Here is a 72,089-nt window from a genome sequence, read left to right as displayed (position 1 = left end):
AATTATCCTTTTAAAGATACTAGATGGATGCAAGGAACCTAGCTTAAGGATAATATGAACCTTGTCAATGCTTACAATGCTAAACTAGAGTAAGAAAATGAAAATGCATTTTAAATGAACAACATTTTTGTCTTATAAGATTCATTCTCTCTCTTTTATTGTGCACAAAGTTTAATAAGTATGCATGCTTAAGATCATGTTTGTAGGGACAACATCTCCCAAACACCAAGTAGAGCTTGTCACTCTACTTTGGAAGTACGATTTGGACTAAAGTGCAGACATCCTTGCGGCAGCTAAGTCTCTCGAGCACCAAATGGATTAGTCATCCATTCTGGAATGATGTCGTAGGGTAAAAAGGGATCCTCTACCCACTAAGAAACATGTACTAATGACAAGGCTTTATCTTCTCTACCTCATAGTCGAGGATGACTATGCTTTCAAAAGATAGGTAATGTCATAAAATATAATATCTAGCTTTACCAAATGATTTTCCCATATTAAACTAACCGTTTAATATGGAAAGATTAAAGGGGAACAGGAGTTAGGATATAGATATGTGCTTCTAGACCTATCTCAACAGGGGACCAAAGGAGAAATGGTTGCATCTCAATAGGGGTCCAAAAGGAGACAGTCTACCAAAGAGCAATGTGCAATAAGTGCTTCTAGATTTACCTCAGCAAGGGACCAAGAGGAGAGATGGTTACATCTCAATAGGGGTTCAAAAGAAGGTAGTCTATCAAAGAGCAACGTGCATCTAATGGAGCTTAAAAGACCTTAGGGTTAGCTTCATTAAAGACCTCCAAAAGTTAGTGTTAAAAATTCCTTTGACCTTACTCAAGCTAGTGCTGACCTTGAGGTGGGAATCCTACCCAAGCATGAGGTGCTTGTCGGCTTGCTAAGTGTCAGTGGGAAACTTGCCCAAAAGCTTGAGGTGCTTCTCACACGCTTAAATGACTAAGGTTCTTGAAGTGTTCAATTCAAAGATAAACCCTCAAGAGGCATCAAAGTTTCCATGCTTGATTGACTAATGCTTGAAGTATTCAATTCAAACCAAATGACTTAATAAGCATAAAAGACACATGTTCAAATAATCCTCCACATGTCCACATGTGGCCCTCATGATGTGCTTGAATGCTATTGGATAAGTTTTAAAGGGGTCCAATGAGAATTTAGATACATAAAAATAAATAATTAAGTTCTTTTTCTCAAAGAGGAAAAAGAGGACACATGTCCAAATGAAATAATTAAATGATGAGAGAGAGAGAGAGAGAGAGGTGGACCAAGCATGAGAGGGGGGTATACTCTTCCACACACACACACACACACACACACACACACATTCTCTCATTGTGTGGGGTGCAAAGTGCAAGAGCTCCATCTCCTTCTCCAGGCTTGTTGAGAAGTGGAGAGCCTACACCAACACTCTTGGCTATGGAGGGCAAATCCAACAAGAGCCATGCTTCAAATGCTTAAGCTTGCCATCTTCTTCATCTTCATTACTATGCTATTATGCTATGCTAAGCAAGAATAGTGATGATAAGTAAGGAACTATTTCTTTCTCCTATGATGATTCTTCTTCCTCTTCCCTACTCTCATTCCCCGCTAGCTCTCTCCACCTTTGAAGGTGTTTGAGGCCTTGGGACTGAGGCTTGGAATAGTTAATATTTTTTGCAAAGTTTATGTTATGCTCATGATGCATGAATCTTTCCATCTTCATAGCATCACCAAGGTCACAAGGAACACAAAGATTTTATTGTAACAAGTCTCTCTTGATGGGAGAATCTATAATACAAATGCCTTTTGGAGGGGGGACTGACTCCAAGTAAATCCGGTCCTCAACTATTGTCATGTTCTCTAATACTCTCTCTCTTGCAAAAGTATTGTTTATGCCAAGTTAATTAAGTACTATGTTCATGTTGCTACCATCAATTAAGTTCACCCTCTATATTCTCAAAGTGATCTCACAAAAATGCTCACTCTAGTTCTCTTAATTCCGCTATTCTCAAAGTTCATAGGCCATTTCCTTTACAGGTATGGTGGTCAGCACATTGTCTATGCTAGTTAGAATATTGGGTATGCTAGCTAGCATACCCAGTATGCTAGTTAGAATATTTGGTATGCATGCTAGCATACCTAGTATGCTAGTTAGCATATTGGGTATGCAAGCTAACACATCTTGTATATTGCAACTAGCATTTTGGGAGCATAAGTTGACCATTTATGGATATTGGAGGCTGAGTTTTACAGGTTCAAAGAGAAGCATCCAAATTGCAAGATTGGCATGAGAATGTTTGAGATGTTTAAGCCATTATTTTGTAGGCAGTTGAAGGATAGGTACACATGTTGTTGCGAATACCATGTGCAAATGTCCTTTCTAAAGGACACATTGAACCACATGGGCTCTCATGCTTTTGGGTTGCATGAAGCAAGTTGCAACTCTGTATGCAATTCCTGTGCAATCGATAACAACATTAGCATGGGTTGCGAGGTGTCACATCTCACATCAAAGGTGTCACACAATTGTGGGAGTCAGCTCTCTCTCTCTCCAAAGAAACCAAATGCAGGTTTCCATAGAAGGGAATGTTTGATGGGAGATTGTAAGATATGTGGAGTGAAGAGGATGAAATTATGATGCTTGGATATAGCAAATCTAGGTAAGAGTATTACTATGAAAGTATTTGCATATGTAGAAGCAAAAGACAAGCATGGAAAAAATATAAAAAGAATAGATCTTTTGCGTAAAGAAATGCAGTGTTGGGAGTTCCTTCAACTCATGAAGAGCAAGTTGAAGATCTTTATCACTCATAACTATATAGCTCGATGGCAAGCACAACAATTCAAGGATTGTCTGCTTAGGTTTGCAGATGATGTGGTTGTGTTTGTTGTTGATTTTGCAGAGAATTATGCCTTCAAGGAGCAAAATGAGATTCGGTCAACGCATTTGTACTTTAGTCAGGTAACCATTTTTGCACACATATAACGTACTACCGCAAGGAAGGGGAGGTAGTCAAAACAATCCACTTCTTCATATCAGTTGACAAGGTGCATGACACATTGTTTGTGCAACATTGCTTTATGCTACACCGTGATTGGTTACAATAAGAGGATATGACTCCCAAACAACCCTGGGTGTGGTATGATGGGGGTCTAATGGTGTAGACTCGTAGTTCAAGGGAGCCAAGCCTTTCTATTTTGTTGCAAGATATGGTGGACTATTAGGGATAGGGATGAGCTGGTTCTTCTTTGGATCAAGGCATGGTAAGGGAGAGCATGATGGGGCAGGAGCAGTTGTCAAAGAACCCTGACCCATGAACAATTGAAGCCTAATGGAGCTATTCTAAAGTGTGCAGTAGATGTGGTTTCTTATTGCTAACCAAACTTATCAAAGGGAGCACCACCTGCATCATATCCTACAAAAGATAGGAAATGTGCTAGTGTGTTCTAGGAGGTCAAATTAGGGGATGTGAACAGGGAAGTCAAGTGGAATTGTGCCACTGTTAAAGAAACTCACTCTTTGCATGTCTTTTTGTGGTCACAAGTTGTAAGATCCAATTGCTCTTGGAACAAGAGCATTGGCATACTTCTGTGATGCATGCATGCACTCAAGTTGGAATTGCTGAATAAACATACCTCACGTGCAACCTTGGGAGTATCACCTTTTGATGCCATTACCTGATGAGGTTGAGGCAGATTCTGAGCCGACAGATGACATTCCAGTAGATGAAGTCATTGGCTATGATGACTTCATGTACAAATGCCATCATGATGCGTTAAGTAGTGCTCTATGTATTGGCGACATATTTGCAGTAAATCCAAATTCTTCAACCAATGTCGAGGATGTGGATTTCTACCTACTCCAATGTGTTGCAGCAAGGGAGAAGGTGGAGAAGGGTACATCAATGAATGGAGCAATGTAATTGGCAAAAGCTCATATGTTGTGCAAGGATTGTATTACAAGCAATTGAATGCATACACATTCAAGCTAGACCACCAGCATCCCATCGTCCACCTACTTTCACATCTAGTACGATGTATCAAAATACCTACGCAACACATCCCAAAGAGAAGGCAATTGTACACAATCATCCCAGAAATCCATGAAGCAATCTATAATAGCATGCCCTTTAGATTTTAAGCTGTAACCTAAGGATTTTCAATAATCCTTTTGTTGCAGGTATTGCAGGTATCTTACATCTGTGTCTCTTGTGTGTGTGTGTGTGTATATGGCTATGGTGTTTGTCACTGCCAATCATGATAACTTCCTTGCACGCTTGTCACAACTATCTTCACAATTATGTTCAAGAAACCAGCCTTACTCAAGTGTATGCTCCAGTTGTGTTACTTAGCATATTGGGTATGCGAACTAGTTTACTAAGTCCCTAAGCCAGCATAGAGTATAAGGTTTGCAAACTAGCATATCGTATGCTAACTAGCATACTAGGTATGCTGATTAGAATATTGGGTATGCTAACTAGCATACTTTTTATGTTGGCATAATAGCATATTGTATGCTAACTACCATACCAGGTATGATAATTAGCATACAGTTCGCATACTAGGTATGCTAAATAGCTTATCACAAATATCTTCACAATTATGTTCAGGAAATCAGCCTTACTCAAGTGTATCCTCTAATTGTGATAATTAGCATATTGGGTATTCTAGCTAGCTTACTCAGACCCTAAGCCAGCAAAAAATATAAGGTTTGTGAACTAGCATATCAGTTATGGTAATTAGAATACTAGGTATGCTAACTAGCATACTTTTTATGTTGGCATAATAGCATGTTGTATGTTAATTACCATACCAAGTATGCTAATTAGCATACAGTTAGCATATTGGGTATGTGAAATAGCAGGTATGCTAAATAGCATTCCTATTGTGCTAGTTAGCTTCCTCAGACCCTAAGCAAGCACAAAATATAAGGTTTGCAAACTAGCATATTGTATGCTAACTAGCATACTAGGTATGGTAACTAACATACTCATTATTCTTATTAGCATAAAATATAAGGTTTTTAAACTAGCATATTGTATGCTAGCTAGCATACCAGGTATGCTAATAAGATTATTGAGTATGCTAAATAGCATACCTGTTGTGCTAGTTAGCTTCCTCAAACCCTAAGCAAGCACATAATATAAGGTTAGCAAACTAGCATATTGTATGCTAGCTAGCATACTAGGTATGCTAATAAGAATACTAGCTATGCTAACTAGCATACCACGTATGCTAATAAGAATACTGGGTATGCTAACTAGAATACTTTTTATGTTGGCTAGCCTACTCAAGTGTATGCTATAGTTGTGCAAATAAGTATATTACGTATGCTAACTAGCATACATAGTTTGCGAACTAGCTTACTCACACCCTAAGAAAGCACAAAATATAAGGTTTTCAAACTAGCATACCAGGTATACTGAAAAGAATATTGGGTATGCTTACTAGAATACCTTTTATATTGGCTAGCTTACTCAAGTGAATGCTAACTAGCTTACTCAGACCCTTAGCCATCAAAGAGTATGCCAGTTAGCACTACTAAATAGCATGCTTGGTGTGCTAGTTAGCATACCACGTATGCTAAATAGCATACAGTCAGCATACTTGGTATGCTAGTTAGCATACCCACCCAGTATGTTGACCAGCACATAACAAACCCTTTTTGGTCACAAAAGAATCTAATAGCACAAAAGTTGGTTCTTAACATCTCAAATGAAATTCAGAACAATTCTGGACATTGATATTGGGAACCCATCATGATATTACAACATTAAATGGCTTTAATAGTTTTGGATTTTACAAAGAGTCTGTTGCTGCTAACTCCATAAAGTTACATCACAAAAAAATATAGGATGGACATGCTACTCCTAAGCCTTTTTGTCTTGCCCAGGGCGCTTGTATTTACTCTCCATTAGTTCCTGCTCCTGCTCAACCTGTTTGTTCTGCATATGCTTCTCCAATCTTTCCCTGTCCAACCTTTCCCTCTCATGCCATTCATGTTCAAGGTTAGCCTCCCTTTGTTGTTGACAGATCGCTTCCCTCAAGTGGGCTTCATCGCTGCCTCTTATATATGATGCTATCTTGCTGAAGATTGTATCAAAAAACAAGTCATGGCCAATACAAAACATATTTTCAGTTGTATACACGATCCTCTGATTGCAACCATAGAAACAACCAGTCAGTCAAAGTGCCTTTCAGAAACTATTGTCGCTGGGGTCAACATTCTGATGCTCTAACTTTGGAGCATTAAGCCAAGTTTCTTCATCGTTCTGTCACACTTTGTATGTACTGTCATCAATGATAATCGTATTTTTGGGCCCACAACCCGGTTTGTTTAGCCAAAAGAGCTTTAGCTTCTTGAAGAACACATGCTTATTCATAATTTTCCAACATTTTTTAGTGCAATGGTTTTGTGTAAAAACATCTGCTAGCATTTACCGCTGCTTTTTGAATACACAATCTAGAATTCCATGCACCTTATGTAGTATGCTGGTGCTCCATATAAAAACATGGAAATATTGGAGGCACCAATCCAAAAATTGTGGCTATTTCTATGACAAAACACTGTCTGTTGAGCATCAATATTGTACTTCACCATTTTGTATGCATATGCAGGGGGGTTTTCGCCATACTGACCCTCTACAACACTAACCACGAGGCTATTCAAATCAAGTATGAGAGCCCGATGCCATAAGCTTTGGCACCCATATTGGGTCCGGTAGAGGATACCACTCACTAATAATAACCGCCTGAGAGGGATGAACAAAATTCAAGTAGGCCCATATTTGTGATATTCCTAGATAGTAGCGGTACTCCATGCGCCTCTCAATCTCATTTTTTTCTCTTTTAAGCTGCCTGGCCTTGGCGATTCGCCTTTTCCATAGCTTTTTGCATTCAATGGAAAACCTTAAATCATGTAATGCAATTAACGCATGTTTCTCTTTCCCTGCAACACAAACAAGTATCAAATGAGAAAGCATAAAGGCCAAGCAAAATATACTAGATTGTTGCACAAGTATATTTACTCCAAAAAGACCTATTTCATTAAGTGTATATATAAAGTTACAAAATGCCACAAGAGGTGCAATAAGCAAAAATGTTCTACATGTGAGGTTATGGGAATAAAGACGATAGGAATGGGCACAATTAGTAAGGGCATACCAGGTACGGGCACACTAGCTTGCTAGCACTACAGATTTTGGGCAGAATAGATAAGGTTCAGCAAAGTTTCTTGCAAGCTCGTGAGCGGGGGACTTTCAAAGGACCTTTGTTGGTTTTGGTTATGTCCTCCACAATCCTCTTAGGGGCAGCACAAGTGTCCATTGCAGCCTCTCTTGGTATCGCTTCAACGCCAGCTTTCATCTTTGACCTTGCAATTTTTGCATAACCCTCCAGAGGGCTGTTATCACCAACATCCTGGACATTTCCTAAGTTGTCATCACCAACACCTGTGCATTGCCTGGGTTGTCAATCCTCAATATTTCCTCTAGTCTATCATCATCCTCCTCCGTTGATCGACTGTTTATAGCGTCGCCTAGATCCACCACATGCTGCGACACCAACATCCACCCCTTCATTCATGCCATCCTACTAAAATCTGCTATAATGGCAAATTTTAAAAACAAATCTCAAAGAAGATAAAACCTTAATATGCTACCTAGTATGCTAGATAGCATATCCAATATACCTCCAAGCATGCTTAGTTAGCACACCAAGTATGCTAGTTAGTATGTGCAATATGCTAGTTAGCATACCTAGTATACCTACAAGCATGCTTAGTTAGCATACCTAATATGCTATCTAGTATAGGCAATATCATAACTAGCATATCCAGTATGCTATCTAGGATACTACTACTATGATAAGTATGCTAGTTATCATATCCACTTCACCTTCGAGCATGCTAACTGAATGTGTAATATGCTAACTAGTATACCCAGTATGCTGTGTAACATACTACTATGCTCATTATGCTAGTTTGCATACTATGTATTCTTGCAAGCATGCTTAGTTAACTCACTAAATACGCTAATAAGTATGTGCAATATGCTATCTATCAAACGTAGTATGCTATGTAGTATACAACTACTACAATGCTCAGTATGCTAGTTAGCATACCCAGTACTCCATACTACTATTATGCTCAATATGCTAGTTAGCATACCCCATATGCTAGTTACCATACCCCGTATGCTAACTAGCATACGCTGTATGCTAACCAGCATACTTAGTATGCTGGCTAGTTAGCATACCCAGTATACCTGCAAGCAGCCTTGTTATCACAACAAATATTCTAGTTAGTATGTGCAATTTACTAACTAGCATACCCAGTATGCTAGTTATCATACCCAGTATACCTGCAAGAATGCTTAGTTAGCAGATCTAATATGCTAGCTAGTATGTGCAATATGCTAACTAGCATAGCTAGTATGCTATGTAGGATCTTACTTCTATGATAAGTATTCTCGTTAGCATACACAATATGCCTTCAAGCATGCTTAGTTAGCACACCAAATATTTTAGTTAGTATGTGCAATATGCTAACAAGCATACCAAGTATGCTAGTTAGCATACCTAGTATACCATCAAGCAGCCTTAGTTAGCATACCAAATATGCTAGTTAGTATGTGCAATATGCTAACTAGCATACCCAGTATCCTATGTAACATACTACTTTGCTCATTATACGAGTTATCATACCTTGTATTCCTGCAAGCATGCTTAGTTTACTCACCAAATATGCTAGTTAGTATCTGCAATATGCTATCTAGCATATTACTACTATACTCAGTATGCCAGTTAGCATACCTAGCATTACCCAGTATACCTGCAAGCAGCAAATACTATGCAAATAATGAGCATAGTATTAGTAGTCAGCATACCTACATCATATATGCTAGTTAGTATGTGAAATATGTTAACTAGCGTACCCAATATACTATGTAGCACACTACTACTATGCTAGATATGCTAGTTAGCATACCCAATGTACTTGCAAGCATGCTTAGTTAGCAGACCTAATATGCTAGCTAGTATGTGCAATATGTTAACTAGCATATCTAGTATGCTACGTAGGATCTTACTTCTATGATTAGAGTGCTAATTAGCATACCCAATATAACTTCAAGTATGCTTAGTTAGAACCCCAAATATGTATGTTAGTATGTGCAATATGCTAACAAGCATACCACATTGCTATGTAGCATACAACTACGTCCAGTATGCTAGTTAGCATACCTCGTATACCTGCAAGCAGCCTTAGCTAGCACAACAAATGCTAGTTAGTATGTGCACTATTCTAACTAGCATACTCAATATTCTATGTAGCATACTAATACTATGCTCATTATGCTAGTTAGCATACCTTGTGTTCATGCAAGCATGCTTAGTTAACTCACCAAGTATGCTAGCTGGTATGTGCAATATGCTATCTAGCATACCCAATATGCTATGTAGCTTCTAACTACTATATTCAGAATGCTAATTAGCATACCTAGTATACCTGCAAGCATGCTTAGTTAGCACTCCAAATATGCTAGTTAGTATGTGCAATATGTTGACTATCATACCGAACATGCTATGTAGGATACTACTATTATGCTTAGTATGCTAGCTAGCATACCATATGTGCTAGTTAGCCTTATGATTTATGATTATCTTACCAGAGCTTAGTGTGATTGGATGCCCTTATACTGCAATCTTGCACAACAGTTTGGTTGGTATCCTCTGCTAGTAGGTGGAAGCCCTACATTCAATCCCAAGGGAGCATGCAGCTACAAAGCAGAGAAGGTGGTATCTATGTTCACAGGGTAGCTTGCTCATTGCAAGGATTTCCTGTACCTCGAATGGCATACCATAGATAGTGCACTGGTCCTTCCCAGCATTGTCACACACCCCTCTATCCATCGTGAATCTGGAAATAGCCATATTACATAGGAATGTGGCAAAAAAAGGGCCTTGTATCTTGGATCACATATGCACCAACAATTGCAGTTGACTTTCACATGCTTGCACTTTGGCTTCCTTGACCTCCACCTCAATCTACAAAACCAAGACAAAAAGAGCATGGTAAGTACATAGGTTAACTGTGCACATGTATCAAACATAAGTTGCAAGTACAAAAATCACAAACACTTACCAGATGATAGGTTATGTCAATGTCACTGTCAACGGGGGTAACCCACGGTGAGGAAACCCCAAATCATCGAGTGTCTCTTTAATTATTTCTATTTCACCTTGAGCTACATTTTTCACTTTGCATTTAGATCACTGCTCTGTGATAAAGTTTGCAATTGATTGCCAGCATCTTGCAGCTTTTGTCTCATCACTGTGATAGCAAGACTGACCTTCACATTGCTCGCTTGCAATACCCTTACAGCTTCCAGCTCTTGTTGTACATTTTTGAGATCCTCTTTAGCATTATGCAGTTGTGTTCTCAGATGAAGGACAATAGCCTTCATGCGTTGCAAATCCTCCAAGTAAAAAAAGAAAGGCTTTTAGCCTCCTGGTGAGTGCTGTGAGCCGACAAGGTTGTGGCCTTAGCCGATTTTGCAATGCTTGTATGTACTCGGGCCGAGCTGTCCTCGCACATATCAGTAGATTCATCCTCTTGTTCTGAAACTTGATGCTGGGAATTGCGCATCATCCACTTGTTCCAATGGTCCTCATAGTAGCCCTTCTCTCGAAGATCCTGCAAATACTGCACAACAAACTCAATCCAATTGAAGTTCATGGTTGTCCCGCTTGTAATCAACACAAGGCTAAATTCTTTAACAAACCCCTTTGCGAATGCGAAGTTTATCTCCATGTTGGTTGGACCCTTCTAGTAGACCTTATAGTGAAACTGCATCACCTGTTCATACATATCGATGCGGATGCGGATGCGGATGCGGATGTAGCTGCATTTAATGCGGCACTGACTGGGGCCATTCGACTGTTTGAATGCACTGAACCGTTCCACATCACTCAGTTGCTCCCACCTCACCAATTTGGGATCCAAACCAGTCATGGATAGGCCATAAGAAGCACTAAAATCATCCGTTGTGGTACAAAATTTCTCCTGTAGTGGGATCTTCATCTTGGGAGCTTTCCATCGGACTACACACATGTAATATGAAAATTAGAAAAAACCAAAAGGTTACTTGATCAAAAGAGTAGAATTTGACAAAATGCATTCCAAATGTAATGCCCCTCTCTCTCTGGTTGTAAATGGAAAATCCATTGCTCATTGGGGAGCCTATACTGGACTGCATGTAGGGGACACTGAAGAGAGGAACACACACAAACAAAAGGGGGGGGAGGGGGGGAGAGAGAGAGAGAGAGAGAGAGAGAGAGAGAGAGAGAGAGAGAGAGAGAGAGAATACCTAAGTCGTTCCTTCCTTTACTTGCATGCATGAACTGTGACATTGGCGCTCCATGGGGTTGAGACATCTTCACTCTTTTGCGAGGTGGAGGAGTAGTAGTAGATTTTGTCGTGCTCTGTTTCCTGGTTAGTGGATGGTTGGATAAGTCGTTGGAGGTCTCAGGTTGGTATTCTGAGCTCTTTGCCTCTCTTGAAGTCTATTGAGCATAGACTAATGGTTACCTAGCAGAGCCCCCAGGTCTCTTGCTTGTGGCCCCGACGCCCCGCTTCCCTGCTTGTTTCATGACTATAACATCCCCGCCAAAAATCTTCAATGAGAATGTAAAAGCTTGAAAGTTTCATCGAATGTCCCATCACTCAACCTTTCATGATTGTGCCCCACTCAATTTAAATACACAATTTGTATACTCATTTTAACTAATGTTCTTATACTAACAATATCTGCTTGTTGGCACATGCTAACTAGCACAAAAATCGTAACACATTATGTTGGAAGGGGAGATGGGGAGAACGGATGCTTGCTTCCAATTCCCAATTTTACTTGCACCTCTGCTTGTCAACCTTTCACCATCCCTTCCAATTACCAAGTACTCACACACACCTAAACTATGACAACACACACACACACACACACACACACACACACAAACACACAAGAGAACAAATTGACAAAGGAAGAGTGTAAGAGATGTAGACATAATCATGGAGTACACAGAGAAACACAGCATAGCATAAGAGAGAGGAAAGGGAAAAAATTGAGCATCTACACAAGAAAGGCTTAAAGATTGCACCAAACTCCACGGCACCTCTTGTGGATTTTGGTATTTGATATTTGATATTATTGTTGGTGCCAAAAATTGAAGGCCCCTCTTTTATACTTTAGTCGCACTTTCATTATGAGTGGGCCGTAAAAACGAGGAGCAAGTTTAACAAAAACATTAGTATCGACACTTTTGATCCTTCGTTTTTCAGTGCGAAGCATAACATAATCACCTTCTTTGAATTGGTGTGCCTTGTGGTGCTTGTTAGCATGCTTAGTGTAAAGTTCTTGTGAGTGTTTAATGGCGGAATGCACACTTGCATAATATCATGAAAATTAGTAGTAAAATCATCAACGATAGTACAACATTAGAAAGACGTTAAACATGAGTAGGCAGAGAATGACCGTACACAATTTCAACTGGAGATTTACATGTGGCAGTGTGAGTGGCGTTGTTTATCAAACTGGAGAATATGCAAGTAATCACCCCATTTCTTGGGTTGAGAAGAAACCTAAGCTTTTAACAAGTCAATGACAGTGCGATAGGTGACTTCGGTTTGACCATTAGACTCAGGATGGAATGCAGAACTAAAATTAAGTGTGGTTCCAAGATTTTTAAAAATAGTAGAAAGCACTACAAAATTTGGCATCTAGATCAAATATTATGACTTTAGGCAAGCCATGATGTGGAAAGACACCTTTAAGAAATAGAAGTGCATCTTGATGTATTGTGAGTGTTTTCTTACAAAGAATGAAGCATGCATATTTAGAAAAGCAGTCAATGACAATCCAAATCATATCATGCTTGTGAATAGTGAGTGAAAATCCAGTGACAAAATCCATTGAAATATGTTCCCAAGGTTTTTCAAGAATAGGGAGAGGGTGTAAAAGTCCCAATTTCTTACCTCTTGTACCTTTTGACAAATCAAACAAGTTGAAACATACTGTTTAACATCATTATTTTATAGTAGGCCAATAGGAATCACGACATAAGTTTTGAAAAGTAGCAGCAAATCCTCTATGTCCAACATAGGGTGGTTTGTGCAACTCTTCAATGATCAATGTACGAAAAGGTTTAGTTACACACAATTTTTGTCTGAAATAAGAAAGTTTTCTTGAATAGTGTATTCCAAAAATGTGTGCACATAATTCTCAATCATATGCAACCATGTGGTTTTGAAATCATCATCTTGTGCATAAGTGTCAGACATTGAATCAAATGAAGTACTTGTATTCGTTGATAGACTATTAAGAGAGGGTCTTAGGCTCAAAGCATCAGCTACAACATTCTCCTTACCAGGTTGGTATTGAATGTTGGGTTGAAAACTTTGAATGAAGGAAGCCCACTTAATATGTATATCATCTATTAAGGGTTGAAACAGTAAATACTTGATACTTTGTTGATCAGTTTGATGATTAAATCAACACCAACTCTTTGTCATATGTACTAAATTTTGCTTCAGACAGTTTAAACTTACGACTTTCAAATACAAGTGGATGGTTATCTTGCATAACGACTACATCGATACCTTTTCCACTAGCATCAGCGACTACAACAACTATCAAAATCAGGCAATTGTAGTATTGGTGCATTTATCAAGGAATTCTTGAGTGCATTAAAAGAACTTTCTTGCAAATTCGACCATACATAATGAAAATTTTTCTTTGATAGGAGAGTGAGGTAATAAGATTTGTAAGCAAAGTTACGGACAAACTTTCTGTAATAACTGCATAGATTAATAAAAGAACGAAGTTCATGCAAATTTTGGGGTATAGGCCATGATTGAATGGCTTCAATTTTCTTAGGGTCTACATGTATTCCTTTGCCCGATACAATGTGTCCCAGATATTCAAATTTAGATTGGAAAAACGAACTCTTTTTAGGATTCAGATACAAGTGGTTGTGTGCAAGCAGTTCAAATACACGTGTTAAGTGCTTTTTATGTTCTTGTTCTGGTTTACTAAATACAAGAATCTCATCAAAGAATACAATCACAAAATATTAATGGTCAATGAAAATTATGTTCATCATGCGTAAGAATGTGGCTGGTGCATTCGTTAGACCAAATGGCATGACAAGAAATTCATAATGTCCCGTTTGTGTTCTGAAAGCGGTTTTGTAGACATCTTGATCAAACATTTTGACTTGGTGATGATACCCGGATTTGAGGTCAATTCTGCTACAGATGTTTGCCCCTTTCATTTTGTCTAATAGATCATCCACTCTAGGAATAGGGAACCTATTCTTGATGGTGATCTTGTTTATAGCCCGATAGTTAATACACTAACGAAAAGTCCCATTTTTCTTCTTACTATAAGTACTGGAGCTCTGTATGGTGAACTACTAGGTCTTGTAAGTCCTCGATCAAGCAAGTGAGTGATTTGAGTTTGTATCTCCCTGAGTGCAGCTGGATTTACACGATAAGGTGCTCTACAAGGAGGTTCACTACCTGGTATAATATCTATTTTTGTGGTCTTCTGGGCGTGAGGGTGGATGTCATAAAATCTAATATCTAGCTTACCCAAATGATTTTCTCATAATAAACTGATCATTTAATGTGGGAGAATAAACGAGAACAAGAGTTAGAATTGAGACATGTGCTTCTAGACCTATCTCAGCAGGGGACCAAAAGGAGAGATGGTTGCATCTCAATACGGGTCCAAAAAGAGATGGTCTACTAAAGAGCAATGTGCAATAAGTGCTTCTAAACTTATCTCAGCAGGGGACCAAGAGGAGAGATGGTTACATCTCAATACGGGTCCAAAAGGAGGTAGTCTATCAAAGAGAAACATGCATCTAATAGAGCTTAAAAGACCTTAGGGTTAGCTTCATTAAGACCGCCAATAGTTAGTGTTAAAAGTCCTTTGACCTTAGGCAAGCTAGGGCTGAGCTTGAGGTGGGAACCCGAATTAAGCTTGAGGTGCTTGTCGTGCTTGATGACTAAGGTGCTTGAGGTGCTTGTCGTGCTTGATGCTAAGGTGCTTGAGGTTCTTGTCGTGCTTGATGACTAAGGTACTTGAGGTGCTTGTCATGCTTGATGACTAAGGTGCTTGAGGTGCTTGTCATGATTGATGACTAAGGTACTTGAGGTGCTTGTCATACTTAATGAGAAAGGTGCTTGAGAAGCTTCCCATGCATGGGGGGTAAGGTGCTTGAGTCAAAAGAGACCCTACAAACTTAATGAGAAAGGTGCTTGAGAAGCTTCCCATGCATGGGGGGTAAGGTGCTTGAGTAAAAAAGAGACCCTACAAAGGAGGGGAAAAGTCCCAAATTAGGGGAATCTTTGACTTAACCTCCCACTCACCCAAAGGGTACCCCTTTTCTTAAGGGGCACATGGGACACATGTCAGACTCTCCCTATGCTTAGCCACATGGTGTGCTTGAATGCTATCGACTGGGCTAAAGAGGAGTCCGATGAGCTTCTAGTTCAATCCAGCAAATATCTAGATATTTTCAAGCTCTCTCTCTATCTAAGGGGTAAGGAGGACACTTGTCCAAAGACTACCCATGTACTTGAATGCTGTTGCATGTGATTGGCTAGGGGGGAGAGGGGTCCAATGAGCTTGAAGCATGTGGAAAGGCTAGAACTCGCCCCAAGCAAACAAGGTGGGTGTTGGGGGGGTATACACCACACACACGCTCATTTTGTGGATCATTCTCACTTGGTGAAAGTTGAGGAACTCCACCTTCTTCTCCATGCTTGTGAGAAGTGAGAGCCTACACCAAAACTCTTGGCTATGGAATGCAAATCCAACCAAGAGCCATGCTTCAATGCTGAAGCTTGTCGTCTTCTCCATCTTCATTACTATGCTATTATGTATGCTAGCAAGAAGAGTGATGATAAGTGAGGAACTATTTCTTTCTCCTATGGAATGTTTCTTCTTCCTCTTTCCTACCCTCATTCCCCGCTAGCTCTCTCAACCTTCGAAGGTGTTTGAGGGCTTGGAACTGAGGCTTGGGATAGTTAATGCTTTCTACAAAGTTTATACTATGCTTGTGATGCATGAAGCTTTCCATCTTCATGTTAGGAAATAAGACGTAGCTAAATAGATAATTGAGTAGATTACTCAATGGAGAGAGACAGATTTACATACACGAGATTATAGAGTGGAGAGAGAGAGAGAGTACACACGATATACGTGGTTCACCCAATGTGGGCTACGTCCACGGGAAATCAGCCACTCAATGGCTTTAGTACTTCAAAACAAGAAGTAGTTTACAAAGGGATTATACCCTAATGGAGCTCCCGCCTTGCTTCACTCTCACCACCTCACACTCACCTTGTTGCATCAACTTCACCTATGAAATGTGTGTAGAAATGGCCTCCTTTTATAGGCCAAAAGGGCTGCCCTCTCTCATGAGAGGCAGCCATGTGTAGCCGCCCTTGTGTAGATAAGTCCAAATTGGACCCTTCATTCCGCCCATGTGTGGCCGCCCTTGAGAAGACAAGTCCATTTTTGAATTCGGCCACCGGCCACCAGCCATTGACTTCCGGCCACTGGCCAACCGACTGGTTGTTTTCCGGCCGCCGTCCGGCCATAATATTCCGGCGTAAAGGAATATTCCGGCGAAGGGAAAAAAAGTCTCGGGGGCTTGGGCTTCCGCCCCCGAGGCCCCTAAAATTGCCCTTGATTTTTGGCCGTGAAAATTATGGTTTCCGGCGAGTGATTTTCCTTCACGCACGATGGCTTCTCCTCATAATGGGGGCCTTACAAATGTGTGCTTTTACCACAGAAGATTACAAGGTAAATCAGGCTTCATACTTAACACTTCATTGCATCACCAAGGTTACAAGGAACACCAAGATTGTATTGTACCAAGTCTCTCTTGATGGGAGAAACTATAATACAAATGCCTATTGGAGGGGGGACCGCCGGCTCCGTATGAATCCGGTCCTCAATTGTTGTCATGTTCTCTAAAATCTCTCTCTCTTGCAAAAGTATTGTTCAGGCCAAGTTAACTAAGTACCATGTTTATGTTGCTACCATCAATTAAGTTCACCCGCTATGCTCACAAAGTAATCTCACAAAAGTGCTTCATCTAATTTCCTAATTCCGCTACTCTCAAAGTTCATAGGCCATTACCATTACAGTGGAATTCTAGGTGGTGAATCATGCATGAAACAATTCTTAAATTGTGAGAGAAAATCATCATGTGAAGTGTTATATGAGGTTTCAGTCAATGGAAATTTGATTTACCAACACTAGATATGTTTTCCCTTGTTTTCGAATTGTTGTTTTGGCTTGAGAGTGAGAGAGAAGGGGAAATTTTTTATGTGCTAGTGTTGCTTGGATGGAGAAATTTTGATTATTATGAGCAAGAGACATGGTACTGTTTTATAATTATTCAACGGATCAAATTCATAAGGAAATGGCACTACCAAAATCATATCAAGACCATGCAATGGTGCTACCAAAAATGTACGTACTTTGTAAATTCACCAATGCAAACTTCAACAATGACTTGGGTTTTGCAATTAAAACGTTGATTATTAAAAACAATTTTAACTTTGTGAGGTGAAGAAATTTGAGAGAGAGAGAGAGAGAGTTGTTGTGCCAACCGTGCAAAAATAAAATCATGGTTACTGCCATCATCTAAAAGAATGGTGACACTTTCACCCTTGATTGTGCCTTGCACTTTAAACAAAGTATGAGGAGATATAGGAGTACCTAAAGATGGGTTGCCATCGTGATCATACTCAGGATCATATCCCTCACCGTATAATTAGCTTCCACTTCAATTTTTTCGGGATTAGTATATTCGATGCGGTTAACAGTGGCACCGTTGGGGTGATTGTTGTTAAAGGGTCATTGGTTTGGATTTTGGGTGACTCCATTGGGTTGGCCATTGCTCTTAGCAGGACCTTTTGGGCACTAATCTGCATAATGACCATACTGAAAACATTTGAAACACTTCACCTTTTTATTACCATTAGAGTTTTGAGCAGGACGTTGGTTGAAAGAATTTTGGTTGCCTCATTGTTGTGTGTTGCTGTGGTTGTTGCCATTAGGTTGAGAAGTTGTAGCAGAATTGTCAAATCTACATCTCTTGAAAAAGGTACAGCTTTTATGTTTGTTCCTATCAAAGTTAGGAGAGAAAGAAGCTCTCTTGTTATGGTTAGTGTTAGTAGTTAGTTTGGTGTGAGTGGGTTGTCCACCTTTCTTCTTTTTCGCATCAAGGGTCAAATTAATAGCCTTTGACAGTGAATCCGATTCAAACATATCTACCTCAGCACCAATTTGTAGTGCTAACCCAGACATATATTTACATTTCAATTTCTTGCGACTAACAGGTTCAATAGCTTGCAATTGAATTAAACAGTTCCAAAATGATCAGTATAGCCCTGTACATCTTCATTTCGACCTTGTCAAATTAAATCCCACTGGCGTCGTGCTTTAGCTTTATACTGTGTGGGCAAAAATTATAGTAAAAACAGCTTTTTGACTGCATGCAAGATACGTGGTCTTTTACCATGCTGTTTGGTGGCGTTCACCACAATGCAGCGCTACTCGTGAGTTGATTTGATACACACTTTACCATTTCACTTTCGGGAAAGTCTTCATCATGAAAATAGTCAACTAATTGATTAACGCATGCTGCAACCATGCTAGCATCTTTAGTGCCATCAAAATCCTTGAAAGTAAAGGCTTTTCTACTAATTTTGTTTTGCTTGGGTGCCAGTGCAGATTCTATGCGTGCAAAATGCAATAATTTATCTTCAAGCTCTTGCCTTCGCATACATTCATACGTGAGAGATTATTGCAGATTGGTAAGCTATTCAGCAACTGTGGGTGTCTGTGGAAGGTGTGCCATGATTGCATGTTTTTTTTTTCTTTTGTTTTCTCTTTTTTATTAAAAAAATTGAGACTGTGAGTGTATATGTATATGATGATATGCAGAGTAACGCTTAAGAATAAAAAGTAACGGAATAAGCAAAATGGATACTTAGCTCTTAGATTTGTTGATGCCGTTCGGTCCAAGTTGTGGAGTACGATGGAAACTTCAAAAGTTGGTGTCCAGTTGAACAGGCCCGTGCACAAGAAATTGGATTTATTTATCTTTTTTAACTTTCGAGCTCCGTTTTGCCGTAGATGGTAGTTGTTAATGGTGCTCACCCTTTGATGGTTTCCGATTAATTACCGCCTGCTTGAAGCTTTTGATATAAATTCTCGAAGGCTTTAAAATACGAACGACTGAGGTTTTTTTTTAAAAAAATGGCGACCTTGGTCGTGGTTAAGGTGAAACCGCCAGACTTGTGGGGATTGGGCGGCAAGGAGTTGTTGGTGTTAGGCCAATGGAGGAACATTTTTTTTTTTATAGTGATCCATTTTTTTTCTCGTTCCTTCTGACGTTCGGCGGTCAACCTTGGGGGGAGGGGGTATGACCACCCTCTTGAAATATAAGTGAAGGTTAGGCTTCTATGGGCGGGCGCTCATTTGAGAGTTAAAATAAGGCACACCTTTCTGAACTAAAGGGGTGAAATAAAGTAGCATGCAGTAAGCAGGTAGCGAGGGCGACAACATCGTGCCGGGGGGAGATCTCGGTGCCTTGCAGAAGCCGTTTCAGGCCGCGAGGAAGAAAGGTAAGGTGACTGGTGGACATGGGCGTCCCTACTGAGGCTGATTTTGACACCTTTGATGAAGGTTGACAGAGACCCATTCTCCTCGACAAATCCCGATTCCCACGGACAGAGAGCCTTCTCCTTGGCTTTGGTTGCTTCTTGTCGGTTTCCTTCTAGTCTTCGGGGTTCGATTTTGACTTCAAACCAATACCCGATTTCATAACAAGTCTGAGTCCTCCTCGTCGCATAGATCTTTAATTCTCTTCTTCTGCCTCTTCTCTTCCTTCTTTAACTTTAATGATGTCGGAGTGAATTCACCCAATTCTCTCAAAGCTCTTCAGAAACACTTTATTCTCAGTTGCTTGCCCGCATGTCTTCACAAATCCATCAGCTTTAGCAATTTAGTTAGAATTAAGTTTTACACATACTCGATTATGTTGTCGATTAGCAAAATTTGTGGAAGAAATTGCCGATCAATCTGCCAATTCGAGGATTCTCTCAAAATTTGAATATCTCGTGCCGATAACTCGAACCAAGGGTTTGATACCACTGTTGGAAGAGGAGATGGAGAGAACGGTTGCTTGCTTCCAATTTCCAATTTTACTTGCACCTCTGCTTGTCAACCTTTCACCATCCCTTCCAATTCCCAACTACTCACACACACCTACACTATGTCAGCACACAGGCACGCGCACACACAAGAGAAAAATTTGACAAGGGAAGAGTGTAAGAGAGTGTAAGAGAGGTGTAAGAGATGTAGACATAATCATGGAGTACAGAAAGAAACACAACATAGCATAAGAGAGAGGAAAGGGGAAGATTTGAGCATCCACACAAGAAAAGCCTAAAGCTTGCAACCCCAAACTCCACGGCACCTCTTGTGGAGTTTGGTATTTGATATTTGATATTTTTGTTGGTGTCAAAAATTGGAGGCCCCTCTTTTACACTTTAGTCCCACTTTAGTTATGAGTGGAACACATTACTTAATGCATGACCCCTTAGGGTGAGTTACCACTATCCTAATTACAAAGCAGCCATAGTGGCTTATTAATAAAAGATCTAAAAATACTGTGATAGAATAAAATGACTGAGAGAATTATTAGTTGTCGGCACCTCCTTGTCAACTCCCAGAATTTCAATCTACAAACTATCATGCACTCACTGTTATCATGCACTCATTGTTAGTAAAATTCAAATAGACAACACATATTGACCATTAAGCCAGCTATCCAAATCGCAATTAACCACATGCAACAGGAGGGTGCTCAGTTTGGTAACATGATAACATGCTTATACCCAATGCTATCTACACTTGGAACACCAGATTTTTATTTTCTTAACTGAAGGTCTTGTTTTGGCAATTTCGACGATCGATTTTGACATCTCCTTCAGTTTTCTCATCCACGATCCTTTCTTCTTCCCTTTGCCCTTGTCATCTAATTCACTTTCAGATGTACTCGAACTAGTACTATAGTCTGATTCTTTAGTGGACGATTCACTATCACTGGAATATTTCTTCTTATGCCCTTTCTCTTTCTTGGCCTGCTGCTCAAGTTTTAGTGCCCTTTGCACCAAATCACTAAACTTTTTGGTTGGTGCTAGCACCTTCTGTTTCATGAGCTTTTTACTTGTGAACCCATTGAGAAACCAGGTTTTAATCCTCTTTTCAGAAGGAGGCTCATGTAATTGTTTGGTCAATTCCTTGATTTTTTCAACATAACTTATGACCGATAGCTTACCTTTCTTGATCTTGTCAAGCTCACATAAAATATCTTCATCTCCTATGTTATTTAGAACACTGCAATCTGAAAGCCTTTATGAAATTATTGTATGACCTGAGCTAGTAGGTTGGGTGATGAAAGTACCATTTTCTTGTTGCCTCCTTGAGTGTCTGGGGAAAATACTCTCCCCATTCATCTTCATCGATATCCCTAAGCTCAATATATTGCTCAAACGTTTGGATATGCACATCAAGATCATCCTTTTTGCCCCATTTGAATACTGAAAAAGATATCTTTAGATTAGTGAAATACTCCTGATAGCTGGCCCTGGTTGTGGAAATTGGTTTCTTGTCCTTAGATTTTTGCTTGCTGTAATGACTGATATCTGCTCCCCAATCATTATCTGTTTCTGTTTCAATCACTGTATCTTCAACTTTCTTCTTCACTGGCTTGTGTCCTGTTGAATTATATTTTCTCTTGTTTCCCTCACTTTCTTCAACACATTGCTGGCTATGTTGGGATCCATGGGATTGGTTGCATCGTTCTACTCTTTCAACCTCTCTACGGTTGGAATGAGATGAATGCTGAGAATGCCTCGATTCGTTAGCTATTCCTGGTCCTGGAGGAACATCGATGTTGTTCCCAAGTTCTCTCTTTGTCTCAGGGTCTCTCTTTGACTCTTTCTGGTATTGGGCTGACATGGTCCAGATCCTCCGTGAACCTCATAGCTGGCGTTCTGCCTTGTGCTGTTCCTTTGGGTGGCATGGCTGATTATGACGGATCTAACACCAACTAGGAGATAGTATGACTATCAAGAGCAAATTAGCTCAAGACGTCATGATCGCTAAAATGAAATGAGCTGGACACTTTCAGACACCTATTCCAGGTCGGTAGTTAGAGTTAGTTCATACCGGACAAGAGACTTCAGATTAGACCGGACAATAATTGAAAGATAAGACTGGGACTGAAAAGAGATTGACATTGAAACTGAGAACTGAAACTAGAGTTGTATTATTCAGATAGGATGATTGTATATTAATCAGTGAGACAAGTAAGCCTTCGACTTAATTTGAGTTACAAAGTATGAATAGCTCTTAGCTAAACTTAGGATTAGGGAATCAAGGATTCAGTACTTCGTCCTTGCAATTGAAGTAATGGGCCCTATTTATAGGTCTATATTGGCTCTTTGATTGATCGTTCCTCGTGCCAATCACCCCAGTAATTGATTCAAGTAATTACCAGTCTGGTCGCCCGAGTTTGGCAGAGCCGTTCCCACTGTTTACAACCACTCAAGTATAAGAGATGCATTTAATTACCTTCCAATGCACTGACCCTGTGTTTTGCATAAATCTACTTACCTGTGAGATTGCATACTGACATCTGGCCTCATAATAAGAGTTGTGGTGAAAAATAATTGCACCCCTATCTACATATTGGATATTGTATGGTTCTTTGAAAACACATTGTGGCTAAATCTTTTGTGTAGTAAACCTCTCATTCAGGTATATATTGATTGGATATTCCCTATTCCTAAGCCTCAAGTAACCCTAACACCATAAGAGAGAGCACAAATCAAAAAGTACCCCATTATGTAATCCTTGATGGCAAAATGTGGGCATGTATAAAATGTATAAACTTGAGTTGATTTATGTGAAAGGTCTAGGTCTTATAATATCAAAGATCAACTTTCAGACGACATCATATGGGAATTACAAATTTGCTTTACCAATGTTGGATTAAAAAAACTCTCTATTTATACATGTCAATGGAAATATATATGTTATTGATAGAGTTCATAAAAAAAATTTGTTCCTCTCCTTTACATACATCTCTATCTCATCTCCTTCCTTCCCTTTTGGCATTTCCCACCTCCCTCATGTCCTGAGACATATATCCAAACCCCCTACTCATAAGTTTAGAGTGGAAATGGGCCTACCTCTAACTTATACATTTATCTGAATTTTGAAAAACCTCCTTCCCTGCACTTACGTAGTATGATAAATTTTCCATTGTGGATCCCCCATGTATGTATTGGACCACAAACCTCACTATGGACAAACTACACTTTCCAAGTAGCCGTATAGTTCTTGTAAGTATTGAGCTCATACAACCCTCAAAACAAAGTGCGAGCTTCCACAATCGTACTAGCAAAATTGAGATCACGCATAGTATATATATCGCTCACAAGCTTGACTATTACAAGACCAAGTTTTGCAAGTGCAAATATAAATGAAAGGTTCTTCTTGATCCCAGGTACATCCAAGCATCAAAAAGTATGAATGATATGCCACTTGCAACAGTAAGCACAATCTTTCCAACTCCCTTTACTGGATAAAAGGCCTCTTCATACATTACATTATTCTTGCTACGGACAGTCTCAGAGAAGTGAACAAATCACGATAAGATATAATGTGCACAATTGCCACACGCAATCCATAGATTTTGCAAAACATGCATCTTGGATAGATGGGTCATATTGACATTGTGCACTAAAAGCCCATTTTGCATCTTACACAACATTTGTTGACTCTGCATTTGAAAAAGCTTTTGCAATGGTTGCATTTGTTTCTTCTTACAACCCTCTTTATCTTTAAGCTTACAACATACCTTGATGAGATGATCATTTGTTTAAACAAAAATGATACTTCATCTTATTCTTGCCTTTATTTCAAAACTTCTCAGACCTATTAGTGTTGGAAGAAGCAACACTTGCGGGGCAAGCCTACACTTTACACAAGCATTGGAGGTGGCAACAATGCTATTCCTCTTTTGTAGTGTAGCCACACACAGATGCTTCACATCATGAAGTCTATTCTTTGTCATGAGCCTAAAGGTGGAGGCAAAAGCCCTATAAGAATATGGCAAAGCATCAAGAACTGTCCTTATGCAAGTAAGCAATTTTTGCCAAATTAGGATCTGCATACAAAGTAGCTAGCTTGTTTTGTTGTTCATGTTGAGCAAGGCTTGGTGTAATGGAACCCTTAAACATAAAGCACAATCAATGCATGAGCATACACATTCTTAGTATCCCCACGTACATGCTCTATAGTTGCAAAATAACTCTAACAGAACTGTTAGCTTGCAACATCATCCACAAGACCTACATCCACAGAACTTGGTCTTACACCATAACCACACACAATGTTTCAAGTGCCTTTTGTAACAAGGAATTGGTGCATCATGTACGCCCAAAGTGGGCAATGTTCCCCGTCCACTTTATCCTCAAGAGATAGACTGGAAAAAAACATAATTGTTATAATAAGTCATGACTGAATACTACACGAGATGCAAAGTTTCCTTCACAGAGGACAAACTATACAAAACAAATCTATACTTTATAGCACAAGCCATAGAAGACTTGCCTGTTTTGCAAACCTATACAAAAGGACAAAATTGACCTGCACAATACTGCTAGTAATGTGAACAAAGACCCAAATGAGCCAAAGTCAAAATTCTAACGATACCATGATCTATGAGCTTACTCAAGGGTTACATCATATTGTGAGCGCTCACCAAAAATCACCTCAATTTGAGAATATGAGGTAGGAGGGCACTTGCAACACTACTTAGGATGCCAAAGCCTGCTCTAATATCCATTGTTGGAAATATGACTGCAAGAATGCACGTGAAGATGGAGAAGATGAAAGAGAAGCTCAAAAGCACACACCACAAGAAGTAATATTATTGAGTGTGCTGATACAAAGATAAGGTTTGTCCTAGAGTGATGGGCGTATTTACAAGCGGGGGAAAAAGAACTCCTAGCGAGGAAGAAAGTGTTTAGATAGTCCTTAGTGCGTAACATTACACACATCACTACCATAATGTGGTAACATCAACGGGTTAGAGATCGAGATTGGCACTACCTTTCACTCCAAGTTGGAGAGAGAGAGAGAGAGAGAGAGAGAGAGAGAGAGAGAGAGAGAGAGAGAGAGAGAGAGAGAGAGAGAGAGAGACCTTTCCCTCTTGCACACGCATGGTGCTCCATGCAATGCCCCTTGCACTTAGGCTTATTCTCTCTGCTACATATGCCCGTGGCTTTGGTGCCCCCCCCCCCCCCCCGCTCACTTCTCAGGCTATTGTTATGGCCTCCAACAATTTTCTTTGTTTCTACTTGCTTTCTACATAGGTATCTCTTTTCAATTTCTTTGCTTGTCTATGTGATTGTATGTGTTTTTTTTTTTTGCCCGTATTGTGTGTTTCTTTCTGCTTGCTTGCATGTTTATGCACGAGGTTGCATGGTTGCTTCTGAGAGGTGTGTGTGAGCATATGTCTACCTGCTACATGTTACTCGATTGTTTTTTCTTTCATGTATTGATTTTGCATAGTTAGGATGAGACTCTAGGGTGGATTGTGTTGAGTGCTAGTAGTGTCTTTAGCCTTTTCTTCAGCTTTGTCATACAGATGGTTTGAGGCTATCTCTCTCCCTTAATTTGATAGAGTTGATGAGCTGCAGTGATGCCCGTTATGCTAGTGTTCCCTTTTTGGTTTTGGAGATTTGGATATGATATTGAAGATTCTTTGGTGGAGTTTTCGCTGCAAGTCCAGCCTATTTCTGCTTCAACTTTGTGCTATAGTCCTTCCCTCCTTGGTCCCTAGCCTTTAATGTACCACCCATCTTTTGTAACTTTGTATCAATGTTGTTTTTTCTCCAATGGTTTGCTATAATTTTCATATTTCAACCAGATCCCTTTATTATGTGTTGCTTACGAGCCTTGTAACTTGGTTACGTATGACAAAAGGGTGAAGCCCTCCTTTTCTTCTACGTGCAAAGAGAGAGATTCACCCTCCTTTCTTCTACGTGCGTGCAGAGAGAGAGAGAGAGAGAGAGAGAGAGAGAGAGAGAGAGAGAGAGAGAGAGAGAGATGGTCATTGTCCCAAAACTAGCAATGTGAACTGCATGTGAATTCTGCTATGTACACGGGATAATAAAGTACAAAATACACCCTCCTTTCTTGCCAACAGGTAGTGCCAACAAACTCTCTCTCTCTCTCTCTCTCTTTCACACACACGCACATTCACTATTTCTCTCTCATTTGTGTGTGTGTGTGTGTGTGAATAAGAAGAGGTAGCCGGGATAACATTTCTATTCCTCGAGTGTGGTAGATTGGTTATCCCCCTTCCCTCTCGTGTAACTTTTCTATTCCTAGAGTGTGGTAGATTGTTTATCCCACTTGCCTCTCGTGTAACAAGCATTCAAGACACTCTCTTTAAGATTCTCCTTCGGACTTGTAATGGCACTAGTCTCTTAATGGCACTTGTAACAAAAGATGGTGCCACGTGGAGCAGACACATTCATCAAAGTTCTTCTGCCCTCTTTTCTGTTTACACTTCAACTAGAACAACAAAACTGTCGGAGCTCTCGTTTCAAACATTTGACTCAGGTTCTTGTAAAGGTGAGTGCAGCCGCAAGCCCTCTATAACTTCTGCTTCGCACTCACAGCTTCATGCATTTTTGGATCGTCACATCTAATCCGCACCCAGCCTAGCTACGCCAAACTCTTTTTGGATCGTGAGAGAGAAGAAGAAGAGAAGTTTTTAGCGTCGTAGGAACAATCCCAAAAGACCTCAACGATCTATCTGACGAGTCTGTTTGTGCAGGATGCTGCTTCGCCAATTTGGTCGTCGCCGGCCATGGGCTCAAGTAAGTGGGTTCACATACGTGTACATTTGGTACACGTGTGCACGCGCATAGAGAGAGAGAGAGAGAGAGAGAGAGAGAGAGAGAGAGAGAGAGAGGTTGTAAACCTCTCAAAGATATTCTGAATCCCAATAAAAGCATTTTTTGAAGAAATTGTTATTGGAGAAATAAGATTTTGATTCTAACAAAAAGCAATTGATCCATGCATACGAGGGAGGGATACTTCAAGGTCTTAATGATGTGGGGAAGTAAATTGCACAATGGAAGTGAGACCGCCAGGGCATACAATTTTCCGATCAGCAGTCTGTAGGTTGAACCACATTAAAACCAAGAGTTTTACTGCTAATGTGTCATGTATAGCTTTTAGACTAAGATGTAGATTGCGGTTTAAGATGTAATTTAGACTACTATGTTGATTGCAAATTTAAAATGTAGTACAAGAATCTGTAGTTTATTTATTTTTGGAATATGTCTCAAAGGTCCCTCTTGCTCGATCTTGCCATCATACATGTTAATGTAAGAAGACACAGAATGCTTTGCAAGTTGATAAATTTTCTCTGTTGCTGCATGGTGTCCATGGTAGTAACATTTGTGTCATATTAATGCCGCATCCTTCTGATAGAAAAGTTGCTGCATCTTGATACAGATCTTGAACCCATCAAAAGCTTTAAGTACGCAAGTCGAGTTGAATACGGTAAGTTTGAGAATGGGCTACATGAGTGGGGAGTCCTGTTTTTTGAGCATTTCAACTGTAGTAGGAAACTTCCCCAGCTCTTCAAGAATTGACAATTTTATTGGTGCTGCAGGATCTTCGTGCAGAACTTGCAGATTTGATTCCCGGTCAGCAGGTGTCCTACTGTCACATCACTCTCATGAGCAAATTACTAATTATTATTATACACAGATTAGCTTGCACTTAGGTTGTAAGATTGTTATATTTGATAATCGCGGGTGTGCTGGCAAGAGAGAAGCACTTAGCCTAAAAAGCTATCTGTATGCTAGTTTTGTTTGCTTATAGGCAGTTAAGTGCAATGTGCTTTCTATAGAATGGATGTATTCCTCCTGTTTGGAGAATGCATATTGCATACTTGTTTATCATTATTATGGCCCCTTTCCCCACCCTCTCTTCCCCAAATCTGTATACACTCATGCCAATGCAAGGCATTTATCATTCCTTTAAAGCCCTCTTTGCATTTTGGTTTCATTTGGTTTCTCATTTGTGTATCTGTTTCCCGAAAAATCTGTTTCCCTTGTCCTCTGAAAAATCTCTTCGGATGCAATATTTTGACATATACTTTCTCATTTTTCAGGAAAGGTTGAAACAGACAAAAGCAAAATGTGGTGGCGTGTCGCTTGGGGAAGTTACTGTGGACATGGTTAGTGTGCATACATTTAATAAACACATTTCTATGGATCATCAGATTTATTGTTGCTCTCTTGATTTTTGAAATGGCCTTAACTTTTCTAAGGCAATTGGAGGGATGCGTGGCATCAAAGGGATGTTGTGGGACACATCATTGCTTGATCCTGAGGAGGTAATATCTTTGATTTGAAAATTGAGTGCATTGTGCTTTTTGCAACCTCTTGTGCTTATACTACATATTGGTGTATTGAAATTTCTTTTTTGGTGCTCCGCTTCCAAGGGAATAAGATTCAGGGGGCTGTCTATTCCAGAGTGCCAGAAGTTACTTCCTGCTGCAGTTGAAGGAGGAGAGCCATTGCCCGAAGGAATTCTATGGCTTCTCGTGACTGGCAAGGTTTGCTTTGTCTTCTGAACAGATCACATGTCGGTTCACCTCTGTTTGGGGTTTGCTCAATCATCTTCCTTCAGGTACCCACCAAAGAGCAAGTTCTGGCCGTTTCAAAAGAATTGAAGTCACGGGCCCAAGTTCCTGGTATGTATTATTTTGTTCAAATGAATTCAAGAAATACATGACAGTGGTGCGCCTTAGATATGCCTTGGGGTTGCAGGTCATGTGTTTGATGCAATCAATGCCCTTCCCAAATCTGCTCATCCCATGACCCAGTTTACAGCAGGCATAATGGCCCTTCAGGTACAGATTACGTGATTGGTCATCTGTTTTGATGCCCATTTGAAATATTGTTTGTTGGGCCGGAGGCTTAAACCTCTGAAAAGGGACTGGAGGGGCACAAAGGTTATAAATTAGTGGTTAAGAGTTGTTTCAGAAGTTCTATTTCAAAGAGATATTTATATAGTTTTTTTCAAAGAAAAAGGCTTTGATGGTTCAGATGTCTTGTCTAACCTTCCTGGATTGTCACCATTATGACACTATAGAATAAGAAACCTTATTTGTCGGATTGCAAATACCAAGGACACGAGTGCCTAAGCTTCAATGTTGACAAGATGAATGCCCAAGCTTTAATATATTTGCAGAAACAGACGTCTACTAGTTCTCTCAGCATTTTCATATTTCAGGTGGAAAGTGAATTTCAGAAAGCGTATGAGAAGGGAATACACAAATCAAAGTAAGTTGAGAGAACTATTTATTAGTTAAGATTGGTTTAAGTAATCGGAAAACTGACTTAATAATTTAATTACTACATTTGATGGAAATTTTAAGGTTCTGGGAGCCTGTCTACGAAGACTCCATGAATCTGATTGCACGCTTACCGGAATTGGCAGCATACATCTACAGAAGGTAAATTGTTATTTACATCTTAAAAAGATGCTAAATTGTAATCTTTATTTTCCCTTACTTTTATGCACTTAAAATCTCTCTCTCTCTCTCTCTCTCTCTCTCTCTCACACGCACACACGCACACGCACACACACACACACACACACACACTTTTTTTTTGTAAATCAGCTTGATTAATTTACAAGTGGGAAACCTCAAGGCGAGGAAAACCCACCAAAAAGATCATATACAAAGAAGAGGACATAGAAGTGTCCATCTGTACAATCTGGCCAAAGCATTCATAGGAGAGCTGATGTATCTTTGCGGGGATATCACCAGCTTCCAAGGTGAATCGGTGAGATTCTTTAAGGAAAAGCTTGAAGAACGGGAAGGGATCATCATGGATGCAATGGAACATATAGCCATTACGCTGATGCCATAGGGTCCAATAGGCCCAATATTTGGAAGACTGCAAAACTCTGTAATGTTGGTGGGAAAATGCCAAATGCCCAAAACCGTTTATGGAAAACCATTGCTAGAAAACGGAGCCGCATACACGTTGATACATGGCGAAGGAAATCCCTAGTAATGCAGCAATCTCACAAGTGGTGAATATTTTCTTTCGCAGTCGAGCAACGGACACAAGAAGGGCAAATATTACGTGCCCTAAGAAGCGCTCCCATTGGGAGCACTCCAAGCAAACAACGCCAAAGAAACAATCGCTCCTTCAAAGGCAAATGGCCTTTCCATAGGGCGGAGAGAAGCTTCCTCCACCAGATGTCAGATTTGTGCATGTGCCAAAGGACATTACAATGATCAGCAAGCAAAGGTTGCGGTAGAAGAACAACATAAACCCGACTGGCGGAAATATCCTGGAAGGCGTCTCTTGAAGATTCCAATCCGACATGCAATCACCATTAGGCAAAGGTTAAACAAGTAGAAAATCAACCAGCATGAGCTGAAGTTCTCTCCAGAATTGACGGTAATGCATGCCAATCCAAAACGGCGAGCGGCAAAGGGAAACTCAAAGGTGTATCTGGCCTCATCCACCCGAATGCCACGGGAAGAGAGGAAATATGCCTAACGAGGCGAGCGGTCAACCAAAGTAAGGGAGAACACCCGGCTCCAATGGAGACTCTCCAAATGAAGCGAATTTTCCTCGTGCCGAGCATTCCATGAAAGATGAATCATAACCTCTTTCCAAGCAGAGAGCAAAGTGGAAGCAAGAGGACATCTAGGAATATGTCCTTCCAACTTACCAAATACAACCTCCCAGATGGATGATTGCCAGTGACTAAATGAGGACGTAACAGCATGTTGATCAAGATATGCAAACATAATAGTCCAAGGCTGATTTTGCTGTGCGAGAGTAGGCAACAACATAGCTTTTTGAGCAAGAACATGCCTATGTAAGTCCCAAGATATTGAGACTACCATAACGTTTAGGAGTGCAAAGCTTCTCCATCAACATGAAGTACAAACCTTTTTTAGGAGCATGAGTTTGCCAGAAATGAGACAAGATGTCTGACATAAGAGAATCAAGATAATGGCGAGGCCAATGCATCAATGGAAAACAGAACTGAACATATGCCATCAGGATACTTTGAATGATTTGCAGGCGAACATGCATGGCCAAGTGGATAGCTTCCAACAATGTAATTTGACATTCAAGCGTCGCATAACCCAATCCACGTTTTGAATGTGAGTGACATTCCATCCAATTGAATACCCCAACTGCCTAGTGATCACATTCGGAGGAACAATCTCTTTTGGCGATAATATAGTATGCCAATCATAAGAACGAAGTGGCAGAAGCTTTGATTTACGAAAGTTAACTTTAAGACCAGCCGCAATCCCAAACAATTCCAAAGCTTCCATAATCACTTGGACATCCACCTGTTGATTGCGAGGCATAAATAGTGAGTCATCCGCATCAGCCTATCCAGTAAAGGCATTACAATAAAGCATTAAGGGGATAGCCTTGCCTAACCGAAGAGCCAAGAGGCCAAGATTGTGTCTATTCGTCTTCGAGTGATGAGGATTGAAAGGGCAAGAAACGCAGAAAGAATTAGAGATTTGGAAAGATAAGAAGAAGGCAAAGAAGAGAAAATCATATCGCATATCTCGACTTTTTTTTGATAGTTTTGACGAGGATTCATCCTCTTCTGAGAGTTCGGACTCCGATGACCACATGTTTAATTCAAAGAAGAAGCATTTTTACAGAGCCAATGAATATGATTTTTTCGAGGACAAGAATAAAAAGACCAAGGAATTCAAGGAGGGTGGACTGACAGTAAAGTTTGAATCCTTTTCTGGGTTTCGAGATGCTCCCAAGGCTTCAGCCTTTATTCAACAGTTTGACATAGCATTCTCTGGAGGTCGCTACTTAGAGCACTCCAAAATTAGGAGGGCAGCATCATTTTTAAAAGGAAATGCACGAACGTGGTGGTCCACTCCTCTTAAGGAAAGAAGACCCTACCAAGTGGTTAAAGTTCAAACGGCTCTTTATTTCCTCTTGGCTGACTCAAGAGTACAAACGAGATGTGATTACCGCTTGGAACCATCTTGGATGACCAAGGTTGACACCTTGGATGCTTATTGTGATGCTTTTCTACCTGCCTCTTCTTTTAAGAAGGTCATTTTCAAGCAGCAAATCGAGAGATTTTGCTGTGGACTTCCCATAGAGATCTGAAATTACTACCTTGCACAGAAGTCAGAGTTCATACAACAATTGATGGGACATGCTAAGCAAGGATTTGCTATGCATTTGGGTAACCTGACTTACCTCATTGATCAAGTTTCTACACCAAGGACCGAACAAATCCTCCAAGTATCTGGCAGTTTCAATCGGAAGGAGACATCATTTATCTTTTCAGTGATCTGGAAAGGTCCGTAGTATCGCATACTAGGCTTTTGGAAAAAGCCTCTCCTTTCCCTTTTTCTTTCCTAGGCGTGCCTTCTCAGAACGTAAGAGCACCCAATCATCCTCCTTCAATTTCAAGTCGCACCGATGGCGATCCGCTGGCTTTTTCTGTCGTTCTTGAGACTTTTGCAAAGTCTCGTGAACCTTGGCAAAAGCCGTATCCAAATCTCGCGTATATTCATCCGCTTCAAAAATCTTATCTTTCGTGCTGAGGAAGGGTGGAACCTTCGTAGCACCTTCAACAATCTCAAATGGTGTCTTCCCCGTCGAAGAGTGTATCGTGTTATTGTAGGCAAATTCCACCAAAGGTAAGTACTTTTCCTATTGAGTCTTCTGATCCGAGATACAAGACTTCAATGAATCTAAATCCACTGAATTGCAATCTCAGATTGCCCGTCAGTCTGCAAGTGGAACGTAGACGAGAACTGCAACCGCGCGCCCATGTTCTCCCAAATTGCCTTTCAAAACAAACTCGTAAATCTGGAATCTCTGTCAGGGACAATCTTCTCAGACATGCCATGTAATTGGAAAATCATCGCGATCATTCTGTGTTCTTGGGAGATCAAAAATGAAATCCATTGCAATCCTTTCCCAGGGGCGGGTGGGTATGGGTAAAGGCTGTAACAATCCCTGTGCTTTATGCCTGTCAAACTTGACCATCTGGCATACTAAGCAACTGCGCACAAACTCTTCCATATCCTTTTTGAGTCTCGGCCAAGAGAAGTATCTCTCTACCCCTTTCATGGTGGTAGCCATGCCGCGGTGACCCGTAAAAGGTGGACAGTGGCATTCAGTCATAACCTTTTCCCTCAACGGCTGTGTAACGCACAACATGGTTTTTCTCATCAAGTAGCCTTCCCGAATGGAGTATCCTGCTACTGTCTCCCCATCCTGTATTCGTGTGAAAATATCAGCAAAATCTGTATCCGTGGCATACTGGTCGACCATATCCTCGAAGCTCCTATGATATATCGCGGAAATAGCCAGAACCAACGGCTTCCGAGACAAAGCATCTGCCACCACATTCTTCTGTCCCTGCACGTGGACAATCTGGAAGTGAAACTGTGACAAGATGTTCGCCCACCGCATCTGCTTTTTTGAAAGCTGCTTCTGTGACAAGAAGTAGCGCAAACTTTGATGGTCTGTAAAGACAATAAAATCCGCTCCGAGTAGGTAATGCCGCCATTGAGTAAGAGCATGGATAACCGCCAAAAGCTCTTTCTCATAAATCTGTGCTGTCATCTCCGGCCTAGAGAACAATCGGCTCTTGTAAGCAATGACATGGCCTTCTTGCATTAAGACCGCACCCAGACTACGACCACAAGCATCACAATATACTTCAAATGACTTCTGCAAGTCCGACAAAGTCAAAACTGGTCCCGTAGTCAATTTCTCTTTCAATGTCTGAAAAGGCAGTCACCTCTGTGGATCCCCACGAGAAAGGGACTCCTGCTGTCAAGATATGCAAAGGGGAAGCAACCTCTGCAAACTTTCGTATGAACCGCCTGTAGTACGAACAGAGTCCCAAGAAGCTTCTAACTTCATGGATATCCTTCAAATCGGGCCAATCACGTATAGTCTCTATCTTGGCTGGTTCCATTTGCACTCCTGCTGTTGAGACAATGTGTCCCAAAAGTGTATCTCTGGTAGGAAAAATTCACTTTTCTTTGCATTAATCACTAACTTGTGATCTCGTAATGCCTGAAAGACCCGAAGCAGATGATCTCTGTGTTCTGCCTCATTCTTGGAGAAAACAATGCCGTCGTCAAAGAAAGTGCCAACAAATAGCCTGTACTCTCGAAAACATCCTGTCCATCATCCGGTTAAATGTCGCAAGAGCATTGGTTAAGCCAAAAGGCATCACCAAAAACTCAAAAGAACCCAAAAGTAGTCCGAAAGGTTGTCTTGTAGATGCCTCTCGACGCCAATCCTGCTAAAGCACGAGGATCCTTGTAATCTGTTGAGTATATCATCGATCCTAGGAATTGAAAATCCGTTCTTGATGGTGATTTTGTTTAGAGCTCTATAATCGATGCACATTCTCCAAGATCCGTCTTTCTTCAAATCCAACAACAGTGGAGAGCAATACGGTGAAGTACTAGGCCGGACAAGACCCCTTTCCAAGAGGTCTTTCACTTGGTTCATAATCTTTTCAGTCTGTACTCGGCTCATACGGTAAGGTGGCCGGTTTGGTGGCATGCTTCCAGGTATCAGATCAATGGTCTGATCTTCAGGCCCTCTAAAAAGCAATCGGCATGAGTGTGGAGAAAAATCTTGGCGTTATTTTGTTCAGGTCAAAACATATTCAACCTTTATCCATCGTTCAGTTCTCTCTCTAAAGAATGAGTAAAGAAACTAAAGTTCATCAAGTACAATCTGTGCGCCCTTGATTTGTCAAAGTCGCTTTCTCGGCCTGGTAGTCAACCACGGCGTAGTTCTTGTGGTACCAAGGGATTCCGAGTAGAACGTCACTCGCATGCCTTGAACACCCCTGTCATTGCAAACGAAGTTTGCCAATGCTCAGTGTAATGGCAACATCCCGTCCGGGTGCCAATCGAACTACCTCCGCCTGTGGCGTCAGTCTGTCGGGTGTAATTCCAAATCGAGCCGCCAATTCCGAGTGAAAAGAAGTTGGCCTTGGCTCCTTCAAAAGAGCTTCCTGATCCTTCACTTTGCCCAAAAAGTGGCAAAGTTTGTACTTCCATTCATTTGATTCGGTGCAGGTCCCACGCCATGTGGTACCAGTTCTGCTTTTCTATCTGCCTTTCCTGCCACGTTCCTCAGCTGCTCTCGAGCTCTCAGGCTTGTCGTCGTCCTTATCATTTTGTTCTTTCGGTGCCTTTTTAGGGCACTTCGCGGAGATATGTCCATGTTCCCCGCATCCAAAGCACTTCCCCTCTCTGATGAAGCGAGCTCTCTCCTCAGGAGTAAGCTTGGGTCGTGCATCCTTTTTCTCTGGGTTGCTCTTTTTCTTTCTACTTTCATTCTCAGAAGTCTGTTCGGCTCGCTGTGTCATGGCCTCATCTGTGGGGTAGGTCAGACTGCTAGAGTGAATGGCAAAGCCCCGCTTCACATGACTCATCAACTCCTGAATAGAAGTTGACTTCTGTTCCAAGCAGTGATCTCAGATCTCTGTAGGTAGACCCAACCGCTTAATCTGTTCTCTAACCGAGATCTTCTTGAATGAAGAGGCGGGTAGAAAAGAGCTCCAAAATCTTTCACAGTACATTGATTGTATCTTTCTTGGTCATCCGAAGATGGTTCCAAGCAGCTCGTATATCTCGTTCATACTCTTGCGTCAACCAAGAAGAAATAAAAAGCTTCTTAAATTTCAACCATTTAACTGGCGCAGTCTTGTTTAACAGAAGCGTGGACCACCAAGTGCGAGCATTCCCCTTAAAAGTAAGAGGCAGCTCTCCGAATCTTGGAGTGCGTAGCGTCCTCCCGCGAAAGTGATGTCAAACTGTTGTTGTCACGTGACACATCCAACCCTATGTGTCTGTGGACAAGCTACACCATAAGAGGGTTTCCGTCAAGTCCAGCCAGTCTAGATTAGAAGTGATCTGGCACTTTTGTGAGTCTATTCGTAGACCGTGCATGCCCAGTCACTTGGTATAGATGCATATCCTTTGGTTGCACACAACATGATCATAAGCATTCCCATCAGAATCAGTCAGGGAATTTTTCCAGTGATTTTAGCCTATTTTCCCTATTTTTGACATTTTTCACTTGTTAATTTAAGTGACTTCCCAACAAAAGTAGGTAGGGCAATTTGGGTAAGAAAATATATAAGCAAACCAAAGTTAGCACTCTTTGGTAGATGAGCACGGAGCACAACAGGCCTTTGGCAACAGGTAGTCCCCTCTCTCACCAAGAACCCCTCAAGCACCCATTGCAGCTAGCGTTTCCAATCTTCAGCACTTGGCGTTTTTGGTTCCAGCCTCGTCGCCAACACTTCAGCCCTAGCGTTTTGCTCATCGCCAGCAGCTTCTTGCCTTGGCGTTTTCAGCATAGGACACACAGTTTCCTCCCCCATCCTCCAGTGTTTTCCACATCGCCAGAGAGCTGCAGATCCCAGCGTTTTTTCAGTTGAAGCACATCAGATCAACTTGCGTTTCAGCCCTAAATTACAGCAGGTAATTTAGCGTTTTCAGCAGCAGGTTAACTGGCGTTCTCAGCCCGAAAACACTGCAGATAGCAGCGTTTTTTTGTCAAGAGTTTCAGCCCCCAAAAACGCAGCCAAACCTGCATTTTTCAGCAGCCCCAAACAGTCCCAGATTTTCAGCAGATAGCGTTTTTGGACAGCCATGAAAAGCTTGCAGATTTCAGCCCTTAGGTCAGTGTCGCCATCCCCGTCGTCGTCACCGACATAGCCCCGAGTTGCATCAATTTCCATGCATCATCATTGTACCACTTTGTGCAATCAATAGTAGACCACTCTCGCCGACGAGAGTGGGGCCTTCGGAGGAGGGTTTTACAACGTCTCTGGTGTCGTATCTCTCTTCTCTCTATCTCTCAGTCTCATACACTTGCACGCACAATATCCACTCACTTTGTTCGTGACCACAACACTCTCCATAAAGAAGGGAAGGCTCTCCCTTCCATAAGAACTAAAAGGAACCTTGAGGAAATATGGATCACTCATCTTGAGAAAATATAACATTCATTCCGTTGCACCTTACATTGGTATTAGAGCTTTGGCAGTGTTCTATATCACTCAAGGAAAGAACCACAAGAATCACAAGATTTTTTTTTTTGCTTGTTGCGGTTGCACGAACCCAAGTTCGCTTGGGCGTGTCGATTCCTAATCGTGTTTTTGAAGATTGACAGTAATCCCAGGAAAGAAGGGCTTGTCCAGCCTCCCCTTGTGTCTCTTTTCACTCATTGAGAGCGGACCGTGCACTTAGCGGCCAGCCAATCGACGTGAGGTGGGAAAAAGCAACCTTGGTGTGAGCGCAAGGCCGCCAAGGGGTGCGCCCGCGGAAAGGAGTAGAACTCGGGTGAAGAGAAGATCCTTCTCAAACACGGTTTGCAAGCGAAAGAAAACCTCAAGAACCGGACTTAAGAACCAAAGATCATAGTGCATGGTCGTCACCCGAAGCGGAATGGATACTTCGTATACAGGTGATGAGCATGAGAGGGGTGACGAAGAATTTTCCCCACCAAGAGATTTTTTCGACCCTCCCCTTTTGCCATCTACGCCACCTAGTGTACCAAACCCTATGGAGGCAATGGTCAAGCAGATGATGGACATGATGGCCAAACAAGAAGAGACTCGCATGAACACGATGGCCCAACAACAAGAAGCTCATCGAAATGCGTTGGCACAACAAGAAGCAAATCGCCTTTCTTTAGAACGCGAGCGCGACGAAAGAAAAGAAAGAAAAGAACAAAGAAAGGGGGAAGCGGCAGCACGAAGCACGGCCTTGGAGACCGAGCGTGCAGCTCAAAGAGCGGCCTTGGAGGCCGAGCTTGAAGCTCAAAGAGTGGCCTTGGAGATCGAACGTGAAGCTCAACGAGAACTACGTACTCAAGAATTGATTCGGCAAGTACTTGCCTCGAAGTCCGAACCAGCCAAAGATCGTGGGAGTTTATCAAGTGGCGCAAGCCACGATGCGGATTCCAACTGGACACAGAGAAGTCGACTTTCAGTAAGTATGATCAAGATGATTTGGTTGCATCAATTTAATGCTTATTTTGCGACAACTAAGCATGATGATTTGCATGATCAAGATGTGATTTCTCACAAGCATGATGAGTTGCATGAAGAAGATGTGATTGTTCACAAGGATGATGTGTTAGTTGATGCTTTTTCTAGCGAAGCTAACCTCGTTGCAGATTCAATCAATCACGAAGGATCGATCTTGGCTCTCAAGTCTAGGTCCAAAGAACCCCCCCAGGAAGTATTATGTGTTCGCATGATTAGTACGCACGCATTGTTCGAGTGTTTCATTCGTGATCGTTTTTTGTATTTTAGTTAGCGACTTTATGTGATCCCTTTTCCTAAGCATGACATATTGTATGTTGAGCACGTTTCACTAATGAATGAGCACGAATGTATGCGGATGTTTCATGAAAAGCTGAAAAAGTATGCATTCAAGGAAGTCACATTGCCTGTCTCTTCCTTGGCATGACACAGTTGTAGAAAGAACACATGAAAGTATGAGCACCGAGCATTGGCATTTCCGTTGTGAATGGCCACAGTTGATTGCTCTGGATCATAAGAGAAAGATTCGATCTCATTGTTTGCGTGTATGGTGAACGTTTTGGCATTCCGTCTATTGGTTCATTTACATTGCATGCACAGTCTTTAGAGAAGAAAAGATTTTTTCCACTCACTTTACATGGAATGGGTATGTTCATGGTTTTGTGTTGGAAATGGTTTTAGGAATTTTCAGCCATGGAGATTCTTGAAGAAGGAAGAAGCACGACTCTAGACGAAGTTGAAGCATTGAAGGAGCCACAGAAGACTTTGTGTCGCTTTCGGCGCGGCCCAAAGAAGCAAGCTTTGCAGACCTTTATGAAGTTCAAGTACCGCACGACCCACGCATTAGAGTCGGCTGGCGAAGAGTCCCTTCCAGGATTCCGGATGCTATCTGCGATCTCCTTCGACGCCATACAGTTCGGTACCAGTACCTCACTTCGAAAAGGAGGGGATGTTACGTGACATATCCAACCCTATGTGTTCGTGGACAAGCTACACCATAACAGGGTTTCCGTCAAGTCCAGCGAGTCTAGATTAGAAGTGATCTGGCACTTTTGTGAGTCTATTCGTAGACCGTGCATGCCCAGTCACTTGGTATAGATTCATATCCTCTGTTTGCACACAGCATGATCATAAGCATTCCCATCAGAATCAGTCAGGGAATTTTTCCAGTGATTTTAGCCTATTTTCCCTATTTTTGACATTTTCACTTATTAATTTAAGTGACTTCCCAACAAAAGTAGGTAGGGCAATTTGGGTAAGAAAATATATAAGCAAACCAAAGTTAGCACTCTTTGGTAGATGAGCAAGGAGCACAACAGGCCTTTGGCAGCAGGTACTCCCCTCTCTCAACAAGAACCCCTCAAGCACCCATTGCAGCTAGCGTTTCCAATCTTCAGCACTTGGCGTTTTTGGTTCCAGCCTCGTCGCCAACACTTTAGCCCTAGCGTTTTGCTCATCGCCAGCAGCTTCTTGCCTTGGCGTTTTCAGCATAGGACACACAGTTTCCTCCCCCATCCTCCAGTGTTTTCCACATCGCCAGAGAGCTGCAGATCCCAGCGTTTTTTCAGTTGAAGCACATCAGATCAACTTGCGTTTCAGCCCTAAATTACAGCAGGTAATTTAGCGTTTTCAGCAGCAGGTTAACTGGCGTTCTCAGCCCTAAAACACTGCAGATAGCAGCGTTTTTTTGTCAAGAGTTTCAGCCCCCAAAAACGCAGCCAAACCTGCATTTTTCAGCAGCCCCAAACAGTCCCTGATTTTCAGCAGATAGCGTTTTTGGACAGCCGTGAAAAGCTTGCAGATTTCAGCCCTTAGGTCAGTGTCGCCCTCCTCGTCGTCGTCACCGACATAGCCCTGAGTTGCATCAGTTTCCATGCATCATCATTGTACCACTTTGTGCAATCAATAGTAGACCACTCTCGCCGACGAGAGTAGGGCCTTCGGAGGAGGGTTTTACAACGTCTTTGGTGTCGTATCTCTTTTCTCTCTATCTCTCAGTCTCATACACTTGCACGCACAATATCCACTCACTTTGTTCGTGACCATAGCACTCTCCATAAAGAACGGAAGGGTCTCCCTTCCATAAGAACTAAAAGGAACCTTGAGCAAATATGGATCACTCATCTTGAGAAAATACAACATTCATTCCGCTGCACCTTACAGCTGTATAAAAGACAAAGCCTTCGAAGCATCTGAGTATCCTGAAAAAGTATCAAATTTGATCGAGTGTCCACCTTCCTTAAACTCTTGGACTTTCTTGCTTATATCTTCCAGAAAGTCATACTGGTTGGCTTTATAAAAATTCTTCTTGTTCGCATAAAAGTTTCCGTCATCTGAGTCTGAACTATTTGTAGACGAGTCCTCGGTAGAACTGTCAGTCAATGGGCGAGATTTAGGCTTCTTTGCCTTTTTCTTGCCCTTTCCGAAGCGTTGATTCTTGCTTCGCTTTTTGCCTTTTCTGTCTTCTTCGCTCGAATCTGAAGAGCTAGAAGAACTGTCAGAAGAAGAAGTAGAAGAAGAACTGGGTACTCCTTCAAAGTGAACACGTTTCTTCTGTTTCTTTGCTTTGTCAAATGTCGACTGACAATCCAAATAACCCGGGAAGTCAGTGCCCTTCTTCTGCTTTTTGTCATGCTTTTTGGCTTTCTTTTGCGCGTCAAAACGTTGAGCAATCCGTGCATGAACCACCTCTTCTAATTTCTTCTCGAAATATTTTTTGTGAGCAGAAGGTTTCTTGAGAGCGGGTTTCGGGGGTGGTGTAGTGGTTTTCTGTCACTGCTCGTGCACTTCCTGAAAAGAAGTCTCGCGCATATATTTTGCAAATTTTGAGTCCTTCGCAAAATTGAGCATCATCTTTGTTGCATCGCCAATCAATTGACGACGCTCCATCTCTCGTCGCTCTGCTTGAGTAGGCCGAGGCAAGCCATACTCCCTGCCGGAATCTTCGTTGTGATCGCTGCCCGCATCTGCAGATGCAGAGGGAGTCGACTGATCCTTGCGTGAAGCCATAGGTGCCGCGGGAAAAAAATTGGGGATCGGATTTCCTGTAGAAGAGAAATCAGCCGTGCTCTGATACCACTGTAACAGATCTGGACAGTCCAAGTCGAGAATCAATCACCACAGCACTCAATAACCACTTCAAAACAATTCACAGATCACAATAGATTTGCACTGGCCTCCCCTTTCGGTATTTCTTTATGTATTAAATAAATGTCAAAGTACAAGAGAGCGGTTAGGGTTTCACTCTCAGACTCTGCGTCCAGATGCTCTGCAGAGTGAGCCCCTCACCGCATATTTAAAGATTACAAGGGATGTTCAAAAGCAGAGCCCCAAAAGCTTTCAGTTCAAAAGCAGTAAAAATTCTCTCTCTCTCTCTCTCTCTCTCTCTCTCTCTCTCTCAGAGTAAATAAAATAAAGTAATAAACTCTCTCTCTCTCTCTCTCTCTCTCTCTCTCAAATTGCGTCGCCCATTCTGGCTGCTTTTCACCTCCGCAAACTGCGTCGCAAATCCCGGAAATCCGTACCCTGCTGCCACGTGGCATATCAGCCGCCAAATTAGGGTTTCCAGCCACTTTAGGGTTTCAGCTAGCAGTTAGGGTTAGGGTTTCCAGCAATTAGGGTTTTTGGCAAAAATTAGGGTTTGCAGGAATTTTAGGGTTTTTGGCAGAAATTAGGGTTTTGGCTGTTGGTAGCCACGTCATCACTTTGTGATAGTGCCACGTTCAATCCTGAGCTAATGACTCATGCTAGACTGTAACAGAACATGTCCACGTAGTGCAATTGAAGTGCGCACGTGACATAGAATCTGGATGGTTATTTGCAGGGGGGGTGTTCACCACCGGCTTTATGTTTCTATGTCTTGTAACATGCATATGTGAGCATTTGTGTTGCATTGTGATGTGCCAACCACTGAATATTCCTTATTGGATGAGATTTTTTTGGGAAGAAGAGGACCGAGGATATCAAGAGTTCCAATTTGGAATGAGACTCCTTATTGGATGAGATTTTTTGGAAAGCCAACGACCCAGTTTTAATTTGGAATGAGACTCCTTATGGGTGTAAGATTTTTTTGGGAAGCCAACGACCCAAGATATCAAGAGTTCCAATCTGGAATAAGACTTTTTATTGAATGAGATTTTTTTGGGAAGCCAACGACCCGGGAGATCAAGAGTTCCAATCTTCAATGAGAAAACCGATTGTCTCTCGGATTGTCTCTCGAATTGTCCCTCGGAAGTTTTTGAGCTAACTTGAGTTGTTTTGCAGATATGCTGTAATCGCGGACGATTACTTTCTTTCAAGGAGGGGGGATGTCACAAACTGCTAAGCCACTGAAGAACATAGCCAATCTGTAGATCCCGACCGAGAAGCCTAAACCCTAGAAACAACAGAAGCAGTAGAAGAAGTTTCACCAGCTTGCAAAGTTTTGCTGAGTGGCCTATTTTTAAAGAAGAGTTCCCTCCAACTTATGGGACCCCGTTCGATGGGACCCAAGGGACCTAAAGCCCTTAAAATAAAACAGGACCACAAACACACTTAATCTCTTGTGAAAAAAGTGATGACGCGGCAGTTGTACGGACGCCTGTGATTTAGCTGATGACGTGGGAGGCTCTATGGACTTTTGCGAATTGCGCTGGCAGGTGCTGATGTGGCAGTTGTACGGAATGGCAGTTGTACGGAATTCCCTGTTTTGCGCTGACAGCTTTTGGGGAAGATGTTTTTGGACCAGATGCTTTTGAGTTTGAAGCTTTCATGTAACTGCTTTTCATAGGCCAAGGGCCTTTAAATATGTGCCATGGGCTTAGTCTTTGGCACGCACTCGCATGGAGGTGCAGAGTCTGGAGTACCGACGTTGTATTGAGTTCAAGCAATATAAAGAAATACCGAAAGGGGTGCCAAGGTTTGGGGCAAGTGCTCTCTTGGGGTGGAATTTTGCCACTCCCCATCTCATGTGTCGTGCATCTCTTTCAGTTCAGTTGTTATTGAAGTGCTAAAAGTCTGTTCTTTTTCGTTGGCATGTGGTGCCTGTTTCGTGACAGTGGTATCAAAACTTCAGGCGTGAGCTTTTCTAAAGCATACCGGTCCTAGCAGTAACCAAAGAGCAGACGAAGCAAGATGATGCTTCCAAGTTTTACAGGGATTTTATTAAAGTATCTTTGTGTCCTGACCCCAGACTTATTAGCCACTCCCACCCTTACTTCATCGCGCATTGGGCACGCTCTTGTCTGCATCGCTCTGTCTTACAGGGCAGAAGCCATAAAGATCACTTGCAAGAGAAGGATCAAAGATTTTTCAAGCCGCTTTTTATCTCAGAGGCAGTGCCATGCAGTGGTGGATGTTTGCAACTACCAAGCCGCACACCTCAAGGACTTGGCAAGCTTCTAAGAAAATTTTTGCCCGAAGTTACATGCCTTTTGACATCTTCCTTCGGATTGCAACTTTTGGCAGAGTGGGGTATCTTGAAAGGCTTGCCACAAAAACCCTAGCAGATTAAAACTTGAAATTTCTCAACATCTCTCACGATGTCTGTCGAGGCTTGTTTCAATTGTTCAAGAGCTTATGAACCATGCTGCGGTCGGCTACAACCTTATGGAAGAAATCTAACCCTAATCTTGGTACAGGTTTCAGGATGGAAGCCAATCGTCTTTTTGAGCTTGATTGATGTCGAGATTGCTTTTTAAGTTTGAGTTTTGTTCGAAAACTTGTTTGGTGATCTTGTTTGGAATTTGTTTGAAATGGATTGTATCTGTTTTGAACCTATCTTGGTGCCGATTTGAATTGTTTGACTTTGGTTTTAATATTGGTTTCAATGATTGGTGATTTACTCCCGGGTGGTGTAGTGAGAAATGATGTTTGAGAATGCTTGCACATAGTCATGGATATACGGGGGGAAGTATTAAGAAGTCTGAGTAGTTATCCTCAGCACCTCCAAATGACGCAGACTGCGGTCTGGGGGGCGTTCCGTTATAAATGGCCTCTATATCTCTTGGCCCGAACCTTTTTAGGTTTGCGGGAGGAGTGATGAGGGAATCGTTGAATAGCTCATGGCCTGGACCTGGATGATTATTTCGGGGGGGGGGGGGGGGGGGGGGGGGGGGGGGGTTCTTCAGCGGCTTTATGTTTCTATGTCTTGTAACATGCATATGTGAGCATTTGTGTTAAATTGTGATGTGCCAACCATTGAATATTCTTTATTCGATGAGATTCTTCTGGGAAGACAACGACCTAGGATATCAAGAGTTCCAATCTGGAATGAGACTCCTTATTGCATGAGATTCTTCTGGAAAGCCAACGACTGAGAGAGTCTTTCAATTAATGAAAACAACTTGATTTCTCTCTCTCTTCCAAGAAGGCCATTGATAGTATGAGGACTGGGAGAGCATATGATCATGATGGCTTAGTGGCTGAGCATTTTATACATGCCAGGGATCTGTTCGTAGAGCTTCTAGCAGTGATGTTCAATCGTGCCATGTGTGAAGGGTTTGCCTGATACTCGGAGTTTATCTACTATTGTACCTATCTTCAAGTCAGAAGACCCTATGGAGCTTGGAAATTATCGCACTATCATGATTGGACACACATTGACACGGTTGTACGCATCCATTCTTGAGCAGTAGCTGAGTAGATGGGCAGAGAGGAAGGGCATACACGCAGCCGACGGGCAGGCAGGGTTCAGGAGAGGTTTTTCTACTCTTGACCACATTCTGACACTCAAGCCATTATTGAGGAGGGCAGATCACATGGGAGATAGATCTATTGTAGCTTTGTGGACTTCCGCAAAGCATTTGACACAGTGCCCAGAGCTAGATTGATGCGTAGACTATAGGAGAGGGGAGTACCCACAGAGCTTATTTGGGGGATTATGGCAATATACAGGTCAGTAGTGGGCTTGTACGCACTCTAGAGGAGTTATCTACATTAGTTCACTCCACTATCGGGGTGAAGAAGGGTTGCCCACTCTCTCCTACTCTTTGGTATGTATGTGGATGAGGTTTCTAACTATACTGAGAGAGAGGGTGATAGAGGTGCACAATTGGCAGGGACATGGATTCCGCTATTGTTATATGCTGATGATATTGTGTTGATCTCCGACTCTCCGGAGGGGATGCAAGGTCACTCGGATGCTTTGCATAGGTTTGCTCACGACAATGGTCTGTCTGTCAACCTGGGTAAAACCAAGGTTATTGTGTTTAACACCACCCCACAATGGACAAGGAGATCAGCACCCACATTCACATACGGCCATGAGACAATGGAGTATACAAATGCTTACACCTACCTTGGGGTCAACATTTTTATTGAGGAGAGCAGCAGACACTAGACTGACTAGAGCACATGCAACATTGGGTGGATTGGAGAGGATGTGTTCACAGATTCAGTTTCAGGAGCCTCGGACGAAACTCTGGCCTTTTGACACTCTGGTGGCTTCCGCATTGCTGTATGGAGTTCAGATATGGGGGCCTTCCTTGGACCATCACGGGAGGTTGGGTCGCACTGATGGATGAGGAGACATGGAGAATCCTCTAGTCTTTGTGATCTCGCGACTTATTAGGTCCAAGGCTTCAGTACCACATGACATTATTTGAGCAAAGCTAGCTGCCCCCCCACTAGTGGTCGAGGCGCTTATCAGATCAGTCTCCTTTTTACACTGCTTGTGGTACCTCCCCAAAGACAGATATGCCCGCCTAGCACTCAAGTCCTCTCAACAGTTAGCTTTGCAGGGAGACACAACATGCTGGTATGGGGAGATGACATCATGGTTTCAGGTACATGGGTTCAACATGGACAGATTTCTCCCCTTCAAGTACTCATTGGATGCACCCTCTATGACTCTTACACAGTCCGAGATCACTAGGCTCATCCGCCAAGACTTGATTCAGCTAGATACTAGGAGGACTTGGATACAGATGGCTCAGGAGTTGGGCACGAAGATGGCTTTCTATAGAGAGCATCTTCTCCAGCTCACTGAGGATGGTTTTTTGATGAGGCCCAGATACATGGACACCCACTTATCTCATGGGATACGATGTGCTATTGGCCGAATACGCACATCTTCACACCAGCTTCGGATAGAGACGGGTAGATACAGCGTAGTACCAGCAGAGACCAGCACATGTCCCCTATGTCACATGGAGCTTGAGACAGAGTTGCACTACACATGCCACTGCCCAGTTTACTATGAGATACGAGGCCGCTTTCATTACCTGTTCAGAGAGGGCTTTGGACCACTCTCTAGAGTGATGGGGTATGAGAACCAAAGATGTCTGGGTCTGTTTTTGCTCGAGCTGCGCAGACACAGAGAGAGCATGATGAGAGGAGAGGCTAGCTAGTCTCAGAGACGAATCACAGATTTCTTTAGAGTGGACATTGGGCAGCCAGAGGTGCAACTACCACAGCAAAGCTCACATTCTCCTCACACCAGAGGCACGTTGATTGATCGAGCAACCGAGCTAAGGAGATCTAGACGCCCACGACTACAGAGGACTACACAGCAAAGACGAAGGCTGCATGAGAGGATCTGGATCACTTTGGCCCGATATGCACGACGCCCCGTCAGACTATTGACCATGGAGGAGATTGATGAGATCTGCCAGCGCGACCGATGATGGATCTCCTATGATTTAGCTCTTTTGAGGATTGTACATCCTGCTCATCTTGTATCAGCCTTTTTATCAGCTCTCACCCATTATATTCCCACACGCACACCCACATTGTGTTGTATTAGCCCCTAGTCACTACTTTCACCCCCCTTCTAGCTGCTTAGTTCACATCTAGCAGTTAAGATTTTAGTTTTTACTTTACTTCATTTTATTTTTGTACCGAGACATTGTATTAGATCTACCAAGATTGTATTAGTTTGGTCTCATAGGTTATTTTGGCCTTTTGAAGACGTTAAATATAACATTTCATTTTCATTTCTCTCTGCTTTGGGCATGCGAACTCTTCCTCACTTGGCACTCCTGCTTTTCTCCTCCTCTGCCTACATGCGCCCACATGCACGTGCTTGCTGCTACTGGCGGCTGCGTGTGGCTAGCTGCATGTTAGCTGCTTGTACAGCGTTTTGATGACAATATCCATATTTATAAGAGAGAGGATTCTGTGGAGTTTAACTCAGTTTGAAGCACAAGATTTAGCCACCTCTTTCAATCCACGAAATACTTGCAGTTCGTTTTGTTATAGTCATGTTTTATTGACGATTTAAGTAAAAGAAACCAAAGAATCGCTAGCAGGGTTGCTAATGATACCTTAGTAAACGTATGCAGGCTTTACTTGATCCTGTTTTTCAAGACAGATCCTTTTTTTCAATGTCTTGAAATGGCCAGCTGTAAGGGAAGACTTTTTGAATGAAGTGTATTTTTTCTCAGGGTCTACAAGGGAGGTCAGGTCATCTCAGCAGATAATGAGCTGGATTATGGTGCAAACTTTGCACACATGCTTGGTTTTAAGGATGCTAAGATGCACGAACTGATGCGGCTCTATGTGACTATTCACAGGTTTGTTCTTTAAGATTTCACAAACTATGGATCTTGTTAGTGTTCTTATTTTGTGTGACGTGTATGCCGCGGGTTTCTTTTTGGTGGGGGGTGGGGGGGAGGGAGTGTGTTGGGGGTTGGCCATAGAACTTTTCAAGACATTCAAGCCCATAACCTTGGGGCCTTCCAGAATAATTTGTAGCTCTGGAGAACTTTGAGTTTGGTTCATGGAGTTAATTTTCTGAAAACCAACACAATTTCTGTTCTCAAAGAAGGGCAGGTGTATAAATCATAAAATTATCTAAGATTAAAGGAAAGTTTACCGACATACATAAGCCGTCAGTACAGTACAGAATGTGTCCTCACTATCAATCACATCCATCAAAGATTTAGATTGCATGCTTCATATACTAAACATAAACATAAATACTATCTGACTACGGGATACATTGTTTACCATAGCATGATTACCATCTGAATATTTACGAGAAACAAGCACAATCTAGTCCAGTTTTACTTGTTTTGTACAAATTCATCAAAGCTTTCTGAAATTAATATGTAACTATGGCTCAAACAATCTTTCAGTTATGGAAACTATTCTGATGCATGTATTTGAAAAATGCAGTGATCATGAGGGAGGAAATGTTAGTGCCCATACTGTGCGGTTGGTAAGTATCTAGTTAAGTTCTTTTTATTACTATTGTCTTGCCTTTAATTTGCCTTTAATTTTTCATCAAGTCAGGATTTACATTATTATCAAAGGAAAAAAAGGTCTTCTATTTTAATACAATACTTCAAAGATGTTTTGTTTACTTATATAGACATCTTAGAATTTTAGTATGTAGACTTTAGGACGATGCATGCTCGTGTCACATGTATTTGTGGGGTATTTATGTGTGAGCATGCATTGATTCCTAGTACACCCACTACTCATTAAGGATGTCGGAGTCTCTTTTTAATATTTAATAACATTCTTATAGAATATTTAATTTCCAGTCAAATGTTGTGGAATGTTGTTCTACGAAGAATGCGCTTCTTTTCCCTAAAAACTGATTATCCTACTTTTGGCACTCGATGAAATTGTGGGAGCCAAATGTTAAGGAAGCCAGGATAAACTTTCAATGACCTGGAAAGCCAAAATTTACTTGGAAGGACATTTAATGAATCTTGGAAAGCCAGGTGTCTGTAAACATGGAGCATTCATAAGGTCTCAGCAAATCTAAGTGATATCTATTGAAGTATTTGACTATCTTATAGAGTCCAATTTCTTGAGTAAGCATGGTAAACAAATGGATGATGCGACAGATCTAAAAGGTTTATGCTAGTTGCCAGGAAATGGATTAAAACTAGTCCCCAACATAAAAAATGGATATAGTCTTGAAAGATCATCTCAAGTTGGAATTTCATGTGGATGATAGCACATACAGGATTGCTTGTTGGTACTTGGTTGGCAGTCCTCACTGGTCATGATCCGGCTGAGGTGTACTTCAGCGCCCGAGTCTTTTGAGGCACCGTTTCTTTGTTTGTCCATATGCACGGCCAATGTGGATGGCTGTTACAGGCTTGGACACTCCAAGCGAGAAATCAATAGCAACACACGAACAAAATCTGCAAATTGTTGAACTTGGGGGGAAGGGGGAAGGGGGAAGGGGGGAGAGATCTATGAGACCACAGAGTTATAACATGGTGGAATCTAGTATAATCTCTGGGTACAAAAGATAAAAAGTGGGGTGCTGAATAAAAAATCAAAAATTCCTTCCTACTAGATGGTAAGTTTGTGGTGTTGGGGGGGGGGGGGGGGGGCTCATACAATATCTGATGCAGGGCTGAGAGAGAAGTGATACAAGGGCAGATACAAGAGTGAGCATGATATACAATCCTCATATATATATATATATAGAGAGAGAGAGAAATGAAATGAAATGTTATATTAACGTCTTCAAAAGGCCAAAATGACCTATGAGACCAAAAAGTTACAATTGGTGAATCTGATACCATGTCTGAGTACGGGGAGAGAGAAAGAAAGAAAGCTTTATTTACGTCTTCTAAAGGCCGAAGTCGGCCTATGAGACAAATCAATGTACATCTAGTGGTAGTCCGGGTGTCCGGAAAAGAAAATACTGAAAATAAAATGCTGAAATGAAAGCTAATCTAGAACTGGGATGTGCAGTGTGGTGGTATGGGTATATATGGCTTTGGCACCACAGATACTGACCATATGAGAGAGAGAGAGAGAGAGAGAGAGAGAGAGAGAGAGAGAGAGAGAGAAATGAAATGAAATGTTATATTAACGTCTTCAAAAGGCCAAAGTGACCTATGAGACCAGAAAGTTACAATGTGGTGGATGTGATACAAAGTCAGAGTATGACAAAAATGAAATGACAAATGTCACAATAAAATACTATGGAATCCTAAACTACTAGGTGTGAACTAAGCAGCTAGCTGGGATAGCTAGATCACAAGAGATCCAGCATCGGTCGCTGGCGGATCTCATCAATCTCCTCCATGGTCAGTAGTCTGACCGGGCGTCGTGCATGTCGAGCCAAAGTGATCCGAATCCTCTGATGCAGCCTCCGCCGATGCTGTGTAGTCCTCCGCAGTCGTGGGCGTCTTGATCTTCCCAGCTCAGTCGCTCGGTCGATCAGTGTGCCTCTGGTGTGTGTGTGTGTGTGTGTGAGAGAGAGAGAGAGAGAGAGAGAGAGAGAGAGAGAGATGAAATGAATTGAAATGATATATTAATGCCTACAAAAGGCCAAAATGACCTATGAGAGCAAACTGATTACAATGGTGAGTCTAGTACCAAGTCTCGGTACAAACAAAGAAAACTACAAACTAGAAACTGAGAGTCTAGTACCAAGTCTGGGTACAAACAAAGAAAACTACAAACTAGAAACTGAGATAGAAGGGCTACCGACTCCTATTGGTGGCTGGTAAGCTGAGCAATGATATAATGCCACAAAGGTACAAAGTCGGGATAAGTGTCACCATGATACAATATAGCAGTAGCATGAAGCCTACCCTGATCGACACTCTGGGTGTCGTGCTAGAATCCTGTGGATCCTCTGCCGCAATCTCCGTCCGTGCTGGGTGGCTCCCGTCCTCAGTCGTGGTCGTCTCGATCAAGGTAGGATCCGTACGTACGTACGGATCTGTACGGTACGGTACGTCCGTACCGTACGGTACCGTACGGATTCGTACTGTACTCTCTCTCTCTCTCTCTCTCTCTCTCTCTCTCTCTCTCTCTCTTTTTTTGTGGGGTTTGGGGGCTGCAGTGCTGTGGGTAATATGTGGAAATAAACCCTATTGTGGCAGGAATTTTTGGTTTGCCCTTCTTTAGCCTTATCCCAACACCTAGTTTTGTAGACATTTCGACACAACTTGCATTTATAGAGCACACACAAACGTCATTGCGGTGGTGAATATAGGAGGGCAAGCACGATCAGGAACTCGTATGAAAGCTTTGCCTTGGTTTATAGAATAGTGAACTAACATCCTTGGAGTGATACTTATGAATTTTTTATCAAGTATAGACCGTATTGTAGGTTTTTGGAATTTTAAAAAAAAAACCTACGAATTTTACGTACCTAACAACTCTATCCATTCGGTACTACGTACAGGCCGTACCGAATACGTACCGTACCTTACGTACCTTACCACCTTGGTCTCGATCTCCCCAACTCTATAGCTCGGTCAATGAGAGTACCACTGGTTCTTCTTAGGGTTTAGGTCCATCGGCAGGGATCTGTAAGTTGGCCCCATTCTTCAAGGTTTTAACACGTCAGTAGGTTGTGACATCTCCCCTTCTTGAAAGAGAGTAATCGTCCGTGATTACAACATATCTGCAAAACAACTCAAGTTCGATAAAAAAATAAATTTCCGAGGGACATTCAGTTGGCTCTTTTTGTTAAGGAGTTAGCTTCTCCTTTCGGCTCTTTTGATCAAGAGGTTAGCTTCTCCTTTCGTCCAGATCGGAACTCTTGATATTCTGGCGTAGTAAAATTAGCCATCACACCGAGATCGTACTGATCTTCCACGGGTGTCTTGATGCACTAAAATTACATACCCAGGCAATCTCATCCAATTAGGAATATTCAGTGGTTGGCACATCACAATGCAACACAAATGCTCATATATGCATGTTACAAGACATAGAAACATAAAGCCGCCGATGAACACTCCCCCCGCAAATAACCATCCAGGTCCGGGTCATGAGCTGTTCAACGACTTCCTCATCACTCCTCCCGCAAATAACCTAAAAAGGTCCGGGCCATGAGATATAGAGGCCTTTTACAACCAAATGCCCCCCAGATGGCAGCCTGCGTCGTTTGGAGGTGCTGAGAGTAACCAATGCTCAGACTTATTAATACTCCTCGCATAACCATCCAGGTCCGGGCCGGGAGTCACAACAACAATACTCCCCCGTAAATAACCACAAGGGGGTCCAGGCCATGAGTAAAAGAAAACAGCACTTTCCAATCATTCAATACTCCCCCCCGCAAATAACCACAAGGGTCCGGGCCATGAGTATGAACAAGCATTCTCAAACATAATTTCTCACTACTCCATCCGGGAGTACAATCAGCAATCAATGAAATCGGTATTAAAACCAGAGTACATTTCGAATCGGCACCAAGACAAGTTTAAAACAGATACCATCCATTTCAAACAACTTTCAAATAGGATCACCAAACAAATTATCAAACAGAACTCAAACAAAATGCAAACTTAAAAGCAAACTCGACATCGATCGAGCTCGAAAAGTCGATTGACTTTCCATCTTGAAACCTGCACCAAAGATTAGGGTTAAATTCATTCCATAAGGTCGTAGCCGAGCACAGCATGGTCCATCAGCTCTTGGACAGACAGTGTTTCTTTGGCGGCGATGGTAGTCCCAAGATAGCAATCGCACTAAACCTCCAAGGTCATCTGCTCGTGAAGAGACATCTACTAGGAGATGTCGAGAAACTTCAAGTTATAATTTGGTAGGCTTTCCATGGCAAGCATTTCAGGATACCCCACTCTGCAAGAAGTTGCACTTCGAAGGAAGATGTCAGAAACCATATAACTTCGGGCAAATTTTTATCTTGAAAGCTTGCCAAGTCCTTGGAAGTGTGCGGCTTGGTAGCTATAGACATCTGCATGGTATTGTCTTTGAGAAAAACAGCAGCTCGAAACAAATCTTGGATCCTTCTCTTGCAAGTGATCTTAATGGCTTATGCCTTGTAAGACATGAGCGGTGAAGACGAGAGCGTGCCTGATGCGCGATGAAGTAAGGGTGGGAGTGCCTAATGAGTCCGGGGTCGGAGCACAAAGCTAAAATTTCAAATTTCCAATAAGCTTTGGAAGTGCGATCTTGCTCTGTCTGCTCTTTGGCTAATGAGTTCGGGGTCGGAGCACGAAGCTAAAATTTCCAATAAGCTTTGGAAGTGCGATCTTGCTCTGTCTCCTCTTTGGAAGGACCGGTATGCTTTAAGAAAAGCACACGCCTGATGCTCTGATACCACTATCACAAGACGGGCACCACGTGCCAACAGAAAAGAACAGATTGAACAGACTTTTAGCACTTCAATAACAACTGAACTGAAAGAGAGAGACGAGACGCGACACGGGGTGGTGGAATTCCACCCCAGAGAGTATTGGCCCCAAACCCTGGCGCCCCTTTCGGTATTTCTTTATATTGCATCAACACAGTACAAGCCGGTACTCCAGACTCTGTACCTTCTCCAGGAAGCATGCCAAAGAATGAGCCCTTAGCACATATTTAAAGGCCCTTGGCCTATGAAAAGCAGTTTACATGAAAAGCCTTCTAACGCTTCTGGTCCCAAAAGCAATGCCAAAAAGCTGCCAGCGTAATTCACGGAAATCCGTACAGCCTGCCACATCAGCAATATCAGAGTAATTTTAGGAAATCTGCCATGTCATCAGTTTGCGCAAGTGTGTGTGTGGGTCCTGCTTTATTTTACTTCCTTTATGTCACTTGGGGCCCCATCGGATGGGGTCCCCATAAGCTGGTAGGACTTCTTCTTTTGTTACTTGTTCTTCTTAGGGTTTAGGCCCCTTAGCCGGCATGTGTAAGTTGGCCCCATTCTTCAGGGTTTTGACACGTCAGCACACCATATCATCTCCAAAGGTATCCCCAAACTCCAGTCGTCGTCGAAAGAACCTCTCCCACGGGACAATGTCAAACGCTTTGCGGAAATCCACAAAGCAGTAGTAAAGCCTCTTCTTCCGCACCTTTGCTCTTTCAATGAGGCAGCGCAGAACGAAGATGTGGTCAATAGTAGAGAAGGTCCGCCTGAATCGTGCCTGGCCAGGAGCCCGTAGGCCCTTAGCGTCCCCGTAAGAACTAAGCTCAGCCTCAAGAACTGCCCCATATAGTTTGGCCATTGTATGGCCGATCATGATAGTCATGTAATTCCCTGGGTCCAAAGTGTCTCCAGTATTGTGGATCGGCACAATGGTGTGCCTAGTCCGCTCCTTTGAGAAGCCCTCCCCTATAGTCATATAGTTTGGCCATTGTATGGCCGATCATGATAGTCATGTAATTCCTTGGGTCCAAAGTGTCTCCAGTATTGTGGATTGGCACAATGGTGTGCCTGGTTCGCTCCTCTGAGAAGCCCTCCCCTATAGCCCGATTGAATGCATGTGCAATCAACGGGGCTATCGTGGCTGCTACATAAATGAGGTGCTCACGCTGTAAACCTGTATGGTTTGATGACCCGCGGTGCTGTAGTCGGTGGATGGCCTTCTTGACCATCTTCTCTGTGAAGGAGGAGGAGCTCGTGGGTCAAGGCCCGGGAGGTTGTGGAGTCGGAGGCTGGTTCGGCACCTCATAGAGTTTCTCTGCGTAGTCGTGCCATACCTGTAGATCCTCAATGGGGGTAGTTCGTCGTGGTCCTTGGAGGGTGCGCCATGTTGTGGCACTGTATGGTTTGATGACCCGCGGTGCTGAAGTCGGTGGATGGCCTTCTTGACCATCTCCACTGTGAAGGAGGAGGAGCTCGTGGGTCGAGGCTCGGGAAGTTGTGGAATCGGAGGCTGGTTCGACACCTGATAGAGTTTCTCTCATAGTAACAGGGAATGGCCATTTTCGGGTCCCCGTTCCCCGCTCCCATCCTAATTTCCCGTTCCGAATCCCCGTTCCGTGTTTCAAACGTGAGTATCCGAAACAGGGAATGGCATTTCATGCATGTTGCCGTTCCCCGTTCCCCGTTCCGATTTCCCGTTCCGAGTAACTATGGTTTCTCTGCGTAGTCGTGCCATACCTGTAGATCCTCAAAGGGGGTAGTTGGTCGTGGCCCCTGGAGGGTGCGCCATGTTGTGGCACTGTCCATGCATTTGAACATGTGATATAGCTCTAGCTCCTGTGCCTCCTCGAAAGCTCACCGCTTTCGGCGTGAGTGTCATCTGGAGTCTAGCCTCTTGAGCAGTGATCTCTTCAAGTGTGCACGTGTCACAAGGCGGGCACCACGTGCCAATAGAAACGAACAGATTGAACAACTTTAAGCACTTCAAATAACAACTGAACTGAGAGAGAGAGAGAGACGACACGTGACAGAGAGTGGCGAAATTCCACCCCAGAGAGTATTGGCCCCAAACGTTGGTGCCCCTTTCGGTATTTCTTTATATTGCATCATCAAAGTACAAGCCGATACTCCAGACTCTGCACCTTCTCCAGGAAGCATGCCAAAGAATGAACCGTAACCTCATATTTAAAGGCCCTTGGCCTAAAAAGCAATTACAGTGAAAAGCCTTCAAACTCAAAAGCATCTGGTCCAAAAGCAAAGCCAAAAAGCTGCCAGCGTAAATCACGGAAATCCATACAGCTTGCCACGTCATCAGCCAGCGCAAAACGCGGAAATCCGCACAGCCTATCTTGTCATCATGCCAACGCAATTTTCGGAAATCTGCCACGTCATCAATTTTTGCGTGTTTCTGGATCTTGCTTTATTTTCTTCCTTTATGTCACTTGGGGCCCCATCGAACAGGTGTCCCTATAAGTTGGTAGGACTTCTTCTGTTACTTGTTCTTCTTAGGGTTTAGGCCTCTTGGCCGATAGCTCCGTTCTTCAGTAGGTCGACACGTCAGCAGTTTGTTGAGAGAGAGAGAGAGAGAGAGAGAGAGAGAGAGAGAGAGAGAGAGAGAGAGAGAGAGAGAGAGAGAGAGAGAGAGAGAGAGAGAGAGAGAGAGAGAGAGAGAGAGAGAGAGAGAGAGAGAGAGAGATTTTATTATCGTCCTCGGAGGTCAAAATATGACCTATGGGACCAAAGTTACATGTCATGTAGTATGTATGTGGTTGATGAGTGACTTGATGCTCTGAAATTGTGGTGATGAGAGTTGCAATGGATTGTCACTGGGAGAGGAAAGTGTGTAGGTCTAAGTCATGGCTAAAAATGTGAGGGAAGCAAGTTCGGATGTGATCAAAAGCAGAGCACTCTAGTAGTGTGTGGTACTCAAACTCTTGAACGTGCAGTGAGCATAATGTGCACAATTGATTTGACTCTTCTCCATTGCCCCAACGCTTTGTCTCACATCTACGGTTTCCTCTTTCAGCGAAGAACATGGTTTTGTAGTTGGGGGCAATATGGATGGTGTAGTGTATGAAGCGTGACCCATTGGATTACTCCCAAAAGCCGTAATACATTGGTGTTGTAGAAAAGCTTCATTCGCTTGGGAGTCAATTGAGGCATCATGTAGCAAGTGTAGTGCATCCCGCCCCGTTGAGAGAGAGAGAGAGAGAGAGAGAGAGAGTGAGAGAGAGAGAGAGAGTCGACATGGATTGACGGAGTCCCGTCGCCAGATGAGATTGGCGGCCCTTCCGGTATTTGTTTATTATTGCTTCACAAAGGTACAAATCCCCAAAGGTCCTACTCTCTCGAAGACTCTGCGTCCAGATGCTCTCTCAAAGGGGCTCTCAGGGCACCAAAAAATAGAGCAGGGGATGCGCAAAAGGAGAGCCCCTAAGCACTTGCTGTAAAACCACCAAGCCAAAAGCTATTGGCTGCTAAAAAGCATGCACCCAAAATTTGTCATTTGTCCACCCTGCCTTGTTAGCAAACACGGAACATCCGTACAGTCATGTCACATTAGCAACAACGAAAAATTGCGGGATTTTTCAGCCAGCCCTTACGCTTTGCATTATTAGGGTTTAGGCCCCTTGGTCATACAGGGGTTAGAGTTTTTAACTTTAATCCTATGGTCCTCGCGGCCGTTCTTTTTAAGTTGGGCAAGCGAAGTCACCAACTTGTGACATTCCCCCCTCTTGAAAGAATTGTAATCACCCTTGATTACGCCTTGAAACAACCACATGACAAAAACTTTCTTCAGTGGACATTGGCTCTGCACTAGACTCCTCAAATCCAGCACTTCTACAAAGACATTAGTCATTGATTAATCACATTTTTGTCAAGGGTCTCAGAGACAAATCATGGTCATCGTAACCTATTTAGCAATCACATCCAGACTGCGCTGATGTTTTATGGATGTCTTGATCTACTTTATCTTGTTGTTTACTATCATATTCATTTCCTTCCTTTTCACATTCACACAAACCATGCACATTACCATCTCCACAAGACAATACATTCACAAAGCATGGAGTTCATTAATCACATACTTAGTTCACATTGAACATGATGTTTCACTCGTTCAATCTAGCCATCTCATCTAGTTCAAAACTCTTGATGCACCTAGATCTTTGTGCAACCATCTCATCCTCCTGGGACTCTTGATGCACTCACATTAGTATCTAGTCATCTCATTCAAATAGAAATATTGATGCACTAGAATCACATTTAGTTCTCATTCACTTAGCCATCACATCCAGATCTTGTTGATCTCTAACAAATATCTAGATGCATTAAGTGCAATCATTTATCACACAAAATGATGCAGACGATTCATCTTGCCAACACATACTCTAACAATACATACATGAAAGAGCATGTTCAACTCTAGGAAATTTCCAAATCAATGTACACATTTTCATAAATTCATATTGTCAACCTGACAATACTCTCAAGAAGAAATAAGTGACTTTATTCAATCTAGGCAATCTGTGACAAAGGAGTGGAGTGGCTCCCCTCTTGTGAGTCTAACACCGTACCAGATTCAACCTTCTGATTCATTGGTAACTTTTGGAATAGACACTACTATTAATCCAAAAGCTTAAAGGTTCAACTCAAGGTTGAAGAGAATCTGTGAGGTTCTCTTTCCCCATCCACTTTGCATCGAGAGCCAAAAAGTGCCCTTGACCAAATTATTCGTTGGACCTAGCTTACCTTTCTGTTCTTTTCTTGTGTCTTGTGACGTGTCGATAGCCTCGGTGGCCTCCCTGTCCACTAGGACCTCAATCTGAATCTTCGGAATTCTCTGATGAACTATCAGCTCAGTCCCTTGCTTCTTCGGAACTCTATGATGAACCATCCTTCGGCTCCCTTTGTTCGTTCTTTTCCTTGGAAGACTCTTGCATTGTTTTGGTGGACATTGGCTTATGCGTAGGAGAAGTCAATGAGTCGGCATGCATACCAAAACCATCTTTGGCATGCCCCATAAGTTCTTAATGGAGTCGGACTTCTTTTGCACACAATACTGTCAAATCTCTTTTGGCAATCACAACAAAACCACTCAATCTGGTCCTTCAAAGTGATCCTCCAAAACGAGGACATAGTCAAAACAGCTGAACAGAACACATGAGACACGGGGTGGTGGAGTTTCACTGTCAAACTGCAATGGCCCCAAATGATGGCGCCCCTTCGGTGTTTCTTTATATTGCTTCAATAAGGTACAACTCTGTGGCTCTACTCTGCATCTCCCACCGGTAGACTGCCAGAGAGAGAGCTCACAACACATATTTGAAGGCCCTAGGCCCATTCAAAAACAGTTACGTGAAAATAAATAAGTTCTAAAAGCATCTGGGCCAAAAGCTAGCGCTAAAAGAGTTGGTCCGTACAGCGTTGCCGCGTGGTTGAGGGCTCTGCAAAACACGGGCCATCCGTACAACTGCCATGTCATAGCCTAGCTACACAATCTTGATGTGTGTGATTTTTGCTTATTTTAAGGGTTAAGGCACCTCTGCCGGTTCTCGTAATTTGTTTGGGGGTAGGATTATTAAATACTAACCTATTTATTATTTCAGCCACTCTTCAGGAATCTGTAAGTTGGTGAAGACTTCTTTTGCTCCTATTAGGGTTTAGGTCCCTGGGCTGGGATCGGTAGGTGGGCTAGGGTTAGAGGCTCAAGGAGTCTCTACCCTCTGGGTCTTCAATGGTTGACATGTCAGCAGTTCGTGACATCCCTCTTCATGAAAGAAGAGTAATTGTCCGCGATGATATTTGCTCAAGTTAAAAGATAACCGAGGGTCATTCCGAGGGTCAATCCTGAGGGTCATTCAGGTTTCTTGTTCGATATCGGAGCTCTTGATATTCTGGCGTAGCAAAATTAGCCATCACACCTAGATTGTGCTGATCTTAAAGAAGTGTCTCAATGCACTAAAGTTACATACCCAAGCAATCTTACCCAATTAGGAATATATTTCGTGGTTGACACATCACGATGCGACACAAATGCTTACAGATGCATGTTTACAAGACATAAAACCGAATAGCGCCGTTGAACACTCCTCCCAGACAAATGGTCTTATGCATGAAGGAATTCAACGACTACCTCCTCACTTCCCCCGCAAATAACCTAAAAAGGTCCAAGCCATGAGCTTAGAGGACTAATCCAACCAAATGCACCCCAGACCGCAGCCTAGATCGCTTGGAGGCTCCAAATACAACTAAACACTCCCTAGATCGCAACCTGCGTTGCTTGGAGGCTCCCCAAACCATTGGTCTGCGTCGTTCAGAGGTTTCCAACTTACAACTAATTGCTCCCCAGACCATCGGCTTGGGTGGTTCAGAGGTTCTACAACTAACATGAACACTCTTGCCATGAAAACGTGAGCTGAAGACATTCAAAAATTAACAAGCACCAATTTTCTCTTCAATACTCCTTTCCGGGAGGCCTGAGCTATGAGTAAAACAAATCATTGAAACCAACATCAAAACCAGAATTAAGCAATCTCAAATCGGCACCAAACGAGTTCAAACATATCAATTCTATTTCAAACAGTATTCTCAGACAAATTCTCAAGCAAAATTTCAAGCGGAGGGTTCTCCTCATTGCAAAAGAGTGGATGTTCAACTCTATGCTCCCAAATGCTTCTAGATGGCCATCTTGTTCTGTCTGCTCTTGAAAGAACCGGAATGCTTTCAAAAAAGCACACGACCGAAGCTCTAATACCGATATAATGGAAAGGCACCATGCGCCAACTGGAAGAACAAATTGGAATAGACGTTGAGCACTTCAAAACAATTGAACCAAAAAAAAGAAAGAATCCACACGAGACACGAAGTGGCGGAGTTCCACTCCCAGATTGCCCCTTTTGGTATTTCTTTATCAACAAGGTACAACTTGTGCAAGAGAAGGATCAAATTTTTTATTTTTTGAGCCACCGTTTGTCTTAGAGGCAGTGCCATGGCCCATGAAGTGGTGGATGTCTATAGCTAACAAGCCGCACACTCCAAGGACTTGGCAAGTTTTCAAGAAAATTTTTGCCCAAAGTTACATGCTTTCTAACGTCTTCCTTCGGAGTGCAGCTTCTGGCACAATGGGGTATCCTCAAAGGCTTGCCACGGAAACCCTGGTAGAAAGTCTTTGGACATCTTTCAACATGTGCCTCTTCTCGAGCTAGTAACCTTGGAGGCCGAGTGTGATTGTTATGTCTTGGGACTACCATCATCGCTACAGGAACATTGTTTGTCTAAGAGCTTATGGACCATGTTGCGGTCGGCTACAACCTTATGGCAGAAATCTAACCCTAATTTTGGTGCAGGTTTCAAGGAGGAGGCCCTATCGACTTTCAAGATCGACTGATGTCGAGAATGCTTTTTCACTTTAATTTTGCAGTTTTCGTTCCCACCAACTTATGGGACCCCGTCCTATGGGGCTCGAGTGACTAAAGGCAAAACAGGATCTACACACACACATACTAAGTATCAGCGTAAAACATGCTGGCGTGGTAGTTGTACGGACGACCCGTAAATTGCGTTGACTGATGACATTGCAGCATGTACGGGCTTCTGCGTTTTAAGCTGCTGCTGGTGATGTGGCAGGTGTACGGATTTCTGCATTTTCAGCTGCTTTATGTTTTTGGAAGGCCAGATGCTTTTAGAACTTGAAGCTTTTCATGGAAACTGCTTTTAGAGGCCAAGGGCCTTTAAATATGACCCATGGGCATTCACTCTAGCAATCTGCCGGCGGGAGATGCAAAGCAGAGCCATGGGAGTTGTACCTTGTTGATGCAATATAAAGAAATACTGAAAGGGGCGCCGAGGTTTGGGGCCAGTGCTCTCTTGGGGTGGAACTCCGCCACTCCGCGTCCCATGTGTCGTGCATCTCTTCCAGTTCTGTTGTTATTTGAAGTGCTTAAAGTTGTTCAGTCTGTTCTTTTCCGTTGGCACGTGGTGCCCTTTCCCGTTACAGAGCCCACTCTGAGAATCTGAGTTACAACTTGCATATTGGCCTCGTATTTATTAGTGTAGGTTGAAATTAAAAGCATCTGCCAAAAAACATCATATCTGTACAGACATCTTGTTGATTTTCTTAGAATGAAGCTTCAACCACATCATCGAACTGTCCTTTCAACTGTCACATTATTGAACTGTCGGAAAGGCTTGTGATCTGTGCTGCAAGTACGTCGCAATGCACTCCAGATTTTGTGGGTTTGTACAGCTTCTTTGCATATATGTGTCGGGAGCAATAACACCCCATTATCAAATTTGAAGGGTACTCTTTCCTCCACTGCATGGGAAAGAACAGAAGTGCGCAAGCTTCCTCCTCCATCAGACTGCTCACCTTTGTAGAAACCTCTTTGGGTCAGCCGTAGGCTTCCTCTGCACGATCCACTTCCATTGTGATAACTTGCTGTGTGTGCCTGTTTTGCCATTAATTCGAAAGCTTTAAAGACTCCTACACTACGTTGGTGACAAGATAGAGAATTCAGCTCCCAAGAGGCGACTGGTGAAATCTTTTCATTAATGTCTTATACAGTGTAGAGAATTCTCTCACATAATCAGATGGCTGAGTCTCTATTAGTCATTTTCCATTAATGGAACTGGTCTCATATAGAGAAGATTCTGTCAGTGTAGACCCTCGTACCGAGAGTTGTGGCTCTCTAGTTATGCTTGCTATGTAGTAAGCGCGTTTAGGCTGGTAACTTAGGAGCAGAGCCCCATCTTTTGGTGTGCGTGCTTGTAATTTTAATAAGGTTGGAGGTTGGGTTGGCCGTTTTTTTTTTTGGGGGGGGGCGAGGCACTGGCACATTCTGGTACTCAATCTGGTTTTGGCTCTCTTGTCCACTCTCTTCCTCTTTAGAGCAGTTAAGTATTAATCACGAATTTTTTATTTTTGGTTTCTTTGTACACTCTCATCTGTGACATGCCATAAGTGATTTCCGTGGCTTTCTGACGTGACATCACAGTGGATCCTAACTGAGCATGTCGATATATGTCCAGGTTGGAAGTGCTCTTTCAGATCCTTACCTTTCATTTGCAGCAGGAATGAACGGTCTTGCAGGCCCTCTCCATGGCCTTGCCAACCAGGTTTGTCTACTTCGTGAAATACAATCATACAATCTAGCATGCTAAGTAAATCCTTAGGTGTGCTATTTGTTCTCATTTAATAGGAAGTTTTGCGCTGGATTAAATTTGTTGTGGAGGAGGTTGGTTCTGATGTCAGTACAGATCACCTGAAGGACTATGTTTTGAAGACATTGAAAAGTGGAAAGGTAAGATGAGGTGGAGTAAGAGAAAAATATATTAACACTATCAGCTACTTGCTTATTAGTGAATTGAATTTCAGGTGGTGCCAGGGTTTGGACATGCGGTCTTGAGAAAGACAGATCCAAGATATACCTGCCAAAGAGAGTTTGCCTTGAAACACTTGCCAGATGACCCATTGTTCAAGCTGGTATGATGAATGGGCCTGCTAGCTGAACTTTTCTTTTGACTTCTCAACTTGTTCTAATTAAAACCTTGGCAGCACAGTAACTCATCAATTTTCATGGCTGTCTGCCCTCCATCTCTAGAGCTGTGACGGGGGGGGGGGGGGGGGGGGATTTGGTTTATGCACGAGCTTATATGGATACCTAGTTCTGCAACACTTCTAAGCACTGTGACGATAGTGAGATATTGAAGTATGATGGTTATATTATCTAGTGGATGACTTCCATGAGGCTATAACGTATGCTTCCTTAAGACGCGAATTGGGGCTTGTCTTGGATTCATCAAGGGGTATATTCTGACATAGTTTTCAGAGCATGAAAGAGAAAAGGGGGGGTGGGGAGGCCCAACTAAGGTTGAGGAGTCCAGAGGGGAGTCTCTTGAACACATTGGATGACTCATAGCAAGTTTTCTGCACTTCTAGATTAGTAATGAACCAAACTTCGCACAGCTAACCCAAGATATTTACCAGTGTCTTTTTGGGATCAATTGAATGCTGGAACTCCTGTGTTGTTGTTTGTGCAAGTTTTATTGCAAAGAGGGTTATATAAGGTGCTGACCAGTGAATGGACCATTCTAAGCATGAAGACTTTCTTTATTGGCTTACACGAGCATGATTTTATTCCTTAGGCTTGTACTTAGGCCATGCTTTGGAAATTTGAATCTCTTATCATGATTGACGGAAGGAATGGATTTTTTGAAAGTTGAAAGTCTGTAAAACTATTTGTTTGCTATTTTAGTCTTGTTTCCACATATATTCACTGTAACATTTTGAAATGAACGTCATTAGAAGAGTGCTTGGAAGTGCTTGTTTTGAACACCTTGCTTAAGTGAGAATTTGCATGATTGCTTACATGCACATAACTCTGCTGAACTCCTTGGCATGGTTTGAAGGCCTTCAAACTGTATGCTGTTGAATTTTCATAGTTGGTATGCAAAATATTGTTTTACATGAAGTGGTGTTTGGAATGTGCTGTTCTTCATACGTGGCTTTGCGGTTGGTTGCAATTCAGATAACTCTCACGTAACTCTTGCTAATCTCCTTCCATTTGGGTTGAAGGTCTCCAAATTGTATGAGGTTGTCCCTCCAATTCTTCTGGATCTTGGCAAGGTGAGTAACGATTTTTCTAGACTCTGTAGTCAACATCTTGTGCCAATCCAATTTTTTCGTCGGCAGATCTTCTAAACAAAGATAGAGGATTGTGCTTGTTTTTCACCAAGGTCTTTCTTTTTCTGTTTGCAGTAGGTGAAATGAAGTGCTCATGGCTCTATTGTCTGTTAAACTTTCTAGGTTAAGAATCCGTGGCCCAATGTTGATGCTCACAGTGGTGTTTTGCTTCATCATTATGGCTTGACTGAAGACAAGTAAGCAACCTTCATGTGCTGCTTTGTGTTCTGCTGTGCCATTTCAAATAAGCTGTTAGTTTCTTGTTGCAGCAAGGTTGATAGTTGTGTAGATTTTAAGAAACAAAGCTCCAATTTTCAGGAGAAAAGTGGAAATGAGATAGCATAAGAAAATGAATTGGAGGATTTGTTGGTTGTTTTGGTGGTGCTTTGTTGCAAGGTTTATTTGCTTAATTGCAGGGCGTCCCTTTTTGTCTCAATTCATGTAAACTTACCTCATTGCCTTTTTTTAGTGATATATCATCATAGCTAGAAAGGCCTTTCAATGCCTACACTTCTATGTGGGTAGGTTAAGTACATGCCTAGAATTTGAGGCTGACCTTACTTGCCTTGAAAGGCAAAGAAAATTGGTAGAGAAGTCAGGGCGGCCTTTTGATTTCATATGAGCATTACTAACAATTATTTAGGCGCATGAAAATATGCTTCTGTATTAAGAAATTATCGACCAAGGGAAAAAAGCTAAGGTTTTGTACTTCGTAATGAATAATGTTGGTTGAGGTTTTAACAAGTATTGTTTCTACTGTCAGCTATTATACAGTACTCTTTGGGGTCTCGCGTTCTATTGGTGTTCTTTCTCAGGTAATCAAATAGATTGTAGATTGAGATCAGATAGTAGAATGTGCTTAAAACTTATACACGTATGTGCATGTGCATCTAGTAATGGTTCAGTGAATCGGCATTCTGTGGGTTTTTCTGTTGAGCTGATGATTTGGAGTCTCTTTTGCAGCTCATCTGGGATAGAGCACTTGGCCTGCCCATTGAAAGACCCAAGAGTATGACACTCGACTGGATCGAGAACTATTGCAAGAGTAAAGTTTCCAAGTGAGGCCTTTAAAAAATGTATGAGAGCATTTAATTTAGAGAATAAATGCTGGAAGAGGTGCTGAAAATTTTTCTGACAGACAGGTGGCATGCATTTTAAATTGTGCATGCCCAATGTAATTTAGTAATAAGCCAATCTCTCACAACGGCAGCTATGGCTCACTTCCTCAAAAACATTTGCAGGTTTGTTAACGCTTGCCAGTACTGGCCATTTTTGTATGCTGTCAGCTAGAATGAAATGAGTTTTTGTAGTGTTGTTGGGTTGGCCACTTATCACCGAATCATGTGAAGCTCTGAGGTGCTTATAAGTAGTGGAGGTCTTTGCTCGCCAACAGGAATGTCTTGCTGATGGATCCAAATTAGACTCCTCTTGGGCAAGCCATATGCCAACTCCAAAGCCAAGTTGGCTTACAAATGCCGTACACATCTGTTTTAAGAACAAACTATGTGAATGAGATAAGACCACAGAGCTGCTGTTCAGGTTTAAAATTCAGTATTTAGAATGGCTGGGATCCTAGGAGCTTACCGGCAGAACATTGAAGAGGCTATAGACATGATTGCCCAACTGAAAGTGGTGTGGTGCAGTGAGATGGCCTGTTGGGATCCTATCATGGTATGGACAAATATATCAAGTCACGAGGAAACTCTTCTGGTGAGTGCAAATATAGCAGTCACAAGGAAACTGTGTTTCGGGGCCTATCAGATCGGAAGTTCCATTCATGCCGTTTGTTAAAAAAGTTTTTAATAGTACACAGAAACATAACTACGAAAGCAGTTTCTAACCTGTCCCTCTGAGAAGAACAAGCCATTTCCATGTCCCTCTGAAAAGAACAAGCCATTTCCGTCTTAGATGGCCTTGTCGCTCTTGTGCTGTTTCCTTTTCCCTGTAACTAGCTGGTTTTCTGCAAAGCTACATTTAGTTGTGAGGTCTGGCATGTTGGCTCTCATTATACTTACTGATAACTCAGGATTGCCGCGTCACTGAAAAACCTTTCAAGGCAAACCTAATGTACCCATTAGTTGTTCAAGGAAGTAGCCTTCTAAGTAGCTTCATGGCACATTTACTCTGCCAATTAGAGCACTGTTTCTTTATGTTTCTTTTATAAAAAGCTTGTGGTGCTTGCTCAAGAGTCACGCCTCTTTCCTTCGAAGTATATTCTTCTTTTCTGATTCTAGCCCCTCTTTTGATGAAGCCATACGGATATGAACCAAGGAGTCGTGTTCTATGTCATCAGCACATAACAGTCTTACCTATTTTGAACTTGCCCAAAGGATAAAGCGTATGGTGATTTACTGTCTTTGCTAACATAAAAATTGATTTGTTGAATAAATTTTGGTTGGTCGATAGGAATAGTGGTCATATACCTGATGCACTACCCTTGGTTTGATGAACTTTGTCATTATGTGAAATGAAGGAAAGGTAAAGGTGAGCAACAGTGCTATGGCATGGAAATTTTATTTACTAGAACCGTAGGGATGATTCGCTCGTGAGTTGGATGCTCTTTTTTCCAATGAGCTTCATAGTGCTGCCTTCGGAGGTTTGACATGTTGGCAATCTAGCTCTCACTACACTGATGACTTCAATATCTACGTTATGACATGCCTTTGAATGCAAACCTAATGTCACCCTGGAAGAAGCGTTTTAATTAGCTTCATGGCACATTTTCTCTGCCAACTAGAGCACTCTTTTTCTTCAAGTTTCTTTAAATGAGGCTTGTGGTGCTTGCACAAGAATCATATAAAGCCTTGCATTAGTACGTTCTTCTTTTTTGATTTTAGTCCCTCTTTTGATAAAGATATGTGAACCAAGGAAGGCCTACGTGATTTGGTTGCTTATGTGGCCATGTGATCATGTTCCATGTCATCAATAGATAATAGCCTTCCCTTAAGCTCGTCCAAAGGGCAGAGGTTGTTATGATTTATACTCTGCTAAATTGAATAAAATCATTTTGTTTGGTATGAATAGTGGGCATATACTTATTGGGCGCTCTTGGTATGCTGAACTTTGTCATTACTTGAAATGAAGGTGTTTGAGCACTATGAAGCACTAGGGGCCTGCTGTGTCTCAAAATAGAAAATGATGTCTCTCTCAATAAAACTATCCTCAAAAGCACCTGCATCAAGGCGCATAGACCCATTACAATTCCAAGTAGCAACTTTGAGTGTGGTCCCATAGGTCTCGCACCGTTATGTGGGGCGTCACTCTAGTATCACTACTCGTCTATCTCGGTTAAAGGCAATCTTACATTTTTTCCTTGCCGCTCTAATCTTTGGCATTAGCTCCTGCATATGAGTGATCTTCGAGAGGGTAATGTTATCCCCGAGAAAGATGCTCGTCTTCTTAAGAGTTGGTCTCTTCTTCAAAAAGTCCTTTGCTTCCATAGAAGGAAAATGAAAGATGAGTGCCCTTTCTTTCGAGGCGTCCCCATTGCTTCCATTTTTCTTATTGCCTACTCTCTAAGCCCTCGTGTGCATTGGCTCATTAAACCCCATCATAGTCATGAGTTCTTTTATATCTTCGTCCACTATATTCTTGTCTTTTAAGGCCACAAATTCTCACATGTAAAGCGTGCACACGTCTTTGTCGTTCCTCTTCTAGTGTCAGGTTAATAATGGTGGGTGTGCATTTTGTTTCTTTGTCTTTTTCTTTCTTGGCAACCTCTATCCATTTCTCGGTCTCATCCGCTTTCTCTTGACTCTTCGTAATAATATTCACCCAAGAAGTCGTGAATTCTTTGTGCTGCTCTTCCCCTTCTGTGATGGCTTGCACTTGCTCTTTAATCGTGTTGAGTTCTTCTATTATTGAGGGTTGCAACTCTCTCTCTCTCTCTCTCTCTCTCTCTCTTCAAGTGTGTTTCACGATCGCACCTTAGCTAGATCCTTCTTGAGTAGTGCAATCTCTTCGTCTTGGGCCGTCACACGATCTTCTAGTGTGGTTATCTTGCCTTCTTGGTCTAGGAAGCGTTCTTTGAGCCTCTTTATTATGTCCAAGAGGTTGTGATTGATCTTGTTAATAGTCTTGGCCATTTCTTCTTTGCACATTTGAATGGCATCCTCTAAAGGGTCTGCTTCTTTATGCTCGATAGCCGTTAAAAGCGAGAGGGAGGGAGCGTTCAAGAGAGAACCACAAGAAGCCCACAGTATGTATACATATATTCCTCACATCATGCATACATATGTATTTGTATTCTCCATCAAGCCTACATTCTTGCAATTTCCAAAAGCTTTCCAGAAATTCTAAAAATTCCTGCAAGAAAACATTGAAATGTCAAAACTGTATTGGGACAAGATGTACATTAGTCAAGTTTGATTATAGTGCTATAAGGAAAATCATCTCTCTCAAACCATCCATCTTTTTGCCTTTCTAAAAGAAGTCTTAAGAGAATAGTCTAGTTAGGCATGTTTTCAATGTTTTCACCGATGATTGAGACTTACATTAATTGAGACTTATCTTAAATGTTATTTCAGTTTTAAAATATTAAATGGATCTTTTTATGTCACCTTTTATTTCACATCCTTACCTGTCTTGATTTTTCTTGCATTCTATTGTTTTAGAACACTAGAGTGAAACTTCACCTTGCATAATTCAAGTAAATATCTCTCTCTCTCTCTCTCTCTCACACACACACACACACACACACACACACACACACACACACACATATTAAGGAGTTCTTTTTATTTCACCATTCATTTCACAATCTCACATGGTTTGACTTTTCTTGCATTCTATGGCTTAATTCTAATCAGTATTCGAGAAAAAGTCTTTTATTACACGGCCGTCGGTTGAGTTTTCTTCTCTAAAAGAAGCAAACAAAAAATACTAGCAATTTTTTTGAAATTTGTAGGATTTTTGACCATTTTGTCACATATTTCACTGGTTTTTCTTCCCTTTACTATGGTTTGCATTCGACTAGTCTTGATTTTTAACCGGCTCAAGGCTTAGTCGAGGCAATTCTTTCTCGAACGTTGATTCCAATTGAGCTCAACCTACTGATTTTATCACTTTTTTATTGTTTTAGAAAGCCATCATGACCCTTTCAATTGTTCTAGCAAAAGTCGTTGCTACCAAGGGTAGTAGTGTATAGGGTTCGGTAACTTTTATACCCAAATGCAGACGATGAATAAATGTTTTTTGTAGGTTTTTGATGTCATCCCATGTGGGCTTTGAAATGTTGCCTCCCCATACTTCCACTCCATATTACCACCCTATGGAGTACATAAGCATCAAATATCATACATCTCACCTTTAAGCATTTGTTGCTGGTCCAACTATAATCATTCTCAAAGTCGTAATATTTGCTTTTCCCTACAGCCAAATGTTTGTTTACCCATGTGTCTATGATCACTTGGTACGTCAATCCCCAAGTATTTGAAACCGTGTACTCTCTCTATGGGTTGCCCCTCATAGCATACCATAGAAGACGCGTTTGATTGCTATGTGTGGAACACCATCAACTTCTTAGCACTGAAGGGATCAATTGTATTGAGAGCTGGATTTTGGATTGCACATAGAGGATGGGTGATTCACATAGAGAATGCTCCCCTCAATGCCTCTTGTTTGTAACCAATAACCTTAGCACCTATGAATGCTAATTAGATATAGGGATCAAAGAATATTCAAGGCGTGGGATAAGATTTGACTAGAAAACTAGGACTGTTGAAAAGGAGTAGGTAGGATTTATCCAGAAGGTTAGGAGTGTTGGGAAGGGTTGGGGGTGTGGCTTCTCAACACTCCTTACCTTTGAAAAAATCCACACAAGCACACATCGGGCATTTTTCAAATTTCTCACTAAACATTGTATTGCACTAGCGAATATTCACCCTTGCTTAGGACTAGCATACAGGTAGGGAAGTAGTGATAAAATTATACCGATAAAATTAGGTATAGAAATCAAGATTATGGATGCGTGTGTGTGAATATGCTGCGTGTGTAATGCATCATACCTTGTGTAGTGTGATATTGTCTAAACAAGTTTAATAAAGTGATTCAACATTACTTTTGAGATTTGTAGTGGGCCTTTTTTTTGCACCAACATGGCCTTCTAAGAGTAAAATTTTTATCGCTTTTTCCATCATTTAGCTAAGAAAATCAGGTCTCTAAAGTACAAGTCAATAATTTTGTATTGTTGGAATAAGGCTTGCAAGGACACACACACATAGCTTGGGGAAGACGAAGATGCTCAAGGCACACAACAAAGAGAGTATATTTTTTAGTGTGCAAAATAGAAAGATAAGTTAGCCATAGAGTGATGGGCATATAGACAATACACGTGGGAAAAAACCTCCTAGTAAGGGAAGGAAAAGGTGCTCCCACGGGCTTAAGTGTGTTCACACACATCACTATCACACATATGGTAACAAACCCCCCCTGGGAGTCATGCGGTGAACGAGAGATGTCACATGGTGTATAGGGAAGTTTCATGCCCTAAGGAGATGATCAATCTACACATGGAAGCAAGCCCAAAGCTTTGTGGAATTTTGCTTCAAACTTCTCACAAGGCAATGCCTTTCTGAGCAGATCTACAAGGTTGTCCTAAGTCAGCATATACGCCAAGTTGATCTCTCATGTTGAGAGTCTCTCCTTGACATAGTGATAATGCACCTCAATGTGCTTTATGCGAGCATGAGAAAGTGGGTTCCTCACAACTACCAATGCCCGCTCTGACTATGAGTGTAGATGATGTTCGTAGCGTCCTGTTCAATACCCAAATTAGACATAAATCATTTCAGCCATACACACTCAACTGTAGCTGTGAAGATTGTCATGTCCTTAGCTTCACAATTGGAAGTGGACACAATAGGTTGCTTCTTGCTCAACCATGATATACATGAAGTGAACACTTGTGAACACTCGTGCGTCATAACAACTAGCCTAATCCAAGTCCAAAAATACATAGAAATTTGGCAGCAATGATCTCCCCTTGGGATTAAAAAACCCAAATTTTAAAGTTCCACTCAAGTAGCGAAAGATCCGTTTAGCAGCTTGCCAATGCTTAGACCTTGGTTTATGCATAAATCTACTAACCTGTGAACTGCAAACTGAATATCCGGCCTCTATTGTAGACATAAATAAAGCATCATAAAGAGTGACATCCCAAGATCTCTAGCATCATGAAGACTCAATTGGAGTAGCAGTAGGTTTGTTGTCCTTAAGTCCAAACTTACATAGTAATGTTTCTATGTATCTTCTTCATACAAAGCAATACCTCCATCACACTACTCAAATTGTACACACAAGTAATGATGCAAAAGGTCCAAGTCTTTCATCTTGAAAGTAACATTCAATGCAACCTTAAATTCAACTATGTGTGTATTGTTCAAACCAGTAATTAGCAAATCTTCTACATACAAAAGGATGATGAGAAATATATCTCCATTTATGTTTGACATACAAAGTGCTTTCAATTGGACCATTATGAAAGCCTTGTTTAACCGAATGAGTAGTGTTAGATTTCTCAAACCAAGTATGAGGACACTGCTTCAATCCATATAAAGCTTTTTTTAGCATTTGCACTTTCTTTTCTTGTCCTTTCTTTAGTGCTTTCAATTGGACCGTTATGAAAGACTTGTTTAATCGAATGAGTGTCAGCTTTCTCAAACCAAGTATGAGGACACTGCTTCAACCCATTGAAAGCTTTTTTTAGCATTTGCACTTTCTTTTCTTGTCCTTTCTTGACAAAGCCATGAGGCTTCGTTACATATACCTCCTCAAGTATATTACCATTCAAGAAAGCAGTAACATTCCATCCAAAGTTAGTTGCCAATGCACATAGAAACCGAATAGTAATCTCTTGCTGTGCATGACCTTTTGCAACAAGTCTAGCCTTATAGTGATTACTCTCACCATTTGGCTTACGCATCAACTTGTAAACCCAATTTGTATCAATGGCCTTTTTTCTAGGAGGCAAATCACATAAAGTGCATGTTTCTTTTGGCTTATGTATCAACTTGTAAACCCACTTCATACCAATGGCCTTTTTTCTAGGAGGAAAATCACAGTTCATGTTTCATTTTCTATAAGTGCATCGTATTCTCAT

General features: G+C 42.0%; 1 protein-coding gene across 1 annotated transcript; it reads left to right on the top strand.

The window, feature by feature from the left end:
- Positions 1-26,711: 26,711 nt before the first annotated feature.
- Positions 26,712-65,305, top strand: LOC147443069 (citrate synthase 4, mitochondrial-like). Its single transcript, XM_086528993.1, has 20 exons — positions 26,712-26,795; positions 27,001-27,043; positions 27,687-27,734; positions 27,847-27,888; positions 28,351-28,416; positions 28,510-28,575; positions 28,684-28,797; positions 28,872-28,935; positions 29,012-29,094; positions 29,478-29,527; positions 29,623-29,700; positions 47,672-47,800; positions 48,405-48,447; positions 62,338-62,424; positions 62,508-62,609; positions 62,684-62,791; positions 63,884-63,934; positions 64,115-64,188; positions 64,755-64,806; positions 64,955-65,305. The coding sequence occupies exons 2-20, from the start codon at positions 27,002-27,004 to the stop codon at positions 65,051-65,053; spliced, it is 1,398 nt and encodes a 465-aa protein (XP_086385119.1). The 5' UTR covers positions 26,712-26,795; position 27,001; the 3' UTR covers positions 65,054-65,305.
- Positions 65,306-72,089: the final 6,784 nt, after the last annotated feature.

Source organism: Adiantum capillus-veneris, chromosome 14 (assembly GCF_014529385.1).
Source record: "Adiantum capillus-veneris isolate H3 chromosome 14, ASM1452938v2, whole genome shotgun sequence".
Taxonomy (NCBI): domain Eukaryota; kingdom Viridiplantae; phylum Streptophyta; class Polypodiopsida; order Polypodiales; family Pteridaceae; genus Adiantum; species Adiantum capillus-veneris.
The sequence above is the reverse complement of the archived record's forward strand: the minus strand, read 5'-3'. Positions and strand labels throughout refer to the sequence as shown.

Coding starts and splice junctions, on each gene's coding strand:
- LOC147443069 (XM_086528993.1), top strand. CDS start 27,002: ATGCTGCTTCGCCAATTTGGTCGTCGCCGGCCATGGGCTCAA. Junction 29,701..47,671: donor GCAGCATACATCTACAGAAG/GTAAATTGTTAT, acceptor ATTTTTTCTCAG/GGTCTACAAGGGAGGTCAGG. Junction 62,425..62,507: donor TCCATGGCCTTGCCAACCAG/GTTTGTCTACTT, acceptor CTCATTTAATAG/GAAGTTTTGCGCTGGATTAA.